Source organism: Chenopodium album, chromosome 4, assembly GCF_948465745.1.
Source record: "Chenopodium album chromosome 4, dcCheAlbu1.1, whole genome shotgun sequence".
Lineage (NCBI taxonomy): Eukaryota > Viridiplantae > Streptophyta > Magnoliopsida > Caryophyllales > Amaranthaceae > Chenopodium > Chenopodium album.
The window spans coordinates 9271543-9343234 of NC_137837.1; the positions used below are offsets into that span (position 1 = coordinate 9271543).

Genomic DNA, 71692 nt, shown 5'->3' on the forward strand with positions numbered 1-71692 from the left:
TCCGTGTGCAAAATTTTATACCCCGTATTTTGCTAATATATAACACAAAACTTTTGTTTAACCAAAAAAAAAAAAAAAAAAAAAAAAAATAGTCGTAAGAATGAAATAAGTACAAAAAAACCTCTCGTTAAAACCCTGATACCCCTACAAAAGAAGAAAAACGTAGGTAAGCCACTACACCTTGTTTCATGCATTTGGAAAATTATGAAGTAAAATTGCCTTTTTCTGTGCCACTGTCACCCTACCTTCTTTCCTCCCTTCTTTGAATTAGCCGACAACACTACAACGAACATTGAGAGAGAGATATTTTTAAAGTGAGATGAAAGCCAAAAGACCAATTTTAATGCTCCTTTCTTTTTTCTTTTATTTGATTTTTTGTTTTTCTTTTCGTCGTCTCTTAAATTTACATGCTTTTAATGACGATCACACAAATGATCAATGCAATTATAAGTTCAAAAAAGCAACACAATTAGTGAAAATTAAATTGTACGAGTACCAACTTAAAGTTAGCGTTGCCCTTCAATGCCCCTACTATCTTTTCTAGCTACTTAAGTGGGTACTAGCACAACCCCCCCCCCCCCCCCCCCCCAACCCCTCCTTTTCATGTTGTTTAAGGTTAAATCCAATACTCGTACACTCAATTCAAAATTATACGGAGTAGCAAATTGTATTACAACACGTTCAAATACACTTATACGAGTAATAATTAGATTAGGTGAAGCCAATAGATGTATTCTAAGAAGGATTACAAAATATAATAAGAAGTTTCTTGTGGACAATTTGATACTTGCATCGCATATCAATTCACGGATCCAATGAATGAAGCAAGTCCCTAAAATATGTGGTGTGTGGAATAGAGGAGGTATAAGCAGTGGCGGATCTTGACCAAAATTATTAAAGGGGTCGGGATTTGAATCTTTTGCCTCTCGCTTTAAACTAGTCACTATGTTCCAATATTTTTAAGCAATACAAGGTTATTTATGTTTATTAACTAATCAATTACAATAGTTTACTAGGGGCCAGACCCCAAATGGCCCCGGTGGAAGGTTCTCCTCTGGGTATAAGGGATTAAACATATATATACTTGTATATTTAGTGCTCCGTATATTTGTATAAGTATTGGCTTTTTTTCAAGATATATAGGCACCAATAATCTCTTTATACTCCGTATCAAGGAAGTTTATTAAAATATACGGGGTAAAGGTTTTCATATCTAAGAAAAAAAAAATTAATAGACGATATTTTATTTTTCTAAAAATATATATATTTGTAAAATATAAAAATTAAAATTTTAAAATAAAAACCACAACTTATTTGAGAAGGGGCTTGCCCCAGTTTATCTCCTAGATAAACATTTGATGTTTATCAAGGGGTATATCTATAATTTTCTATATAAAATGAAGGACATTTTTGTAAATTGCACTATAATTCATCTTCTTCCTCAATGTTACTTCACGCACATCCATGGATCTCTTCTTCCTCCTTCCTTCACCCACCTCCATTACAAGCATCTGTTTCTTCCTTCGACACCTTCATCTTCTTCGTCAAGCTATGTCAATGACTTCTCCGACACCGACATCACCATTTTCGACGGCTTCGCCGCTGAATTAAACGAAAACCCTAATTAAAAAGGGAGGAATATAGGGTATGGTTAACCCTTAGAGGGTAGGTGAGCTTTCCTCCTCCATTGAAGCTAAGCTTTTTTTTTTCTGGGATTGCTTTTGAGCTTTTGTTCGTCATTGATGATGAAGCAAGAAGCTGAGAATTCACGTGAAATGTAGCAGTGAACTAATTATTTTTATTTTTGCACAACTATCAAAGCAATTTAATTACCCAATTGCCACTAGATAAACATTGTTTGTTTATCTAGGAGATAAACTTGAATTTTCTCTTTGAGAAGCTAAGCTAAAAATCTAAAGCTTCTTTAAGAAGCTACAACAAGAGCTTCTGAAAGAGGCTAGCTAGAGCAAATAGCGGCAAACAAAGAGATGACAATCACCACCAAATCGTCGAGAAATGAGGGCATGTTCTATTCAACTTAATTTCAATTCAATTCAGTTTAGCTCCAATCAGTTTAGTTCAGTTTATTTTCTTATCTCATAAAATATTCATTTCAGCTCTTTATATTCAGTTTAGTTCAGTTCAGTTTCTTCTCTCATGAAATATTCATTTCAACTATATTCAGTTTAGTTAAGCTCCAATCAGTTCAGTTCATTCTAGTTATGTTCAGTTCAGTAAATCAGAACAGACCCTAAATCCAAATGGTAGTAAAGAAGTACTTGAGCTTAACTGTGTTGCCAACAAGTAACGAGTTTGGCTATGGTCTCTTATGGCCTGTTTTGGTTTACTTAAGAACTGAACTGTTTAATGTTTATGAGAGAAGAAAATTAAGAACTGAACTGAACCGAACCGAGTTGAACTAAAATGAACCGAACTGAAATTAAGCCGAAGAGAACATGCCCTTAAACCTTTTTTCAGTATTTGAACTTAATTATGTCCAGACTAAGGGCTTGTTCTCATTGACTGAATTCAGCTGAATTGAACTAAACTAAACTGAACTGAACTGAGCTGAGCTGAACTGAACTGAACTGAACTGAAATGAATATTTTATAAGAGAAGGAAATTAGGAGCTGAACTAAACTGAACTGAACTGAGCTGAACTGAACTAAACTGAACTGAATTTCAACGTAAGAGAACATGCCCTTAATTTTAGTTCAGTTCAGCTTCAATCAGTTATGTACTTATGTTCAGTTCCTAATTTAATTTCCTTCTCTCATAAACAATCCAGTTCAATTCAGATCATCCCCAATCAGTTCTGTTCAGTTTAGTTATTTTCATTAAATCATAATAGGCCCTACTTTTGCTTTGATTTATTTAATTTAAACGAATATAACTTGGGGCCTGTTCTGATTGACTGAACTGAACTTATTAGAGCTGAGCTAAATTGAACTGAGTATTTTATAAGAGAAGGAAATTAGGAGCTGAACTGAACTGAACTTATTAAAGCTGAACTGAATTGAAAATAATCGTATCTGATAAAGTTGTTAGTTGTGTTCAAAAATAGGCGAAGGTTGGAAAATGAATTGAACTGACCTTGAATTGAATGGAATTGAAGATAACCAATTTGATTTTTAAATCGACGCGGTTTAGAAACCAATCTTCAGACCAATTCGATCCAAAATCTCTTAGTCCAGTTGGTCCAAAATCTCTTAAAAACTAGTCAAAAGTATTCAAAATCTTTCTGCATCACACTATCTTACTATGACGTGTTATAAACCAAAAAAGACATAATCGTCATATTACACTTGACTTAGATCACATATATACAATAATACACCTACATCACTATAGTTACAATCCTCAACATATCTGGACTTAACCCAATTAATCAATTATACTTATTTTGAAAATGTACTTTACTAATTATAACAATAATACAAATATAAACATAAAAAATTTGTTTTAAGTGGAATACCCCAGCTCATTTCTACTAGTCGTACTAGCTAGTAAGCACTGTACCAGCATACTCTAATCGTACAACAACCAAACTTTAATAATACAACCAAAACTATAGCTTAAAAATAAATAAAAATAACAACACTAGAAATAAAACAAAAGATATTTATAATTACGTTGCACCTTCATTCTTCACTTGGCAAAACTGTCCACATCTTACTATTCATTTTCTCTCTCCTCCCTCACTCCCCCTAGGCCCTAGCCTATCCATCTATCTATACATACAAACCCTTCGAAAACAAACACCTAAAAAAAAAAACATAAAACAAAATAAAATAATTTCACTTGAATTTCGTTTTCTCTCTCCTCTTTAAACCGCCTCCCTCTTTTTTAGCTTGTGAGCTGCTCTCTACTCCACTTCTCAGCCACCTCTTCCTTACTTTCTCTCTCCTCTTTTTCTTCTTTCTTTAATACCCTTCAATTTCAACAGATCTCTTTCAGTATTCACACTTTCTTACATTATGAACAAGCAAGATTTCTTAAAAACCCAGGTATATATTTAATTCTTCTTTAGTTTTATTTTTGTTATTATTATTATTATTATTTTTGGCTCAAATAATTTGAACTAATGTGTATTAATTTATGGGTTATTTTTTGTTTATTTTGTAGAGTTGTGTTCTTAGAGTGAACATACACTGTGATGGCTGCAAAAGTAAAGTAAAAAAAATCCTCCAGAAAATTGATGGTAAATTTTTTTTTTTTTTTTTTTTTTTTTTTTTAATTTCTTAGATCTGAAATTACTGTATTTTTGTTACACTAGTTACATTACCATTCATTTCTTTCTCTGTCAGTAGTTATATAGTGTAACCTTGGTTATATTGTACTTATTATTATGATTTTTTTATTATGTGTCACAAATAATACCATTTGTTGCAAATAATAATAAACGATGTTAAACATGTTATAAACTTATAACAATGGTCTAATTAAACTTGGGTTATGGTTAATTTTTTTTTTTCAGGGGTGTATAAAACAGAAATAAATTCAGAGCAAGGGAAGGTGACGGTAACTGGGAGTGTAGACCCAGAAATATTAATCAAAAAGCTTGAGAAAAATGGCAAGCATGCTGAGTTATGGGGCCCAGCAAAAGGCTCTAACAACAACAATAACAACAACTTCATGAATCAGTTTATGAATGTTAATAATCAGATGAAAAACTTCAATTTAGACGTGGGTAAAAATGGAAAAGACAATAACAAGGGTCAAAAGGGTGGAGGTGGTGGTGGTAAAGATCAGAACAAAAGTGGACAACAACACCAGCAACAACAACAACCACCTCAGCAACAGCTGCAACATTTGCAGTTTCTTCAGCAACAACTTCAGCAACAGCAGATGAAAGCAGGGCAAGGTGCAAAAATGATGGCTGCTCCGCCGAAGGAGCAGCAGCAGAAGGCGGTGAAGTTTATGGGTCCACCTGAGGATGATTTCGATGACGAGTATGACGATGATGATGAGTTTAGTGATGAATTTGACGATGAATTTGACGATGAGTATGATGAGGATGATTTGGATGATGATGTTTTTGGTGGGGGGCATCACCAGCATCAGGCGGTGAAGAGTGGAGCTGTTATGATGGGTAAGGAAGGAAAAGGCGGTTCGGGTGATAATAAGAAGGGGAAGAATGGGGGTGGTGGAGGTGGAGGTGGAGGTGGAGGTGGGGATAAGAAGGGTAAAGATGGAAAGAGTGGTAAAAAGGAAGGTGGTGGTGGTGGGGGGATGGCTAGTATGATTAAGGGTATGTTGGGGGGTGGTGGTGGAAATAGTGAGAAAAAGAAGGGTAATGATGGAAAGAAAGATGGTAAAAATGGTGGGAATAATAACAAAGGAGGTGGTAAAAATGGTGAGCATGGTAAAAATGGTGGGGGTAAAAATGGGGGAGGAGGGGGTGAGGGTAAAGTGGTAAAACATGTAACATTTGAGAGTAATAATAAAGGTGGGGGTAAAAATGGTGGTGGTGGCGGTGGGGGTAAAAAAGGAGGAGGCGGCGGGGGCGGTGGTGGAGGAGAAGGGAATATGATGAGTATGGGGCAAAAGGGTAATTTCCCAATGGCTCAAATGGGAATGGGCCCGGCCGCGGCAGGGTTACCAGCTACTCACATGATGATGAATGGTGGTGGGCCCGGAGGCGGAGGTGGTGGTGGGTATTATCAAGGGATGGGTCCAGGTCAAGGCCCAAGTCCAGCCCAATTCAATTCCCAGCAACAGCAGTATATGGCAATGATGATGAACCAGCAGAGGATGAATGGTGGCGAGGGTTATGGGATGATGGCGCCGCAGGCGGCTCAGCCGATGAATATGATGTATGGACGGCCACCGATGGGGCCGATGGGCTACGCACCTTCAATGGTTCCTCCTCCGGGGTACCATGACCCTTACACTTCCTATTTTAGTGATGAAAATACTGATAGTTGCAGTATTATGTAAATTCTTCTCTGTAATTTTTAATTTTGGTAATTTATTTTGAGGATATGTTTTTAACTAGGTTAGATTAATTAAAAAATCTAGTGTGTGGGTTTTAGAGCCTAGTAATTTAGTTTCATGTGGGCTTTTTAATTTTATTTTGGGGTAATTTAGTATGAATGTAGTGCTTTTATTTAGTTCAACTTGAAGAGTTGATAATGATAAGTGTCATTCTCGTGTAAGAAGAATAGGAAATGGAAGTTTTTGTTTATTGGTAATATATGGTACTCCCACTAATCCACTTGAAATCTTTTATTGTGATTTTCATGTTACTTTCATTTTCATGCTAGTTTCTCCATTGTCTTTGTCCAACTTTTGATGTCTTTGTCAATTCATTTAGTGAGATTCATAATTTTGGTGAAGAGTTAAGATTGTGTTTTCATTTGTCTATAATAACATATCATTCCGCCAATTATTTAGAGTTTTTGAGCTCATGAAATGTGAACATGATTGTATTTATTAATGTGACAACTAAATCAAAACCTTTGATTTAATTTTACTACTCCGTAGGTCCGATTATTACAATCCAACTATGCTTCTAAAGCTGGTCCATCCATCCAAAATAGAGTTTTTGACCCAAAGATGAACTTTAAGTTGACAGGATGAGTTCTCCCAACTGAGTACTGAACACCTGATCAGGTCATGTGTGGTATTGACTTTTAGATTAACTACATTGCTTTTTTGACTAACGGACTGATTTGGGTGAATTTGGCGTGGTTTACCAAAGTTTATAAACTAAAGCTGTTTTTTTCGATTTTGTCACAAACTCACAACTAGTTTAATTGTTTAAAAAATTAATTTATTCTTATTATTATAATGTAGGTTTATGGAATTATGGGCATTCATATGGTACACTATTAATGTTTCAAAATTGCCACAACTATTGTGGAGTGCCGAGTGTGCTATTTGACACTTGAGTCCCGAAAAAAGTACTAAGGTTTTTTTTTTATTATTTTTTCCTTCAATAATTCACAAATATCATAGATTATGGCATTATAATTTTTTTTTTTTGGGTGTTGCAATATTGGGCCTTTTATTTATTTATTTTTAAATTTGACTTAGGGCCTGTTTGACTGTTCTGTTCAGCTTATTTTCAGTTCGGTTGACTTCAGCTTTTTAATTTCCTCTCATAAAATATTTATTTCAGTTCAGTTCAATAAATCAGAACAAACCCTTATTTGGCTTATTTAGACCCAAAAACTCTTAGATAAACTGGAATATATTTCAGAAAACAAGTTTCGAATCTTTCAACAAGTTAAAATACTATATTCAAATATTTTTCCCCTACACACAAATTCATTGATATCTAACAACGTTTTTATTTTATTTTTTTAAAAAAAACAATATAACAATGCAATTATTTAACAAAGTGGGTCCTTAACTACGTACCCAAAATACAATACAATAAAAGAAATTATCAAGTAATTAACTAGCAAAATCGATAATTGATGATTTGGTTTGCCGGTGTTCCTTTTTAGAATTGGTGTGAAAAATTCAATTGACAAGATCAATATGTTATATTGGAGTTAAGTAAAATACAGGGGACTCAGTTCTTGTACAAAGTGGGAAAGGGAACTCTATTTATTTTATAGAGAAAAAGAGGATTAGGGTTAAATTTTCGGTGGTAGGAGGTATTTTTAGGTGACTTAACTCACATTTAACCCAAGAAAAATTAAGTCCCTTGTAAAGAATTGAGTCCACTCATTATAGTTTTGATTAAACCAAACAAATAACCCCCAAAACCTTTAACGAAACAATTTCCAACACGTAAATCGATAAAAAATATTAATAAGTGAAAAGTGGTCCCCACTAATGAAACTTGTTAACGGCAAGATTTTTGTATAGAAACTAAACGTATTTTGGGATAACAGTGTGGAAAGTTTTAAATGGAGGGGTACAACTTAGAAAAGTGAAATTTAGAGGGTTACTATATAGAAAAACTCAAAAAAAAGCCAAAGCATGTTTTTCATATCCTTGGTTTATTGTAGCTTATTTGTCTTGCATTTGTTTAATTGTGTGATTATATTAGGTGGTAGGTTTGTTGACCGTCCCCGTGAGTTAGAGTTAGGGATTGTTCACATTTACTGAACTGAGCTGAACTGATTGGAGCTGAATTGAACTGAACTGAAATGAACTGAGCTGAAATGAATATTTCATGAGAGAGGGAAATTAAGAACTGAACTGAAATTAAGTAAATGTGAACAGACCCTTAGCTTGTGAGATGGTCGTGATTTTAAAGAGAAATGTGGAGTTGTAATTCTATGCCTAATGTTTGTTCCAAAAAGAGGAAGAGACTATTTTTTATTGGTCTTAAATTAAAATATTAAAAAAAAAAAAAATTAAAACAAAGGGACTCAATTGTTTAACCATAGGAACTCAATTCTCTCCCTTATTTAATTAAAACCCACTGAAAACCTAAACTCATTCTAGCCCTGTCCCTTTTCCATCTGTAAAATAAATAGAGTCATCTTTCTCCATATTTTGCAAGAATTGAGTACCTTATTATATATACTACGTGTGTGTGTATATATATATATATATATATATATATATATATATATATATATATATATATATATATATATATATATATATATATATTAAATATATATATATTAAATAGTCCCTTATTGTATACTTAACTATGTGATATTCGTTTTTTTAACTTTTAAAAATAGACCGAATGAAATATCAAACCTCAACAATAATTCCTTTTCTCCAATTCAAGAAACCCGAATTGGAAGTTGCAGAGGTTACCAAAAATTGGATTCGTTATAGAATAAGAATCAAGGAACACTCATTATTCTCTTAAAAATTAGATTACTTTGAAGAGGAATAATCAAGGAACACTCATTATTCACTCAAAAGAAGCTGCTTTCCCTTACAATTTCAAAGGGACTTTACATAATTGCACATAATAATAACCAAAAAATAAAATAAAATAGTTCTAGCTAACAGATAATTTTCCAATTATACTATGTCCAAGAATGAATTTTTTGATGGCCAAAATTGAATAAAAAGTTTTCCTCTTTATACAAATATCTTAAACTATAATACAAAGTAGAAGTATAAAAAAAATGTCAAAATTTGTACTAGAGATTTATTAAATAAAATGTCAAGTTGATACAATTTGGTGAAACAATTAATAGAGTATAATAAATAAAACCAACTAGAAGAGTATAAAATATGAGAGGGTGTTTGACAAGTGAGGGAGCAGGAAGTGATAAGGCACTGGCAATTGAAAGCTCCATATATGGCATTACGCAACTTGGGGGCACATGGAAAGGGGTCCCTTCTCTTTAAGTTAGTACACCATTATATCAACAACATGTAACTCTTAAGCTAAACATGGCAACATGCTACCAATTATTGATAATTTGAGTTGGATTAGCTTCTTCACTCGGTTTTTTTCGATCGCAAAGTCATTGTGTAGATAAAGTTACATATAACATTTAACGGATATACAATAATAAGTTGGAAGTTTCCGTAGCAATAAATAATGAGATTGAATAGAACTGATTATGAATGTGACTGTAAAAATAGGACAGGTGAATGAGCCTAATCCAATCCGTTGAGATTAGTGGGTTAGTAAAGGATAGTTTAAAAAGTAATAGGTCTATTATGTTGAGTCCCACGTATGTCATGTGTACAAACGTGTTGTCCATGTCTCACATAAGTTACATTAGATAAGATTATAAGAGAAGGAGTAATAATCACTTAATTTATTGCTAAAAAAAATATAGATGTATCGTAACCATATGATTCAAGCATAAATTGTTTGAAGTATATATTAGAAATTAAGAGAACTAAGGGTTTGTTCACATTTATTGAACTTAAATTAGCTGAAATAAACTGATTGGAGCTGAGCTGAGCTGAACTGAACTGAGCTGAAATGAATATATATTTTAAGAGAGAAAGAAATTAGGAGCTGTACTAAACTAAACTGAAATTAAGCCGAAGTGAACAAGCCCTAAGTTGTATTCAAATTGACTTGAATTGAACCAACGTGATTCATAATGGCCATAAATTGACTATAGTATTTGGTTTAAAATTTACAAACATCCATAAAAGGTTACTAATAGAGCACATATGACCTAACTCAAACTTTAGTACTTGGCCATACCCGATTCAAGATCAAACTAAACCAAATAACAACTATAGAAATATAAACAAGATGGTCATAATCAAATCAAATATTGTGTCACTAATGAATTTGAGGGGTAATTCCTCAACGGATAATTGATTTGAAATAATAATACTTCGTCTATATCTCATTTGAAGTCATAAGTAATCTAACTATTGTCTTCCGTGAGTATGTACGTTATAGGCCATTTCACACATCCTTAAAATTAATCATAATTAAAAATTAAGTTTTCTACAAGAAACAGAAGATTCCTAAGGTGTCAAAGCATAATTAATTAAGCTTATGATTAAAGAATAAAACGAATTTCAAACTTTTAATTATAACAAGAGGGATATTTTCTTACATATCTCTTTGTCGGAAAATATATCTCGGAGTTCCTTGTAAGAGCAAATTCAATGCATCATATGATATTCATTTGATTTTATCTTTCCTCTCCTAAAATTACACGTTTCATGATAATTGAACTAAGATAGACTTCTTAAAATCAATAAAAATGAAGTGGTATTACGTATTAATCCAAATGGGGCAGGGAATTGAGAGATTTGCGGAGGTTAGAAAGCATTCAATGTTTTCGTTGGGAATGAGATGACATCTTAGATTAGACCTTAGCTTCTTCCAAAATGGACAAACATTATGCATGTAATTTTTAGTTTGGGGGCTTTTGAACATTTTATTGACTAAGGAGACGTTTTTTTGTTCACTTCTCAACGTATCAGGTTTTTCACAAGGTATTTGTGATGTGTGAACGTTCCCTTTATTCGAGTTTATTTAGGACCTACGCATTATCTTCACAAATGAGTCACTCTTGTATAGTAGTTGTATTATCTCAGTTTCACATTATGTATAACAATTGAGTATTATTTGTGAGACATAAAATTATATTGTTGCATATAATGTAAAAAGAGGTAGTAAATGTTTTTAATTTTTAGGCTTTTAACAATTTCAAATCTAGCTTAAAATCAAGCATAACAATTTTATTATAATCATTAAAGTAGCATTTTATCTAATAAACCGACAAGATTATTTAAATTAACAATATAGTTGTGACTAAAGTGAATAACTTATATTAATCGATCTTTGCACTTATAATTATAATGTATATATCTATGTTAAATGCAATTGTTTGTGTATTACGTATCCCACATTGGAAGATAAGGTTAAGATTTCATTAAGCACAACCCCTAAACTTGGTAAGTCAACTATCAAGATTAATACTCTCTCAGTTTTTAAATACTTGCTCCATTTTTCTTTTCCGGCCGTTTTTAAATACTTGCTCTATTTCCTTTTTTGGAAAACTTTTACAATATTTAATTCATTTCTCACACATAGTGAACCCAACATAATACTCCCTCTCTTCCTATTCTTCCACTATTTTTGCTTTTTACAATTTTTTATTTTCTCAACTACCCCACTACGACCCTGTTTGATTCACCTTAATTTTGCTGAACTGAAATTAGTTTTACTGAACTGAACTTATTTTAACTGAACTGAACTTAATTTTACTGAACTGGAATTATTTTTACTGAACTTAAATTATTTTTATTGAATTGAAATTATTTTTACTGATTTTCTATTATAATTCTTCTTTAAGAAAACTGAATTTTACTGAACTGAACTTATTTTTACTGAAGTGAAATTATTTTTACTGAACTGAAATTAATTTTACTGAACTGAACTTATTTTTATTGAACTGAAATTATTTTTACTTAATATTATTTTTTTAAGGTGAAGAGAACAGGGTCTACCTCCATATTTTATTACTTTTTCCAATTTTTCCTAAAACTCCGCGCATGGAGAAATGGAGCAAGTGTTTAAAAACGGAGGGAGTACTTAATAATCAGGTATCTTATTCAAAAAAGGTCAACTATATCAATATGTCAATTATTTTGAAATGAAGGCATGGAGCGACACTAGTGTATGCCCATGATAAAATTAGTTTTCGATGGTTAAATTTGTTGTTCAAACTTCTAAGGGATAGTAGGGCTATAGGGGCCAATGTTCAACTCAACAACAAATTGGGTAGGTACCTAAACTAGGATGCTAAATGATCAAGATTTCTCAATATAGACATGTGATGACTTCAATTTCCCTCTCTTTCATTTTAGGCGCCAACAATTAGGAATATTTTGCATGTGAAGATAATTAATTTAATTTCAGTTTATTATTTGGTGAGATTTGGGAGGGGGCTATTGTTAGTTAAACATAATTAAGCTTCAAGGGTAATTAAACCACCTATTTTAGATAATTATTAACTATTGCATATATAGGTAATGGTTACATATCATTTTGTACTGTATAATCTTATTTGATCACGAATTTTTTTTTTTTTAGTGTTTTAGAGAGCCACAAGTACAGTTAATGAGAATCTATCCCAAAATCTTTTGTAACCGGGAAGAGAGCTCTAAGCACTTGAGCTCTAACCCATTATTATTATCACGAATCTATGCTACCGATACTACTTCTTTTGTTCTTGACTTATGTATAAGAAGAGTGGGAAGCATAGATAGGGTGCCCATTTGCCCAACTTGAAATAACAAATGCATTCATAGAGGAATATCAATTATTCAATTAATTAAGACACATTAGATATTAAGACCTAATAATAGGCAAACCTTAGGACAAAGTAACATTAATTAGAACTTCAATTGAAATATTGAAGTGATATTATAGGCAAAAAATGGGATGGATAGATTACTTTAATATAAATCCTAGATGACACAATTAGTAGCTCCATGTGGGCTTGTCCATCATATTATAGTAACGATTACTTGGTTCTAGTAAATTAATTACATTTCAGAAGAATATTTATCGTTCAATAGAGAAATGCACGTGCTACATACCTATTATCATGTATGATTTGTGCGTAATTACACTCATAAACGTACAAGCAGCAGTCAATTCTAGACCAATCTTATAGCCTAATAGGTTGTTTCTTGTGTAAATTCCCTCCTACGTACCGTATATCAAGACTTTAACTATAGTAACATGATCTTGTCACACCTAAAATCTTATAGAAACCTTCACAAGGATTATATTATTCACAGGATACTAGTATTAATTGCCTATATATTTTTAGGATGTTTGGAAATAATGGTCATGTACGTAACGTTTTAAAATTGATTTAATCATCATATAAGCTAGGCTAAAAGATCATCAACTCGATTGATGATCAATGCATTTAATCAATAACATCATCAAACCATTACATTTATCTCTTTACAATTTCTTAAAGTTACTACAGATTTATTGACGGAAAACGCCATAACTTATTGATAACTTCAGCTTATTTATATATGTACCGTTGAAAATTTTGTCAAGATCTCCAGTTATACATTGTCAGTTCTAAGGCCTGTTCACATTTACTGAATTGAACTAAATAGTGCTGAAATACTACGTAAATATTTATGAGAGAAGGAAATTAGGAGCTGAACTGAACTGATTGAAGCTAAACTGTACTAAACTGAAATTAATCTGAAGTGAACATGCCCTAATTTGAATCGATACCCACATAAATTGCTTCACATTTCAGTATACATCACGATTATTTGAATCTGTCAACCATCAACTAATGTTACGACATGTTACATTGAGCTAAAAAAGTCATTAAAAATACAGAATATCAAGCAATTGAGATACAAAGTGAATATTCAATTGAGTTTCCTCACTATATTTGACCCAAATTTCCAAAACAAGAACAACTCCCACCTCATTGAATTTCTCCCCATAAACGCATGCAATTTATCCCCATACAAACTGAATATTCAATTGAGTTTCCTCAAGCTATTGTCGGAGGCATATATATAAATATAATTCCATAATTTTTCAAACTATAGTGTATAATTAATTATTTGAGTATCAAAACTTTGAGACTCGTATAATTTCCGCGTCCTGGGGTGAATCGCATCTTAGTTGTACAATAGTACAAGAATCTATATTACCAAAAAAGGTGCAATGCATATGAAAATTAATGATTACATGCGCTAAATTTATATGAATTGAACCAAAAATAAAAAAATTAAAAAAAAATTAAAAAATCTAGACCCACCAATTTGATTGAAAATTGTTAGTGTTAGGCATATTTCGCATTCTATTTCTACCGACCAAAGAGCCGTGTGATTGTCGTATAATATATGATAGATAGATGTAACTTTTATATGTAATGTAACTTTCATCATAATCTCTAATTTAATTAATGTATGTAACTGCCGCCAAGAAATATGAGGCTTATGTTACATAAATTCATCATGAGAAGTTGTACATTTGTGTGGTTAATTTTCATAGTTAGTCAAAGGTTTGAAAAGGTATTGTTGAATTGATAACTTTGTTTACATGCAATTATTAAGCACTTTGGTTGGAATTCCATTAGTGTCAACTACCAATTATTTTTTCTTACAAACTCCAAATATTATAATATTAAATATATAGTCATTAAAACAAGAGGTTTAATACCTATTGGCGAGTTTTGGATTATGATAAGGTGGGACCGAAAACACATATCGGAGTTTTAAAGTTGAAATTACTGTGTCATTTTTCTTAGTGCGTTTAAAAAATGAAAAATATAATTTTTGAGTCTACATATTTATTGCGTATGTGGATATGCACAATGTATACGGGATATTGTTATGATTCTATTAAATAACCAAAAGATAACTGCTACTCATTACTTAAAAAGTTGATGAGCTCTTATTAAGCGCAATCTCAGTTAAACTTAAATGATGTCCAAGTTCAAACTTATACAGTCCTTCACTCCTTCTGAATCTAATAAATGCATCACTTTGAATAATATATGTGTCAATGCATAACTTTGATAACTAACATCTTTCATTTTATATTGGTTTAATTTATAAAAAAAATAATACTACTTCGTATGTTTTAGGAAGATATACATTGTGAGTTTATGACTTATTCAATAGAATTTCAAGTTTGGGCTACTCACACAAAATTTCAGAGTTTAGGCTCAACTTAGCTCTATGGACTGCTAGCAGAATTTATGGGCTTTTGTACATTTGGGCTATCTCATGTGATAGGCTGGCAGCCTATCATAAATGAACTTGTGCAGCATGTTTTAGTGATGGGCTTTTGAGTATTGGGCTAATTGACATTTTTTCTTCACCACTTGCTGATCATGCTTTTCAATTACAACAAATTATCTGCAATGAACCTTTCGGTTAATTAAATCCAGTTAAGCCACTAGGTGACTAGGATCAATAGATTTCTTAACTATAAAATTCCTAAGGTTCCTAGCCCAATTTAATTCACCAAAAACCATGCAAAACGCTTCACACATTGCGGTGCTTACAAACCAAAACCCTCCACTAAAAACCAAAAAAATAAAAAAAAATAAAAATAAAATAAAAATCCAGGTCATTGGACGAATGATGGTCATTAGTGAGCAACCGGTCTTACATGCATCCTTATGCAGCTAGGAAACATGCAACACCAGCCCAATAAAGAAGCAGCCCAATTGCTAAACTCGCCCAAATGCTTCAAAACGAAAACGCGACCCAACCCAATCCTTCATTTCCCAAAGGACACCCACTCCAAATCCATATTTTGGTTTTCAATTTATTAATTTTTTTTTTTAAAAAAAAAACTATTTTACTTCTCATTAATTTTTCAAAAGGAAAATTCTGCAATTAATTTCTCTGATTTTCTCTCTCTAAATTCCATTCTTCTCTCCTCTACATGATTTTTCTTCACTATAAAATTGAAAAATCAACAATGGTATACGAGAAGAGATGCAAAATGAAAAGGATTGTCCTAAAAAATGGTAAATTTTATCTGATTTTTGTCCTAATTTATGTAAATTTTTATGAATTTCAATGACTTTCATCGTTAATTTTCGTCCGAATTTTTCGATACTCTGTTTGAATTTTTTGTTTCATAATCATATTTAGAAACCAATGCTTATGTTCATATTTTGAATGATTATGTTCACTTTCTAAAATGCATATGTTCATATTTTTTATGCCTATGTTCACTCTCTGAAAAGCCATGTTCGTATTTAAGGGAACCTATGAATATGTTCATATTTTGCATGATTATGTTCTTTTTCTAGATTTATATATTCACATTTTTTTTTTTTGAATATGTACATATTTTTAATACTTATAATGCATACATTCATAATCATATTATTTTTTATTTCTCCGGTTTTTATGTTCATAATTTAATGCCTTATATTTATAATAATATTTTATATGTTCATAGATGATTTCAAATATTCATGATGTAAATATGTGTTGTTCATGAAATATTCTCATTAAGTCTGTTAATGTATATGTTATCTTTCTTAAATGCACATGTTCATATTTTTTACGCATATGTTCACTTTTTAAATGCTTATATTCACTTTAAGGAAACCAATGCTTACGTTTATATATTGAATCGTTATGTTCACTTTTTGAAATGCATATGTTCATATTTTTTTACGCCTATGTTCACTTTTTAAAATGCTAATGTTCACATTTAAGGGAACCCATCACTACAAAAAAATAAGAATAGACAACACTTAAGATTGCAACACTTACAGAAATGTTTCTCTTAATAATCTAACGCAACAATATTTATTTGTTACTTTGAATTAAAGTAACAGAAAAAAAAAAAAAAAAAAAAAAGTGTTGCTCTAGACTATATAAGGCAACAGTCGCTTAAAGTGTTACCTTTTTCTTGTCTAAGACAACACATATAATAATTGTTGCATGAAAAGATAACAATAACAAAACTATTGTTTGAAAATGTAACATTAGTATCTATGTTGCCATCTATGGCTACATTTATATTAAAAAGACAAATATATATATATATATATATATATATATATATATATATATAAGCAAGTTCAGTGGAGTTGGTGGGGACCTCATCTTGTGACTTTGAGGTCACAAGTTCGAGCCCTACCAACTACTAAATGCTTGGGAGTGACAACAATTAGAAACATTTTTGAATTATCTCCTTAGATGACAACATTTTTCATTTGTTGTCTTAGTAAAAGTGTTGCCTTATGTATCATTTTACCTTGGCTTTCAAAATTGTTGCCTTTGAATAAAAATATGTTGCCTTATGAATAGACAACAGGGGCATAAATTACGCCTCATATGTGTTGCCTTAGCTACAAGGCAACATTTTTTTTATATTAGGCAATGGTTTTGCACTGTTACCTTTGCTTTATTTTGATGTAGTGCCATGCATATGTTCATATTTTACATGATTATGTTCATTGAAAAAAAAAATGTTGAGAATCAGATGAAATTCATACACAAATGAAATTGATCGAAGCTAACAAAATTCAATTCATATGATTTCAAAAAACCAGATAAAACATAAACAATCGGAATTAAGCACAAATTCACCTCATAATTAAGAAACCGAAATTCATACATAAATCGAAACAATTACAAATGAAGCATAATAAATCGAAAACAAGCCACTAACTTGCATTGACGATCTTGTCAGGAAGAACAACAAATTCCGTATTATAAGGTTCAAATTCAATCGAAATTTTTTTTTTTAAAAAAGAGAAAAATATAAAAACCAAGGAGAGAGAAATTAAAAAAGGAAGGAGAAAAAAAAACATAGAAGAAAAAATTGAAATGAAATTTTTGATCGAATTAGGAAAGAAAAGAGAAGAGAGAGAATTAAGAAAAAGGAAACCAAAAATTTACGCAGGAAGAATGTTAGAGCTGAGATGATTATGGATTGTATGATTTGAGATGGGTTGCGTTTTAGCATGTTGCAGCTATTCTTACATGCATCCTATTCTTACATGCATGAGGATGCTTGTAAAGAATATGCCATTGGCAATTCACTTTGTAAAAGGTTTGATGTGGATTACATGTCGATAGTAGGTGGGTCGATTAACAAGCTAGGTTAAAGCAGAGAAAGTACGTACATGTATATTGTGACCATAACTTTATACTTATTAGGTTTCTATATCCGTTAACACCCTCACAAGCAGTTAAGATTATAAAAGGCTATAAAATATAAGTTGACTAGCTCATTTGGTCAATTGGTCATAGTGTTGAGATATACCTAATCAATTTCAACTTGAGCAAGATATTCCATAATAAAGTGAAGGTCATTTTTGTACATCACCATCTTCTTCCTTCACCCTTCGATCCACAAAAGAATATCAACCACCATCTTCCTGAATCCCATCCACCTTTATCTTTTTTCCCTTTTACAGTAGCACTGGCATTAACGGCAACTTTGTTGCTGAATTAAGCGAAAATCCATGAAAAATGAAGAAATTCAGGGCATAGTTAATCCCTAAGGATAAGTGATTTTTTTCTCTTCCATTGAAGATATACGTTCGAATTTAGAGATTTAGTTTTTTACTCGACAATTTATGAGCTAAAAATTATATCAAGTAACAAAAGTGCATTAATTAATAACTAATCTTTAGTTTAATATGAACAAAATTGTACCATATCCTGCCGAGCTTTTTTAATGTTGGTCCTTCATATCAAGTCTCAACTATCTCAAATGCCATCTTTAGTTCTTTACTCATGGTTCAAACTCGACATTGAATATACTACCTCCGTTACAGGTGATGTGCAACGATTTGACATAAAACAGAGAGGGAAAATGTCTAATCGTTGCATATAACCAGTAACGGAGGTAGTAATATAGTATTTTAATCAAACGCATAAAATCTACCCAGAAGTCAGCTGTATTCCCCCAAAAATTGCCCGCAATCTCAACTGTAAACCCTTTACTCTAAAACAGTCAACTTCACCACTAAAAATAGCAACTTCTTCTTCAAAACGCCATTATTGGAGCTTCATCTCTAATGGCATGGCAATAATCTCTATTCAAACCCTCCATTCTTCCACACTAACCCTCTTCATCCTCCTCACTCTCCTCTTCTTCTTCCTCACAACCCCATTTTCTCTCTCCTCCCCTTCTCACAGATCCCTCCTCTCTACCCCCACCTCAAAACGCTGTTCAATCCTCTCCATTAATGGCGGATTCCTCAATTACCTCTCCCTCCATTCCTGCTTCTTCCCTTCCAACCCCATTTTCTCTCTCCTCATCCTCTTCCTCACCCTATTACTCCATTTTTACATCCTCATCAAAACCGCCCAAACTCGGTTTTCAATCATCGTAACTACCCTTTCTTCCCACCTTTCTCTTTCCCCTTCAATGGCTGCCGTTACCCTCTTAGCTCTCGGAAATGGCGCTCCCGACGTCTTCGCCTCCGTTGCCGCCGTCGCCGGCGGCGAAACTCGAACTGGGTTTGGGGCAATTTTGTCGGCGGGAACTTTTGTGTCGGCTTTTGTTGTGGGGTTTGTTGGGATCTATGCGGCGCCGTTTTGTGTTGATCCGTCGTCGTTTGTGAGGGATGTGTTGTTCTATTTGATGGCTGCGTTTCTTCTGTTTTATGTATATTTAAGTGGGGAGTTGTATTTTTGGCAGGCTTTTGGATTTGTGGTGTTTTATTTGTTCTTTGTTGGGTTTGTTTTTTGGATGGATTTTGGAAGTGGGAGTAAGAAAATTGTTGATTTTGAAGCGCAAAAAAGTGTCGAAATCATGGATTCTGAAAAGGGTGATCATCATGTTCATGAAATTCATTCTGGGGTGTTTCCAGATTTGAAGAAGGTATATGCTTTTGATTTTTTTACTTTATATTGCCTCTTTTGATTGAACTGGAATGAACTTTGATTGTTTGGAACACATTTTATCTACCTGAAATATTTGTATGTAGATGAATTTGCAGCCTTTGTTTGAGACAAAGGTTAAGTTTGATTTGCTGAGTTGTTAATACGTAGTATATATTATGCATGATTGAGTTTTTTTCTGTTATTTACTTGATCAAGTATTGGTGGTGAACTTGCAAACATAGTTTAACACGCTGCTGCTGCTGCTGCTGCTTTGCTTCGAGGTGGGATCCTTTCTATTTTCTTAGGAAAATGGATTAACGTATTCGTATATGAACGGTTGGGGATGTATGGAGAGGAAATATATGGATGGTGGTGGACAGCGTGGACTGGTGGTAGGGGAGGGGTGGTTGTTTCAGCAATTGGTTGGTTTATGATTGTAAAGATGCATGTATTGGCTTGTTTTAAATGCTAGTTTTAGAAATTAGAACTAACTATGTAGTATAGCAAATAGTGTTGATTTGGTCTTTGTTGGGATTCTGGTTTAGATGAGTCAGGGCAACTAGTGAGTGTGCTATATGGAATAGCGTAGCTAGTAGAGTAGTTTACTGCGTTCGTAGGATGCAAGTATATGAATCAGAATAAAAGGTCAAAGATGATTTGTTTTACAAGGCTTCAAGCTATAGTATATATCTGAAATATATGTATGTAGATGATTTTGCAACATTTGATTGAGAAGTTTGGTTTATTTAGTCTTTAGTGTTGATATATTATGTAAGATTGGGTTTATTTTGTTATCAGTGGTGAGCTTGCAAATATATTAATATGCTACTGCTTACTTTGCTTTGAGGCGGGTTCCTTTGCATTTCCTATGGTAATTGGATCGTCCATTTCAAGGCTGAGGATGCATGAAGGGTAAAAACTATTTGGGGGATATGGGATTAGGAGAGTGATTGTTTCAGCAATTGGTTGATTTCTGAATTTAAAGATGCATGTATTGGTTGCAAGTTTTAGAGCTATGTAGTACAGTGAATAGTGTTGATTTGGTCTTTGTTATTTGGGATTCTGGTTTTGAATCTGGCAACCAACTAATGACTGTGCTATATGGAATAGCGTAGCCAGTAGAGTAGTTTACTGGGTTCATAGACCACAAGTCCACAAGTATGTGAATAAGAATAAAAAGTAAAAAAAATGATGTTTTCTTCAAGGCTTCAAGCTATAGTAGGTGTTTTTATTATTAGATAGGAACCCTGCCATTTTCGTACATGGCTTGCGGTTCATAAAAATGAGAATGCCGCTTTGAGGATTTATTGAGTCATAAGATTAGAAAGGGTGGGGTGAAAACTTTGATTTTGTTCATCGGATATTCTCTTTACTTGGTACTCTCCTATTTCGTGGGTTTGCCACCATTTCTTGTCATGTAGACTAAGATTAATATGGAATACTAGTTACAATGTTAAATTGAGATGACTGACCATCTAATCTGATTCTGGTTAACCAAAATCTGGCCTGAAGGCCCTTACCATATGATTTTATTTATATTTGCAATGATTTATATAAATAATACTCGTTTTTATTGCTTGAATCAAGTTCTGTGGAATAGTTGTTTGTACCTTGAAAAAAAATTTATTCAAATGTTTTGCAAACAAAACATGATTCAAAATCACAAAACAGAACAGAGGAGAGCATGGGGAACATCAACTGGATTAATGGTCTCACACACAAAATTTAGGGATCACAGTAGCCACTGGATCCTGTGGATTCATTTTGCTTACTCCAGTAGCATTACCTCGAGTTGACTAAGCCAATATTTGTAACTTTAGATAAGGGATATAAAGAGGTGTAATTATTAAAGATTAAAGAGCCAAAGCATACTAGGTGGAGTAGTGGTGGACTAACACTGCTGGTGATACTGTAGGGATATTGCTCAACAAATGCAATCTTGAGATGAGTTGGCATTCCACTTAAAAAAAGTCAGCTTAAAAATTATTCTTTTTGTTGCTTTAGCTTGGTGGAAACAGAATACTTATTATGTTAGATATAAGAAGAGAACAATCTAACTCGAAAGATTGTTTGAATGTCTTCGAGGTTGGTATAATGTGTGGATCAAATATTGTTGCGGTGTAGATACAGTTGTTGCATGTAAATTGGCTGCTGCTATCATCCGAAATGATGAAATGTATGTATGATTTTGCATAACGTGTTCTGAAAGAAAGCACAAGCTTTTTTTTCTTGAGTTTTTGCATATTATGCGTGATTTGATTGCAGTTTCTTGCTTGACCAAATATATCATGTCGCTGCTGCTTGCTTTACTTTGGCAGCTCTTTGTTTCCTTGTTGTAAAGATGCAAACATTAGCTTGTTCCCCAATAGCTTATTGAATATTATAGTACACGAGCCATTTTTTGAATGATTAGAACCTTAACCTCGAATTGATTCTGCTCTGCTGGTTTCCTGGCATCTGCTTGGGACTAGAGCAGCTTGTAAGCATGTTATAGCTTTGAGTGATTACCGGTTCATAGTAAGCAAAGTTGGTGTGTTTCAGAGGCTAAAACAGCTGCTTAATAATATATTATTAACTGGATAGTGAACCTGGTAGATGTTCACACCACTGGACTCTGATACAAACCAAAAAAGCTAGATGAGGGGAGGTGTGTCAGAATTATTGAAAGTTTAAGGAATTCTTGTAATTATAGTGGAGTGAAAAACTCTGTTCTTGTTGAGTTGATGGTATCATCTGTCACACTCAGATTTAATTGGTTTGTTAATGTTTTCTATCTACTAAAGCATAGATAAAACTTACAGTTCTAGTTACTAGTCTTACCATTAAAAGCTGAGATGGATGATGACCACATAACCTGATTCAGGAGAATGAAAATCTGTCCTCTAAGGTTAGAAGATGGGATAAGTGTTGAGTGCTGAAAAGTAGCTACATGTTCAGTTTTTTAGATTAATTGATGTGCTCCATGGCTTCGGAAATACCCAGTACATGGGAAAAGTTGGTATATCTGGTTCACTGGATACTTAGTGGTAGGAGCCCATAGTTTAAAGGAAAATTTGTCAGAAAGGATCTTTTTAAGAAGACATTTTGTGAGAAAGGTCCTTTCATAAAAAAAGTGGCAATTAAGACCTTACTTTTTTATTTTTATTTTTATTTTTTTGTTAGGGGGCTTTTAGCAATTTAGCTGGATTTTGAGCTTTGACTTGGTTTTTCCAGCTTTGACTTCACGTGATTTTTGTTTTTGCCTCGTTTTTATTCCTCACCTCCTCAACCTCCATGTCCACCGTCATCCCTCCACTAGCCCACCACCAACTGCCCTCCACCACCACACCAAACCCAACCCCACCTCTTCTACCTCCCTAACTTTTACTCCCTCTTCCTCATCTGAACTCCCAGCAGCCACCCCATCACTCTACCTAATACTAATTTTCACTGCCCCAACAGAACCCATGACCCCCACACATATTTAAGCACCACCCACAAACACCCCTCTCATTTTCCCCTCTTTCTTTTCTCATCTATTCGAAAACATCACAGTAACCAGTCTAACCACCATATACGAACCTACTACCTATTGGTGACCCGCCACTACCTAGCCTCCACCCAGGCAAATATCCCATTTCCACTCCTCATTTTCCCCATTTGGATGTAATTTTAAGCATTTTTGCATATTATACTTGCAATTCATCATTGAAAAGAGGAGTTGAGTTTATTTGGCATGTGGTGAGTTTGAATGGTAGAGGGTATGAAGTTGGAAGAGATGATGATGATGAGAGGGGAAAGATTTGGATAGATGGTGGCGGGTTGGTGGTGGGATGGTGGGCGTAATGGTTGGGGAGAAATGGCAAATCTCTTTTAATAAATTTCCATAGTTTGAATAGGATTCCACCATCTAAATTACTTATATGAGCAAAATTTTAAACTACTTATTTTGTCATTTGCCCTTAATGTTATCTCAGTGTGGTCTTTGATACTTTGCAAAGTATGTGATTGTAAAGTAACCCCCCCCCCCCCCCCCCCCCCTCCTTCTCTTGACTATTGGCGAGTCAGGTTATAATTGCCATCTTTGCCCTTATCAACTCTTTCTATTTTTTGAACTAGCTTTATTGTTTAATACCAGTTTTCTCTTTGTTATGCTTAGATCTCAAAGATATGGGAGACTCCAGTCTCACTGCTTCTGAAGCTGACTATTCCCCAGACTTCGCCATCCGAGTGGAGCCGGTTTTACCAATCAGCAAATATTGCTCTTTGTCCACTTGCGCTTCTTTACTCTTGCAAATCATTTATGCCCATGTCACATCCTGTTATATTTTTGATTCCACATATGCATCTTCCTCTATGGTCAGTGGTACTCTTCTCAAGCTCTTCTCTTGCAATACTCCACTACATTGTTGAAAAGGAACCTCCCAAGACCGAGCAAATCCATGTCGTGCTAGTTGCGTTTGTGATGAGTGTCTTCTGGATATCCAATGTAGCTGGAGAACTACTTAACTGTCTGGGAGCATTAGGGAAGATTCTGAATTTGCCACCCTCAATTCTTGGACTAACAGTGCTTGCATGGGGTAACTCAGTTGGCGATCTTGTTGCTGATGTGGCAGTTGCTAAAGCAGGCCAGCCTGCATTGGCCATGGCTGGATGCTTTGCGGGCCCAATGTTTAACATGCTTATTGGGCTTGGCACGGCTTTAATGATACAGACAGCCAAGTTCTATCCAGAACCATATGTGCTCCATTTCCATGTCAGCATTGTGATAGCATTTGTATTTTTATTTTTGAGCTTGATGGGATCACTTCTAGTTGTAACTTGGTCGAGATTCCGGGTTCCAAGGTTCTGGGGTTTCTGTCTTGTTGGCCTCTATGTTCTCTTCATCTTTGTGAGCCTTGTCATAGCCAAGTTTACTGCCTGATCAACTTACAAAGGCCACTTGGATGATACAGGGGGCCAAATATTCTTCTTTCCTAAACTTGCTAGTGCCAGGTAAGGCACTTGGCAGTAATATGGGGTGTAGTGATAACTCTGATGATTAGATCAGTTTCCATTATACGCTCTTTGTTTGTGCATAATCTGCTATCAGAGTTTGGAGCAACAGAGAAGCAAGGTCACTTGTTTTAGCCTTAATCAGTTTTGAAGAGAATCAAGATCACAGGCTGATAATCTTCTTCCACTGCAGAGTAATTGATTTGTGGAATAAATTGATGCTCGCTTATAAGAGTGTAAAGGCTTCCATCCTTCCTGGTATTTTGTTGGAGCTCAGGTGATGTTAGCTGTTAGTAAAATACACTGTATATTACACAACCAGAGGTGATTCTTTTGGATGTAAACTGCCACGACTACTTAAAGGTTTGCTTGGGTAGTAATTCGGGCTGTCCAGAAGGTGGGGGGTGCGTAAGGGTGTGTGAGTTCTGGCTCATTTTTGTTGGCCGGAACGGGGGGATTAATGCCTGGGAATTGTCATCGATTTCCCCACTGTAACTGTAAAACTATACTTTTGATTTCTGAAATGAAATCTTTTCTCAGAGGTCAAAATATTGAGACTTATCCAGAGTCCAGACCTCTTATACCCTTGTTGCATGACCTGATTAAACCAGTTTGCTTAACCTATTTGCATTCTAACTGTCCCCTATTAGTTTCCTAACTAATACGAAGTATGACTAATAGTTTATTTCCAACTGTAAAGTGTATTCTAACTGTCGCGATTCTTCAATGATTAATCAGTTGGAGTGCTTTGATACCCAGATGACTGGTCATGAATTAAAGTCATCAGTTGGAAAAGACATTGATTCCAACTGGAGTTATATTACTAGCTGATCATGCTATACTAGGAGTACTAGATATCCTCTTTTGAAAATTCTCCTAAGTTTTTTTTTTGGCCTGAACAAAACATGGATTGATACTCCCTTTATCCCATGCTATTTAAAATAAAATTAAGATATTGTTTGTTGATTAAAATTAAGAATATTGATGGTCAATATTTTAAAAGGAATGTTTTGAAAACCCTTTAAATAAATTCTACTCCGTAATATTATGAGATAGAGGTAGAGGGAAGAGTATCGAAGAAGGGGTGAAAAAGAAAATAGGGAATTTTGAAGGAACAAACGCACGTGAGTCCTCTCATATTTGTAAGCTTACATTCTCAAGTTCTTGGTTTTTACTTTGAAGAGTTTGAACCATGCTATTTATTTGTTTAAAACTCTAAATAAATCCCCTAGGAGACTACAAGAAATTTAATGATTTGCACATTAGGTCATATACTTTAATACTTACCATACTTAATACGAAGTATTTAAATGCATATTGTAGATGCCAATAATTTTAGTTGGTACTGTAAAATTTTAGAAGGTGGTATCCATGTCATGTGATTAATCCTTGTCTACGTCATTTCCCTACAATGACTCTATTCCCAAAATATTGCAGTAATCCGTATGAAGGTAAGTTTTACCTTTTATTCATACATTTAAAATGAAATCATTGAGCCAATTTAGTTTAAAGAATTTTACCTTAAAATTCCCAATTAATTAAGATATGTGAAAGTATTTCTAATTTTGAAGTCTAAATATCTAATTATATACTTTTGTAGTTTTGTATGTTAGGATTGTTAGATGTGTTGTTTCATTCCTCATTAAGGTTTAGGTTTTACACATGGTTGATTACAAAGCAACATAAAAACCGGCGAGATTAATGAGATGGTGTGGTCTATTGTGACTTTGTAATGATTTCTAACGAAATTTATTTAAAATTTAACAAAAACAGATTTAAAAGTAAATATGTAAGAAATAATCATTATTTTCCCTTATGTCACTATTATCAAATTTAATAAATCGTCTATATGATTAGATTACTCGAAAGTTATAGTATATTTCCCAACAAAAAACTTTAACAATTGCATCCTTCAAATTTCAAACATTACCTAAAATAAATATCATCATGAGTAAACCAATCAAGAAACTACATGACTTCATCTTTAATGATAGATTGATAACCTACCTAGATTTTATAGTACATTATTATTTTAGGGGGTGGAGGTGGCAAATGCTTTCAATTTTTTTTGTAGTTGGTAAAGTGAGAGTAGGACACATAATTTGTGACATGAAAGAAAAAGACAATTTTTCATTTAAATTAATTAATTCTATTCTAATCTATTCTTATAAACCAAGGTTTTTAATTTTTTAATTAATTATTTTTTCCATTTCCTTAAAGGGTAAAATAGTCAATGCAAAAAGGCTTCCCAATTTTAATTTAAACAAAATATAAAACCCTTCTATTTCTGACATTGCTAAGTCAGAACAGAATCAAACTCTCTTTTATTTCTTTCTTTTCTCTCAGCTCTTTGATCAAACAGAAAAATAAAAACGAAAAAAAAATAAATTAAATAAATAAATTCGAAAAACAACAGAGAAGATTTATTTGTTTGCAGCAGCCCGTTGTTCTTCAAACCTCTGCAAGTGTACTTTCTCTCTCCTCAATTTTCTGATTTTTAAATTTTCTGGGTTTTCCCAAATCAAATCAAAACCCTAAATTTAGAAAAAAGAAAAGATTTTTTTTTTCAATTTATATAAAAGTTTCTTAATTTGATTTTTATTCATATCCCCACCTCCCCAAATCATGGGATCAATGTTTCAAAAAAAAAAAAAAATTCAATTTTATTTTCTGATTCTAATTCTAGGCACCCTTTAATTTTTTTATATTTCATGCAATTTTTTTTCTTTTCAATTTTATATGTAATTAAAGTTATTTTTTGATCGGTTGAATTTGTGTTCTTCTTTCTTATTTCAGGTGGTGGTGTACTAGTAGAAGGAAATTACTTGGAATTTAATTTTTTTTTTCATTAATTAAGGTAATTTGATTCTTTTTAATTTCTCTGTTTTAATTTTGCATGGGTATAGATTTGCATGTAATTTTATTGGATTGTAATTTTATGAATGATTATAATTTTGAATTTTAGACCCTATAATCTTGGTGTAATTGGTTCATGGCGAACTGTATTTGTTGCAATTTTCGGCTATTCGAAATCGAAAAAGATGTTTAATTATGTGATTTTAATCAATTAATGCTTTATTTGAATACCAACTCAAATTCCCAGTATGTAAATTGATGTTTGCTGGTCATATAGCTCAATTTTCATTCATTTTATGTCTATTTTCGACTGTTTCGATATCTCTCCCCTTGTGTTTTCTTGTCAAATTAAGGTTAAATGTGCTTTTATCGAATACCCTCCTTTTTCATTGTATGTTTAATGCTTAATAAACGTGTTTAAGTATGTGTGAGCTGGGGTGTTTCTATGGACCACCTTCTGAGATGTCTAGTAATTCCAAACTAACATTTGCCTTTGTCTGTGTCTTTCTATACAACTAGTTACAACAAAACTGTTCCTATGTATGTTTTGTTTTCGCGTTTTTGGCTTTGTCTAGGGTATATACGGGTACTTTTTTGTTATGTCTGTAGTAATTATTTTTGTGACCTAATTGGGTATTCCCCAATAATATCTTGTGTCTTAACGGTCCAATTTAACTTACATTGTCTTTGAATCTTTAACGTTCACTTGTTTGGTTTGTTTGTAGTATGGAATTCTGTGAGAATATTAGAGTTTTAAATCAGTTAAAATATTCATTAGCTTGATTTCCTGCCTTTTTTCAATCGTAAAAACTATGGAAAACAAAATTGGTGAAGTTCTGTGTATAATAGAAGGTCTACGGTACTCAAACTTGCTCAGTTTTACTTATTCGGAATTTTTCTTCTCAGCACACAAATTTTGTCAAACCAAGGAATTCTCGGTTTTTTTCACTTTCACATTGATTTTCTTATTAATGCTTGGCTATCAAACACACTGTTGAATATTTGCCTACTCAAACTATATATTCTTCTTTTTTTTACTTCTTCTGAATTTGTAACTTAAATAGAAAAATATGAGAACTGGATATATTTTCTTAAAAAACCTTGATGTTTGTAAGAAAAGTTAAGGTACATCAATCAATCTAAGCCTTAATCCCATAAGTAGGGACGGCTGACTGTTTTGGGGGGAGTGATGACTACATTTATGTATAGTTGGGGAAGTCACAAAGTACACCATAGTTGTATGACGAAAAGTGAGGCATCTTTGAGCACGAGTAATCGAAATGCATTTTGGGATGTTGAGAGACAGAACTGAAGTGGGTTCATAGCAGTTTATAGAAAAAAATAATTTAGCTATAAGTTGGATGAGTGTCTAATTAGTTTTGCTGTAACTATCAAGTTATAGTACAGCTTTAATTAAGGTTGTTGAAGCAGTAATTTTTCCCTTGGGCGAAAAAGAGAAAAGAGGGTATTGCACAACATTGTTGTGCATAATTTGATCTCTTGGACATTTGAGGTTCTAAAAATATGTTTTAGATAAGTACCTTTGGGCAATATTTGATCTTAAACTCTACAAAGTTATTTATCAATCTATGTTTTCCATGTCGGTTATTTTGTTTGTTTTCTTTTGAGCCAAGTGCCCACTTTGCTTAGATGTATGTGTACGTCATCCTGGCCTCATGAGAATGCATTTGGATTGTCGTCCATGGATTTGCTCATAGTCATTTAACCAGGATTCCAGTATTTTATCCATTTTAAGATCGTATTTGAGAATGTAAATCAGTAGATTGAGGGTTCCTTGAAGAGTTGAAGGCATGCAATTGGATTTGTTTGCTGAAGAAGCTTCTTTTTTGATCATTTTTGAAAATTTCCAGTTGAAGTGCCTTGTGGAGCCTTGACTGTTATACATTGATTTTATACTGTTAATCTCAGATTTGCCTAGTGTCTTCATGACAATTCTTTCTGAAAGGATAATGATGCAGTCCATTAAACAAATAGAAAGGAGAAATAATTAAGATTTGTGGACAGAAGGAAAATATGATAGTATGAAATAGTGCCCTTGATGATATTGGTTTACTGGATCTTCGAGGTTTTAGTTCCAGTTTTTTAGATATTTTAATGAACTAAAAGGGACAATTGGATTAAGATGAATCTACCTTGGTGCTTCTCCATGATATCCTGGGACTGTTGGCAGCAATTTTAGTAGCTCTTTAACCATATGTAGGGGTTGGGAGTAGGGGAGCCATACATGGTACACGTTCTTTGCCACATGGCTCTATTGTTTTCTATGGGATGTAGCTGTGGTGTAACTTGTTAATGAGTTATTTGTATTTATGCCTATTTTCAAGATACTAGATCTTGTTGATTTTGGAGTAACTTAATTACTTTGGAGTAATACCAGAATGTGAATTAATTAAATGACATGTAGTGAATATCATTTTTACTTTGGAGTATTTGAGTAAATTGGCGCTTTTATGAAGATTTTCCTTTTAGAAAACTTAATAAGCATTATTCCTAGAAAGAGCGACAGATGTCTGATTCCCAAAAGCCTGAATAAAATCTAAGGCCGATCTGAATGTGTTGCTCTTTATTGCAATATTGCGATAGTAAATTTTTCCTTTTCTTCAACAATACAACCACCACCAGACAGCAAACTTTCTCAACAGTGTATCTTATTTGTCTCTTAAAAGATGTGAGACATTTGAGTGGGTGGTAAGATTGTTAGACTACTATATTTGATAGTTAGGAGGGACTTTAAGTATATGTCTTGTAGAAAGTGTAACAGCCCATGAATGTAATTAGAGCTAGAAACCTGGTAAGTTAACTTGGATATGCTGGTGGATTGTCATATGACTTATGCTTTAGTGAACCTTCTCATTTAGTTTAATTGCTATTAATACTGCATTACTCCAGTTTCTGGATTTGGGATGTTACTTGATTATAGATTTATAGTTGCCTCTAGTTCAAGGCAATGAAAGAGGTTTGGTGGGTTCTAAACTTACTATGGCTTCAACCTGGAAACACCAAGAATACTAATTATATAGCATTGTGGACTCATTGGTAAAGGGAATGCTGGAGGAGGTGGTTTGTTCAATTCAAATCATAAATGTATCTTTCCTATTGTTCATTACCCCTGGCTTGCTTGTTAGGCAACCTATCTATGGCTCAAGCTTTAGATTATACTTTCACAGATATACTATTTATAGTACATTATCTTTATTCTTTATTAAGTTATTGTTTGACGGAAATTCAATTATATTACGGGATAGTTTTAATTATACTTCCCCATTTTATGACTTGTTTTTATTAAGGTTCACCGTATGGGCCGATGTAGGCTTGTTTTCTGGGCCGTGAGAGTAGAAACATAGAATTTGGACCAAACCCATTTTCCCACCAACTAGCTGGCATTTTGATCGATCATTCACTGTCTTTCGTAGGGTTAGTGTTATTTTATGCATTTTGCAGCCACAGTTTTGTAGAGAGATTTAGCTTTCATGAGTTCTGTTAAAAAGTTTGCTTACATATTGCCTAGGTGTGTTGTGTTATTTCTTGTTTATCTGCTTAATTGTGTTGTGTTATCATTCTTTGTTTTGTTTGAATTGAATTTGCAATGTTATCTTTTTGGTAATTCACCATGATGCAATCACATGTCCAGTTTGTTCAGCTATTTGAATTTTAATCTCTTCATCTTGAATGCGTTGATTACATTTCTATAATTCTTTATGAAGATCCTTTGTTCCTTGATTTGCTATGCTGACACTTGTCGGGATAAAATTTGATGGATTACACAAGGACATGGAAATTAATTTTTATTAGCATTTTTCATTTATGATGCTATCATTGGAATTTTGTGATTCAGCTTTGAAGAATAGAGATATACCTGTATATGCTATGTTTACAAATACCTAAATACATTGAGAGATTTTGAATTAAAATCAATCCGAATTTTATGGATAGTGTCTGCTAAAAAATCGGGTGATTTATCATCAAACTATGTGAAGCCGACCTGTTGATTACAAATGTAAAATTTACCATATTATTGCTGGGAAATTTTGATCAGTTATTCTGGATCCCGTTTTTTTTTTTTGGGAACTCTATAATCTTAGTTTACAAATATGTAATATGATTTGGAATAAAGTTTAAATTAAATGGTATTTGTTTCTTTGTAATTATTCCAGAATGGACCAGCAAGGGCATGGTCAAGCTCCTGTAGTAGGAACAGTGAGTGGTGCTGGTCAGGTTCCATATGGTGGTGCATACCAACCAAATCAAGTTACTGGGGCACCTGTTCATGGTTCTGCACAACCCTCTGGGGCACAGATGGCTCAGCACCAGCTTGCTTACCAGCAGATCCATCACCAGCAGCAGCAGCAGCTACAACAACAACTTCAGTCCTTCTGGCAGAATCAGTACCAGGATATTGAGAAGGTCACAGATTTTAAGAACCACAGCCTTCCCCTGGCAAGGATCAAGAAGATCATGAAGGCTGATGAGGATGTCCGGATGATCTCAGCTGAGGCTCCTGTTGTGTTTGCACGGGCGTGTGAGATGTTTATACTTGAGCTGACCCTGCGATCATGGAACCACACTGAGGAGAACAAGAGGAGGACCTTGCAGAAGAATGACATTGCAGCAGCGATCACAAGAACTGACATCTTTGACTTCTTGGTGGACATTGTGCCAAGGGAGGATTTGAAGGATGATGTGCTTGCCACTCTCCCAAGAGGAACAGGCATGCCTGTTGCTGGCCCTACAGATGCACTTCCCTACTACTATATGCCGCCGGCACAAAACCCAGCTCAGGCTGGACCTCCAGGTGTGATGATGGGAAATCCTAATGCATATGCCGCACAGTCTCAGCCATACATGGGTCAGCCAATGTGGCCTCAGCAACCACCTCAGCGACAGCAATCTTCTTCTGATGCTTAGCATCCTTAAATGTAAAGGTAGGTGTACCCTGTGGTTTTTCCTAATTCAATACCAATTGTCCAACTGTTGACTTGCACATAGCTGGATGCTTGACGACTGAAAGATGGAAGAAATTTAAAAGGTTCATTCTGTGTTCACAACGTTCACCATCAAGTTGGGAATTTCATTTACTTATTGTCTCAGGATCTTTGATCGAAAACCTTCAACTGTAGAAATTTATGAAATGTTGTTTATGAGTTTATCTGCATGCAAATGACTAAGAATGATGTTCAAAAATTGACACTTAAAATTGATCATTTTGTTAATGGCACTGATGATTGGTGGTCAAAGGGCTGTGCTGTGAAAACTGTTTAAGAGTTGCCTTTTGACTGCAAGTTTGGAATTTAAAAGTTATCCTTCATTATTGGGGTGGGGATTTGTGTTTGGAGATCCTACTCGAAGGCGGCTTTTTTTTTCCCTGTAGCTGTCCAACTCACTAACTAGGCAACTTCATTTGTAATTTTACATGTTTCCCTTTTTAGAAGCAGAAGTCACCCCTTGTCTTGTAACAAGTCATTGGTGTCTTATTGTATACCTTTTTACCCTAAAGTTATTTAAATTTGTTTGCAATAAGAGCCTAATTTTTTCTGTTTCCCACGCCTAGCTTGGCTGAAGTGATACAATCTCCTTGCCCTCTTTTTCCTTCCCCCTCTCACATTCCTTTCCCTGGCCAGTTGAAGTGTCTTTCACTATAATATTACTTGTAAAATTTGTCTAACTTGTTGATTTTTCTCCCAAATTTGTGAAATTCTGACTAGACAATTCTTCTGACTGGTTCTTAGCAGATGGGAATGAGGACGCAGGTGCTGAATGCAAGCTGGGGATAGAGCGACATTTTGGTTTTCTGTAATCAGAGTATCTTTATCTTTGGTAGAACATGTGTTTTGTTACCTTGTGTAGTCTGTTTTAACGGTTTAACCTCAGTTGTTACTGTGAGGTACTTGATTAAATGGCTGTCATCAATAGCTCTGCTACTAGAGATTAGTTGGTCTTCTTTACCGAATTAGAATGCATAAGTAGGACAGTTCTGTTTTGAGTTTTCTATACTCTGCCATTGTAGCCTTTTGGAAGGTTGAATGCATGACTTATCTTTACAGTTTAGTTATTGACTGTTTGGTGATTTGGTTGCTCTCTGGTGCCTCAAGCTGACTTGGTCCTCGTATGCTCGGGGGGAGTATGTAGGAAATGGGTTACTCTTCAAGTAAAATATGTGGGCTGGTATTTTAGTATTAACTAGCTACTTAGGCTATGTTACCTGGACACGGCATTTTGGCCGGCATACCCGGGTCGATACGACGCGACACCGATCCGGGTATGAAATCCGTTCCGGATACTCCATTTTGCTCTCGGGTACGGCGGCCATTGAAGGAGTTGAAGCTTTGAAGAAGATGAAGACGGTTCTCAAACAATTTCGAAGATGAACACGGTTACAAGTTTACGACGGCCATTGAAATACTTGAAGCTTTGAAGAATTAGATGAGGATAGGAAGAAAGTGATGTTCAAGGAGGTTTTGTGACTGTAAAATTTTTACAGTTGAAGAAGATGAACCGTTGAAGAAGATGAACCGACTCTCAAGCAAAATTTTGCTATTCTGATTATATTATATTTACTTTTACTGTTTTACAGCTGTTAATTTGTGGGCAGTTGTTGCTTCCCAAGAAAAGTGGTACAAATTACTAGTATTAGATTATTACTAGTTTGTTGGCACTACTTTGGCTTCCCAAGCAAGGTTTCGAGTGTTTTTCTTTTGAGTGTTTGTATATACAGTACTATTTTTGATATATTATGGACAAAAGTATTGGAAAAATCTTACAACTAAATTACTGAAGTATATTAAATACAAATAATATGATACACTTTATTAAATAAATGGAGTATATATATAACTTTTATTTAATTTTTACACAAATGAAGTCTAATACTCTGTAATATTTTTTCAAAGAAGAAAACCGATACTAGAAATAGTAATTAGATGGAGTTTGTCTATATTTGAAAAACAAATGAATTATAATAAATGATATTTGCTACATTTTTAAAAAGAAACATTTTTCAAAAGAAATATTGTGTATAAAGAAATAAATTAATTTTTATTTGCGGCGTAGCCGCAAAAATTTTTATATATTTTTAATATAAAAGCTTAAAAGCTTGATTGATTAGTTCAATGGTTGGGAAATCACGCACATCCTAATTTTTATTTTTTACTAGAAAATGAGATTATAATTAATTGGTGAAATAAAAATAATTATAACTAGCTAATCGGTATCAACATCATAATATTTACCAATGATCGAATCAATTTATCGAATCAACATCATTATACTTACGTAGTAGTTTTAAATAAAACTAAACAACAAAGGAATCGTTTATAATAAGCTATTAGCTAACCTAATAAGAATCCAATAGAACGAGATTACCGAATCAATGTATTATTAATTTACCGATTGATCAATATCTAATTATGTATTGAAACAACATTAGTAAGCTATTGGCTAACCTAATAAGAATCCAATAGAATGATATTACCGAATCAATATATTATCGAATTATCAATTGATCAATATCTAATTATGTATACAACATTACAAGAACAACAATAAACAAGAAAGGAATCGTTTATAATAAGCTATTGGCTAACCTAATAATAGAATCAGATTACCGAATCAATGTATTATCGATTTATCGATTGATCAATATCTTATTATGTATTGAAACAACATTAGAAAGCTATTGGTTAACCTAATAAGAATCCAATAGAACGAGATTATCAAATCAATGTATTATCAATTTATCGATTGACCAATATCTAATTATGTATTGAAACAACATTAGAAAGCTATTGGTTAACCTAATAATAAGAATCCAATAGAACGAGATTATCGAATCAATGTATTATCAATTTACCGATTGATCAATATCTAATTATGTATTGAAACAACATTAGTAATAAGCTATTGGCTAACCTAATAAGAATCCAATAGAACGATATTACCGAATTAATATATTATCAAATTATCAATTGATCAATATCTAATTATGTATACAACATTACAAGAACAACAATAAACAACAAAGGAATCGTTTATAATAAGCTATTGGCTAACCTAATAATAGAATCAGATTACCGAATCAATGTATTATCGATTTATCGATTGATCAATATCTTATTATGTATTGAAACAACATTAGAAAGCTATTGGTTAACCTAATAATAAGAATCCAATAGAACGAGATTATCGAATCAATGTATTATCGATTTATCGATTGATCAATATCTAATAATTATGTATTGAAACAACATTAGAATGCTATTGGTTAACGTAATATAAGAACGAGATTATTGAATCAATGTATTAACGATTGATCAATATATAATTATGTATTGAATCAATTTAACGAACTAAATTATTGAATTAGTGTATGATTATTTGCTATCTCAATGAAGTATCCGTGTTACTTATATCGATACTACTATTGATATGGATATAATTATATAAAGTAATATAAAAATATTCTTTCCAATCCTTCTTCCTCGGTTCCTCCGTGACTACTCTAGCTATTCTCCATGACCCTTCCTCTTCCCTCATTAACTACTGTCTACCACTCTTCAAATTAAACTCTTCCGCTTCTCCATATAGAATGGTTTTCAAAAACCCCTATAAAAAGAGGATGTTAGTAAAACACTCCACAAAATTTAGTATTTACAAGAAAATTTATCAGATCTCCAAATATCACAAGGTATGTTAGTAAATCAAATCAAATTCCCTCTAAACTATTTTCTTTTTCTTATGATAATCTTCAATTATATCGCATGCATTATTTTCTATGATAATCTTTTTCTTATGATAATCTTTTTCTTATGATAATCTTCAAATTTTTATACTTTGTTATTATGATAATCTTCAAATTTTTATACTCTGTTATTTACTTGAATAATTTAATTGATTTGTTATTGTCTTATAATTTTGTACTCTGTTATTTACTTGAATAATCCAATATTAATTTTATACTCTGTTTTATACTCTGTTATTTGTATCCAGCATCCATGCCTCGGCCAACCAAGAATGTAGGGTTTGATGAAACACCATTATGGACTCATGTCGAGGTTTTGCGTGTATCTGCTGGTGGAGGTGGTAACAAGACGTGGAGATGCAAGTATTGCAACAAAGAAGTCAGTGGTTCTTATTCTAAAGTGAAAGCTCATTTGCTTAAACTTGCCAAACAAGGTGTTGCACCTTGCACAATAGCAGACGACGTGTATCGCGAGATTAAGAGGGAAAATGATGAAGCTGAACAAAAGAAAAGGGCTCATAATTTAAGCGTCAAACAGAGGCAGGATTACATCTCTCTCCCTGAAGGTTCCGATTTAGCTCATACAAAAAAAAGAAAAGGTCAAATCGAGATAGCCTTCAATGTGTTAGAAAGGGAAGAAGCCGATAAAGAATGTGCGATGATGTTTTATGCAGGCATGCTCTCTTTCAACTTTGCTAGAAATCCTTACTTCAGAAAATTTTGTCAAAGGCTAGCCAATGGAAGCTTGTATGGGTATACTCCTCCTACTTATGATAGACTTCGAACGACGTTGCTACTTCAATTGAAAGCTCATGTTGAGAAATTACTCCAACCTATTAGAGACAGTTGGGTGAAGAAAGGAGCTTCAATTTGCTCAGATGGTTGGCAAGATCTCCAATCGAAGCCTTTGATAAACATAATGGCTGCCTCAGCTTCTGGCCCTATGTTTCTGAAAGCTTTTGATGCAAGCGAAATCCTTACAAAAGATGCTGAGTATCTGGCAGGTTTGTTCTCTGAAATCATTGAAGATGTAGGCTCATCTAATATTGTTCAAATTGTAACTGATAATGCTGCTAATTATAAGGCTGCTGGTGGTTTGATTGAACAAAAATATCCTCAAATTTTTTGGACACCCTGTGTTGTTCATTGCTTAAATTTGGTTTTGCGATCTATATGTGAGCCTAGTGAGAAAGCTGACCATTACAAAGAGTGTCAATGGATTTTAGAGTTAGTGAAGCAAGTTGATGAAATTAATTATTTTGTTCTGAATCATGGTTTGTCAAGAACAATTTTTGAACGTTATTCTGATTTAAGACTCTTAAAGGTTGCTGAAACTAGGTTTGGGTCTAAGATTGTGATGGCAACTAGGTTAAGATTACTAAAGGATGCTCTTGAAAAAACTGTAATGGATCCTGATTGGAAGAAATTCAAGGTCAATGGGAGGAATCCTGTTGAACTTAAGGCGAGGGAGGTTAAAGATCTGTTGGTGAGTGATGGATGGTGGGATAAACTTGACTATTTTCTTGAGTTTACACTGCCCATGATGAACTTCTTAAGGGCTGCTGATACAGATTCTTGTGTCTTACACTTGGTGTATGACATGTGGGATACGATGATCGAACAAGTGAAAAAAGTTATTTTCAATCATGAAGGTGCTGATTTTCTCACAGGGCAGTCTCCATTTTATGATGCTATTCAAAATGTCATTGAGAGTAGGTGGAACAAAAGCAATACCCCTCTACATTGCTTGGCACATTCTTTAGTTCCTAGATACTACACTCAAGAATGGATACGAGGAGATGGCAGCATTCCAAGAGTACCTCCTAATGAAGATGAAGAGGTTTCATTAAATAGAAACAAGTGTTTACAAAGGCTTTTCCCAAATGCCGATGATGCTAGAAAAGTATTTCTTGAATATGGAACTTTCTCAGGGGGTTTAGGGTTCTTTAATGAGCCCCATGTTATTGCAGCAATGGCATATGAAGATCCTATGTCATGGTGGTCCAACTATGGCTCGGGAGCTCCAATGTTGCAAAGCCTTGCGTTCAAGCTACTCTCGCAACCCGCTTCTTCTTCTTGTTGTGAGAGGAATTGGAGCACATATGGTGGCATCCAAACTATTAAAAGAAACAAGCTTAATACTCAACGACTGGAACTTCTTGTCTATATTCACATCAACTTACGCTTGCTCTCTAGAAAGCAAAAGGATTATACAGAGGGACCAACTAAATATTGGGATATTGGTAAGTAGCTCATAATTCTTATTTGTTGTTTTCAAGTAAACATGTAAGTTGTAAATAATTTCTCATTTTATCTATTTTAACTTCTGTTGTTTTCATTTTTAATAGGGGGAGATAATATTGATGGAGATAGCTTGTTAGAAGTTGCTGACCTTTCCCTCAATGAACCAGAATTTGAAGCTATAGCATTTGATGACATTTGAGAAGAATTGAAGTGTTTTTTAGAGTTATCATAGTGCTGCCAATGATTTAGACATTTAGTTGAACAGTTGAAGAACATCTTTTGATATCTATATTGTTTTTGTATGACTCTGCTTGTGGTCTTTTATTACTTAGTCGGCATTGTTTGGGATATTTAGCTTTAATCAGTTTTAATGAGGTTATGTAATCAGTTTTATCCAGTTGAAGAACTTTTGTTATGCGTTTATCAGTTTATGTAATCAATTTTTAAATTTGTTGCACGAATTATCTATTTATTTTTTTCTTTAGAAAAATTATTGCCGTATCCGTACCCGAGTCCAATGTTAAGACGGTGTCCCCGTGTCCTAAATTTTTGAGAATGGCGTATCCGACACTCGGATACGTACCAATATCGGATACCCGTACCCGTGTCAATGTAACATAGTACTTAGGTACCCTCTGTTTCTGATATCAATCTCCCTCACTCTCTAGCTGTACTTCGTATCATTTGAGGTGTCATTGGTTCATGTATTATTCGAGCAGGACTGCAGGTGTCAGTTCAATTTAGTCTTAGTATAGTTTTGAGTGAATTGGGTTAATACTTGTGATTTCTGTTTTACTTCAAGGGTGGGTTGGGTGATCTGAGACAGGGTTGGTTTTGCTAGGTCTAGTTTTGTGGAACTGCTGATAGAAGATTACAAGCAAAATTAAAATTTCACTAGTTTATAATATTACCGATTCACCAGACATAGGTGAAGTCATAGTACTTAAGGTTAACAGTCTACTTACATTTTGGTCATACGGAAATTAGCTACTAGTGAAGTCATATTACTTGAGGTTGACAGTCTTGTTACATTCGGGTCATTCGAAAATTAGCTAGCAGCTGCGATTATTTACACAAGTCAGGATGTCTATCAGCTAGGAATTTACGATGGCTTACTAGTCATACATTGCTTACTGGGAATATCTAGCAATGCCACATTTTTACAGATTTTGCTGCTCACCGCCAAATTTGATTAATCTTGTTGAAGGCATCTGCTTCATCACAACACCCTCGAGGATAGCATCAGAACCAAAACTACCCTTGAATCTTTGGGGATCAACTGGACCTGGCAGCTGAAATGAGACAGAAAAGGGTCCTGTTGGACACAAGTTTTGTGTTTGCATGATGAATGTTTGTGAAAAGCGGTAAACTCTCTTCTCGCCTGTGATGGTTTCTCCCTTTATCACCACCCTGCCATCGCTGTCTACCTCACATTGGAATGCTCCTGCATATACATGATCAAGGAGCAAATTTGAGCATAAAAATAATTTGAAGCAGTATTGGCATCAGCTGATTAATTCAACTCACTATCTACCCGGCAAGAGGTTTCTATTGCGTACTGTGTAGTATGATGAGCACAATTTAATGACTAGCTACAGCAATTAACTTTAAGACAACCAGAATCAACCCGAAAAAGTTTTTTGGTTTTCGACCTGAAAACAAAATTAGTCCAACTCGTATAATCTAAAGTTTGCTAACTGATCTATTTTCAAACAAACATTCTGGGGTTAAGATCGTATACAACATGATTAAGTCAATACTGACCAAACCAACTAACCACCTGTATCATATGAATGGTCAGCTGCAATGAAAATTTGAGAAGTTGTGTAGAGGCACACAATTATGTAAATTAAAGATCATGTGTACAGCTAGAGTGTGATACTTACTGTTTTCTCTTTTAACTCCAGGAAGGGCAACACGGAATAGGTATGAATCCTCAGATTCACTAATGTCCATCAGTCCGATAACAGATCCCACTTGACCCTTTGCTGCACTTCCAGTCACTGCATATGAGTTTCTTGCTATCTCCACAATGCGACGCAGTTCCTCTCTGCTTGGCTGGGAAGGGAGAATAACAATACCAGGCCCATCTCTCACTCCAGATGGTGGCAAAGCCAATTGAAGTGACTGTGGTGACTTCAGATTCTCAGTTTCCAAAATTTCCTCTAATCGACGTTTCCTTTTAGGGCTTTTACACTCACGAAAGTAACTTCCGATGGGCTCCTCTTCAGAGTCATCATCGTCGCCCTTCTCCAGATATATACCATTCGGCAGCCTTACAACAGTGTTTTCTATGAAGAGCTCTTCTAGTCCTGTCAGCTTCTTGAACCTCTCAATATCCTCCTGTTTGATATAAAAAATGGCTGGATTTCGAATAAATGCAACACTTGCTACAATTCTGCTACGGTTAAGTGACTCTGTTTGAGGGTGCAAATGGGATGGAAAGAGTGTAAGGAAGTCTTCACCCTCGGAAGGATGATTTCCTTGAATGAACTGTAACAACACAGGTAGTTTGACGATGAGTGACCTATCCGCTTTCCTTACAAGATAATAGTAAATTTGCTCGATTTCAGAGGTTCTGATGTGGGAATCTGCCAACTGATTCAGTGTGTAAGGAGGAAGATCTTCTGCTATCCTCTGTAACGCCGATTTTTGGGTCTTCTCCCCTTTGAGATCAGGGCCGAAATATGTGCCCATGATGAAGTAAAGGAGAAAGCAACAATCCTCATTTGCATTCATCTTGATTATCACGTTGCTGATAACTGGATTATCAATACCAATTTCAAGTCTAAATCAATAACAAATTACGTTCGAACTAAGCACACCATACAGTATTGCTCTTAGGAGATTGATTACAACAAAAACAACATACTAACATAGAATCCGATCAGTAATGACAGGGCGAAGCATATCATTCATTCCAACTTACTGATAATATAATTATCAGATAACAATATTTCAATTATGGGCTATAATATACATTAACACTATATTGCAATGTTATGACCAAGTTCACTTCTAGCAATTTGTACCTACACGTACATAGAAACTCTATTATGCACCCGAGTGTACCTCGAGCTAGGTGCACCCAACAACTACTAGAGGGTGTATTTTGTTACTACATTTGCTATTTAGCTCTATAAATTATCTAACCAGCTGCTGAAAATCAAGAGATTAAGTTGAAAGGACTAGATTCTAAATCATACAAATCTACAACATTCTAAATAGTACTCCGTTTTTATTTAAGCAAGTATCTGGTATTAAGAAATAATAGCACATTTTACAAAGTTGCAGTATCAAAATACCCAAAAATAGAAAAAAAAAAAAAAATTCATAAAGAAAAATTGGAAAGTAATCAGACAAATTCTAGAGAATCAGCAAGATATATACATATTTATTAAAATAATTTCAACAAAATAGCTATTTTCTGGGTTCTATACCCAGATGTAAAGGGAACTTTTGCAGTTTAATTACACAATAATAACAACATAAAATCACAATCATACAAAATGGGGTTACTCAAATTGCTACAATATCCAACATTTTCAGCTCAATTAGTTGAAATCTAAGTGGGAAATTTACTGTAAAAAGAAATAAATTCAAACATTAAAACAAAAATACTAAAATGCAGCAAGATTATTAGCGAAAATGAGAGAGGAGAAGAGAGAAAATGACCTAAAATTCAGAAATGGAGGATGAAAACCAGCAGAGTTGAGAGTAAAGAGAGTGTGAATTTTGTGAGGAAGAAAATAAAAATAGAAAGGAAAAATAAATAAAAAGGGAGAATTATTTATTTATAGAGTAAGCATGCAAGAAGGCTCATGTAAAACATGACACATGTGATTAGTCAAGGATAAGTGATGGCAATTGTCATGCTAATTATGTTGTGGGTGTTAATAATATTTTACTAATTTGGGGAATGTGTGTGTTTTGTTTGATGGGTAATAACTACTTCGTAATAAGGAAAGGTGATGGGTAGTGTAATTTGATACTTGCATAATTTAGTAATTTGTATGTTGTTTTGTTGTTATTTTATTGTGTAATTGTGATTATAGATGAGGGAGATTGGGTTAAACTACCATTATTTGTGTTTGGGCTTATGACACGATCAGTCGGTCTAATCCAGTTAAATAAATGTCCGATGAATTTTTGATATGTACTCAGTGTACTCTTACGTCTCTATATACAAAATACAAGTATGTTGTTGTTTGACAATTGACTGATGGTTGTTCCAATTGGTTGATTAGTTTGAATAATTATTGGTATTTAACTATTAAATGTTTATACTTACTTTCTATTGTAAATAAGTTATTACAGTGCTAGGAGCCTAGTAACGTGCAACTAAAAAAGGTGGCATGGACTGACAACTGACTAGTGATTACAACTTTACAAGGCCATGATTAGGGAGTTTTAAATTAAGGGAGAGCAATATGAAGATTAATTATACACAATAATAAACATGGAAAGAATCAAAGAGTTAATTATTAGGATATGATATCATAGTCAATCCTTATCTTCATCTTATTCAAAATAGGTTTAAATCAATAAAATTCAACACTTTTATAATAGAGAATTAGTAAAAATAAGTTTTATTGCGTAAAATAAATTTATAAATACGGTGAAGGAGACATGGCTAATACTATTACTTATCAATTACAAAGTGTACTCTCTAATTTTAAAAAAAAAATATCCTATCTATTTTTGCACAATTATCATGCAAAATTATACTACCTCCGTTAATTGTTTTGTGCAACTTTTGCCATTTCGGAATGTTTTGTATTATGTGCAACTTTCTGATTTCTTTCTATTTTTAGTTATGAAAAAGGTCTGAAATGATGGTTTTACCCTTACTTAACCAACTTTTTTTTTTAAATCTTTGCCCTTACTCTAATCTAATCATATTAACCTAATCTAATCACATCACCTAAATCTAATAACTCCCTCCATTTATTACCCCAATTCCCCCCAACTCTCCCCATTCACTCACATTCCCAACCACCTAAAATTAATTACGATGGTTGGGCTCCTCTATTTGTTCTGGAGTTTTCTCCAGATGAACCCTAGTTCATCATTTGGGGTTTTCTCTCTCCTCGTCTTCTTTGATTTCCCACATCCTCTCTCCAGATCTTTACTTCTCTCCTTCGATCTTTATCAAACACAACTCCCCCCTCAACAATGGTTAACTTGGATCCTTTGAAGGATGCATACATGGCTACCAACGACAAAGGGGAGGAGAATCTGATCCAGCATCTCATCCACTGCTTTGAGACTGGTTCACCCTTCCCTCGTGCTTTCTATGAGTCCAGCGAAACGGGTCCCTACTGTACCTTATACACATACAGAGCTCTGAGTCAAGTCCTCAAAAGCGTCGACGAGGAAGAAAGACAGAAGAGGGAGGAGGGAGGAGGGACAGGGTGAGTCCCGTCGAAAGTCACTCGATTTCTCAAAGGCTCCTCTAGATCTGGTGGATGAGAGTGGATAGGGGAGTGTTGTGGCCCCAACTAAGCTCACATCCAAGAGGGAAAGGCCACCACCTAAGGTTCGGTCTTCGCGGAAGGCGGCGCGTGTGGCTTTGCGAAGGATGCGTGGGCTCCCTGACACCGAGTACATCGTGCTGTCCTCTGATGACGAGGCTGTTGAGGAACCACCCTCCAAGAAAGCAGAGGTTGCCTCTTCCTCTGTCCTTATTGTGCACTGCTATGTGAGGCGGAAGAACCCTAGGGTTCAACCCTCTGAGTGAATGCTCTCGTAACGATTTCTAACCCTACCTTATGCCTTACATTTTTGGAGTCCCTATTTATTGATGCTTGTGTTTGATTGTATGCTGGTTATTTGTTGGTTGAAAAGTCCCAATTTAATGCTTGATTTTTGGTGTTGAATGTTGCTGTTTGTGTGTTGTGTTGGTTGATTGATTGTTGTTGGTGGAGTATGGTGTATGACTGTTTTGGATTGTGGATAATTTGTTGGATTGTGGATAATTTGTTGGATCTGGTGTATTTTGGCCTTGATTCTGGTTGTGGGTGTTGTTGGTTGATTGATTACTGTTGTTGGAGTATAGAATATGACAAATGTTGGATGGTGGATTTTATGATTGGTCTGGTGTATTTTTGGTATGATTCCGTTTGTGGTATTTGTTGGTTGAATGATTATTGGTGTTAGATGGATTGTGGACAGAATGCTGGGTTATATTGTTTGTTAATGGGCTTAAATGAAGTTTTTGTATCATTACTGTGTTTGAACTTGTTTTGGCCTTTAAGGGAATATGTTTGATGAATGATGAGGCTAATTTGGCTTGTGTGTTGCATATAATGTTCTCAATGACCTTTTTGGAAGAGAACACTTTGACTGTGACTCCCTCAATGTTGCCTTTGTAGTACTCAGTTTAGAGTCCCTTTAGTTTTTTTTCTGAGTATGATGTTATTGTATAATCCATATGATGAAGGGACTCCTTTGAATTTCAATTTGAACAAGTATGTTGCTCCATCAATCACAATTAAGTGATTGTTGTTGAGGTAAACTTGTTTGAGTTGTTGTATTCAACACACTTTAAATCTTCTGATGGATTTTTTGACTTCACATTACAACCTTTTTCATTCCATTCAAAATGTGGTTACAAAAAGCCTATTACATGAGTACTAGGACTTACACATCACTGCCTTAGTGGTATATAAAAACCTAAGACACAAAATACACCTAACCACCTATTCATTTGGATTTCAAAACATTTAAAAAAAACATAAAGAACTTCAGATGGTTATGTGTGGCAGTATATGCTGATGTCTTGATTTGCTGTGTACCCTTGTCTAATCTGCATCCACCTCCATGTCCTCTGCTGCTACATGAGTCTCTTCTGGTGCTGGTCTGAACATTGTGTTTAATTACTCTACAACCTCTAACACTATCTCCTTCTGAACATGCACTTGATCTGGAATGCCAAGATTTTCAAGTTTTTTCTTGTTCATGTGTGGAATTTTATACCTATTCCCACCCTGTGCCTTGAGTATTTTGATCATGCATTTCTGTAGAGTGACCCATATGTACTTATTGACTTCTGGTTTGAATGTGTTGTAAGAGTCAATCACCTTCTGAACTAGCTCATCAAGGTTCTTAGGAAAATATTGATACTGTAGAGACTGGATAGACCTGAACAAACCTAGATATAACACATTTAGATCAGGAGATTGAGCTGGTTGGAACACAAATTGAATATTAAACCCATTGGCTCTTGTTGCTGCAACAAACTGTTCATCTGTTGGTATTTGATGTGGCCTTGCATTGTCCTATTGTATCACAACATTCTTAGGCAGACTTTGAGGCCATTTATCCATGATTGCTGGAATTACTTTGTTAAGTAACATGTCTCTGATGACCTCTCTGTTTACATTCTGAAGGGCCCTTGTGACCATTGTTCCTGCTGCTCTGTTCTTTCTTGACTTTTTTGCTCTGTCTTGGACTGTGAATGGGAAAATCCCATACTTTCCATCATGAAGTAGTTCCCCATTGATGCCATACAATGGCTTCCCAATAATTGCCATGAACATAGCCTTTAACTTGAATCTTCTTGACTGTTGTGCCATGTATGGATCTTCTTCACTTGGAAGGAGATAAAACCTTCTTTTGTCAGGGTTCAAGTAGAACCATTTCTCATCTATGTGAATGACATAACTCATGTCTTCAAAAGTGGGGTCCTGATTTCCTTCAACTGGGTTTATATGATTTAAAACCCACTTCATTCTTGCTATCTTGTGATATGCTGTTAGTGCTGGTTTGCAACTTGCTGTGTGTGTTCTTAGCCTTCCCTTTTTCTTCAAGTAGTGTAGAGTGACATGTGAAATGTTGAGTGCTGCTGCATATGACCTTTCTGTCTGCCTTAAATAAAGAGAGACTGATTGTAGGAATTCATCTGTGAATTCTCTTGGCTTTGGACCTATCCTGCCATACTTCTTTGTTCTGACATCAATCATATTCCCTTTTCCATCTGTTTTTTTTATGTCTGTGAATATTCTGGTGATTGTTGATTTATGCACTTTGAATTGTGTTGAAAGTTGCATTTTGTATCCTCTTGGCAAAGCTCCATCTTGCATCTTAACCAACATTGCATCAACAATCTCTCTTCTCTGATACATGGTAAGCTGTTTTCTGTTGATTGTGTTTGTTGCATTTACTTGTTCTTGATCTTGATCTTGATGGATGTTCTCTTGATGACCTGCCCCAAGTGTTTCTTGAGTCCCTTCTTCAGACTCTTCTTCTTGCTGCATGTTTTCATTGTCAGAGTCATATAATCTATGTCTTTATCTTGAATTTGTTCTTCCTCTTCAAAGTACAATTCTGCCATAAGTTCCTCTGTCAGTAACTCATCAACATCAATGTGCTGAGATTCATCGAAATCTGCCATTTTTGGGGTCCCTTTTTTTTTCCCAGGTTGTTGATGAGGCTGTAGGGGTGGCAGATGAAGGCCCTGTTTGGTAGTAAGCTTATTGGGGGTATATTAGCTTATTTGACTAACTTTAGCTGATTGACTAGTCAAACAAGCTAATACAAGTGTTTGGTAGTAAGCTTATTGAAAGAGCTTATTCCACTAAATAAGCTCTTTTTGAAAAAGCTCACTTTAGGAGCTTTTTCAATTAGCTTATTCATTAATTATTGTGAAATGACATTTATAACCTCATTTAATTTAAAATCCTATCTAAACTACCTACCCCACAATTAGCTTATTGGTCATTTCACATACTCAATCACCTTTAAGCTATCAGCTATTTACCAAACACTTTTATATAATCAGTTAATACAATAAGTTAGTCAAATCAGTTAATAAAATCAGCTAGTCAAAATCAGCTAACTCAATCAGCTTCAGCTTTCAGCTTTCTCCCAAACAGGGCCGAAGTTTTTTGTGAAGATAAAGCTGCCCTACACTTTTGTGTACATAAAGAACGAGGCTAAGCACTCTTGAAGATGGTGGATATCCTTGTGCAGCACTAACGTAACCTAGGATGTAATATTTTGGATTAGTGGGGGCTAATTTTAGGATTTAGCTGCTAACTTTTGGGATTAAACATTTAATGGTATTGGTTAAACAATGATGTTGCTGTATTTAATGCTTTGAACTATCAAAGCTTTTTGACAATGGGAGCTTCCTTTTATAAGCCTCATAAATGCCTTATGCATGCTGTTTAAATTGGTGACATGAATTGAATGCACCCTTTTTATTAAAAGGTGGAGGGAATTTTAAACCCATCTAAAATTTCAAATTGTTTGAAAATTTGGTGAAAAAATAGAGGGAATTAGATTTCCAACCAAAGAAATCTGATTTCCCCACTAAAGCACATGGGGGGGGGGGACCATTCTCTCTCTCTCCTCTACATTTAATTAATTTCATCTAACTATCCCTTAATCAATGCCCTCCATTTTTTGCATTGGCAACCGTGAAACCCTTCAAAGTTGCACAAAACAATTAACGGAGGTAGTAATTAAAAATATCTCAATACACGTAAAGCAAAAAAAAAAATCTATAAAAAATTACATATTTAGAATATAAATACGGAGATGAATTTAACAAGATTCCACAAAAAAAATAAATTACATAATTAGATACTAATAAGAATTGAGACGAATACAACAATATACATAGGCCAAATATTGTAAAACGGATGGAATGCTTACTATCATTATTTACGTTCACTATTTATCGTTTTTGTATAAAAATTAGAGGGGGGAGGGAGAGATGCAACAGGTGACATATATAAACTGTGACAAGTGACTCAATAAGTCGGGTGGTTATCACGGCCGTATCTGGGGCAGGGCAACCGGGGCGGTCGCCCAGGGCCCCAAAGCAAAAGCCCAATTTTTCGTTTGTAAAAGTCCGACCTTAATTATTTTAGGTATAAACTTTAATTCCTAGACATGTTCAAAGAATGAATAAAGTGGTTCATTGGTTTGTACTTCTCAGAATTTTTCACGCTTACTTTCACTTCTAGGTTCGATTCCCATTAGCTATTTTTTTTTTTCATTTTATTTTCCTAACTTTTATTTTTCTAATGATACTTTTATAATTTCGTATGACTTTAGTTTAATCAAGTTATTTTATTTGGTTCAACAGATTTTAAGATTAATATTAATATTAGAGTACTAGGAAGTATCGTTTGTATGAAATAATACTTTCGTAATTTTGTATGACTTTAGTTTAATCAATTTTTTTTTTATTTTTTTTATTTTTTTATTTTGGCTCAACAGATTTTAAGATTAATATTATACATTCACATTAATACTTCGTATTAGAGTACTAGGAAGTATTGTTCTTTTTTAATCGCATGCAATGTGGGAAGTTTCACGCTTGTTAATGTCAATGCACATTTTATAACTTATACTTCCTCTGTTCTTTTTTACTTGACCTGTTTCTTTTATCACACTTGCCAATGCAAAACTTTAGCGATTAATAACTTTAATTCATCATAAGTAAAAAATATAAAAGTTTTATATTACGATAGTACTTATTGAGACGAATTAAAAAAAGATATAATATGAATATATTTTTACTTACATATCATTCACAAAAGACGGTCAACGGAGAGGTGGTGAATAGTGTAAAAGTCAAAGCAGATCAAGTAAAAAAGAACGGAGGAAGTATATCTTTAGTTATATTTTACTAAATATTATAAAAGTTGATAACGAAAGTATATTTCGAGGAAAATCTAACAAATTATCACATGCATATATATTTTTTTCAACCCATAAATCACAAAAGACGATCAAAGGAGCGTAGGTGAACATGATTAACAAATTCGAAATGTTAAAATAATAATTTTTTAAAAAAAACTTTTTTGGAGGAAATATAAGCTAAATAGCCGCACAAATAGTACTCTTCATTTGAAATCAATCTTTAGTTCATATTGTTTGTATGATTAAATTTATAGGGCCCCTAATTATTATTTTGCCCATATGCCCCACAAAACTCAGAAACGACCCTAGTGGTTATGTGTGACAATGGAGAATATATAAAAAAGAAATTAAAATATCATTATAAAAAAGGATCAAAATAGAAGTGTAAAGTACAAAAGAAAAAAAAAAAGGTAAAGAACAAAACGAAATGGAGGTACCATAGTTAATTCTTAATTGCGAACTATTAATTATTGATGCTTATTAAATATTAATCATTAATTAGTTATTAAATTATAAACAACTCTTTATTTTAGGAAAAATTACTAAAAATAATACAACCTTTATCCCATTCTTTTTTAATAATACAACCTTTTGATTATTTTGTAATAGTACAACCTTTAGGGGGTGTTCATTTTAAACAAGATAAAATCGAATTCTCGGTGAGTTTTGAGGTGGGAGAAGGGGAGGGGATATTCCATCCTTTCTCATCCCCACCACCAAAAACTCGTTCGTCCTCTTTTCTAACCTCAAAGTCCACCGAAAATTTGATTTTATCTTGTTTAAAATGAATACCCACTAAAGGTTGTATTATTACAAAATAATTTAAAGGTTGTATTATTAAAAAAAAGAATGGGCTAAAGGTTGTATTATTTTTAGCAATTTTTCCTTTATTTTATCCATCAATTGTCATCAAGGGGTGCGGAAGCCAAAAACCAATAGACTTTGGACTAGTTTTTCACTAAACATTTTAATTTACTCCAATAGTTGAAGGAAATATTTTTTGCTTCATTAATTCTATTAAGCGTATATAGAATAATACCTCATCAATAATTTTAATAATTTCTGCTGTGAAGAAGGATTTTGTTGTATTTGATTCACTTTATTTTGTTGTTTGGAAAAATGATTTAGTAGTGGGTTTCATGGCTAATTACGATCGAAACTATAATCACCATATTTGATGTGATATTGATTTAACTCTTGCACACATTGTTTGGATAAAAGGAAATGAAGAGAAAGGAAGAGAGGGGGACAAACCACCTTGTGTGAATAATGGATTTACGGAAGGAAGGGGAGGGGGAGGGGGAGGGAGAGGGAGGGAGGTGTTCAACCCTTCTATATCCCTCCAAAGTGGAGGGATTTAAAGGGAAAATATAATGAAACTCCACACACTTTCTCCCCCCCCCCCCCCCCCCCCATTGCACTTATATATTTCTTACCCATCCTTCCTTTTCCCTTTTAAATTGTTCTACCATTCAAAAAGATGACGTAATTTAGTTGGTCTATATATAAGGATTGATATGATCTCTATTAGTGTACATTGTTTGATTATATTTCATAACATAAAGGCAAGATATATTTATTCGTTCCTATATACATTGAACATGTGAGTTTTGTACTTATTTAAACCCCTACACTACAACATTTAATTGTAATTCTTGCAATATAATATCCATATCCATTTTTAGGTGAGGGTTCATGAGGGGAAGACAATGAAGCTTGGATTGATCCATATAAGACATTGTGGAGATTGATGATAAGTTTATGCATTGAATAAGAAAGTGAATTTGAAAACATATAGTATTTACGATGTGTAGAAAAGTTCAATCTTCACATAAGTTTCAATTTAATGTTAGGAAGGATATGTGTATTTTCAAGTAGTTTACATAATACTTTCCTTTTTAAGTGTTCACATCTTGACAAACCGAAGCAAGTTTCAGAGTATGAATGCATGCAATCATTTACGAGCATAAAAATTAAAGTATAAGAACATATTGGATCTTAATTGACATGACAAAACAAAGAAATTTCATTGTTTTAACTTCAAGCAAATACAAATTTCATAGCATCATTCATTTACAACATAGCATATTATTTTCTCATTTTAGTAAGAACATGCAATTGTCTTATAACATAAGTTAAAAATTACGCCTTGTAAACAAAAAAAGGTATAACAATTATGTACGAGTACTATTTTTTTTTTTTTTTTCCCTTGAAAGGAGCTCAACGAGCCGGATTAGTAGTAACAATTACGCACTTTTTTTTTTGAAACCAATTATGCATTTAACTTATAAGAACATTAAACATTTTATTAACGTAACAAAAGATACCTATTCAATACGGAATAATTATCTCCTGAAATACTCCACTCCGTAATCAAGAGTGACTCCTAAAAAACCTCAAATATTATGTTTCCTTAATAAAACACTTGGTTATCAACATATAATGACGGACTATATCCAATGTACTTGCATTTATTTTTAGTTGTTAATTCTCCAAAAATATTGTGTCGTGTTTCTTCATTTAGCCATTTTCAGGTGTATAAATAATGTTCTCCAAATAAAGGGCAAAGATATTACCGTTTTCCTCTCTATTAAACTTTCCCCATTCCAGTCTCCTCTCACTTTCTCTCTCCTCACTCACTTTCTCACTCTAGAGCTTCAACTCCAACTTTCATGGCGTTCAATTCTAGCAGGTACTCCAAACAACGCTCTCATTTCTCTATTTTTTTGTACCAAATTTTTGCTCTTTCGTCTTTTCTTATCTGCTAAACTGTCGATTTTTTTCGCTATTTTTATGTTCTGATCTTAGCGTAATTTCTCAAATTCTTGCTTATTGGAAAATTTGTTTAATCTTACTTTAATTTCGTCTTTGAAGTTTATACTTGACATTTTTGTTGTTTGATTGTGGATTTCATAGTGTTTTTTTGTTGTTTTTTTGGTCATCTTTTTGATTTTTTGATGGTTGCATTGAATGAAAGCTTTAGGAGATAATGAATGAATAGAAACCGTTTAATTAGGGCTGATTATTTTTGTGTTTGGATTTAGGTTATTTTTAATGCTGTTTTTAAGTTCTTCGTTTAAGTGAAATTGATTGCTTGGCTATATCTGATATATTTCCGTTGCTTGTTTGTGAGAATCAAATGCTAATTTTGCGGCTTGCTGTGAAATTTAGAGTCCAGTTTTTGTGACTAGGTTATCGCGGTGTCGCGTTAAAAATCATATGAAGTATTATCGTTTGTTTATGTGTGTAGATAATTACTTTTTAATGTTGTTTTCATGTGGTTATCTTTTTAGTGAAATTGATTGCTTGGCTATTTTTGTTGCTTGTTTTTGAAAAACAAGTTTAGCAATTAGTGTATTCGCGGTATTTAGTGGTATATAGAGAATTAGAGTCTGGCTGTGTAGAATAGGCCCTTAATGTGTGGTGCACTGGTGCCAGCGCTTACGGTTTAGCTATCGTGTGGTGTGACCTTTTGGAGGAAGACCAAGTTCGCTTAATTTTGAGATAATTGAAGATCTTAAAGTTATTGTAAAAAATGATTTCCTATCTGTTGTTGACTTGTTGTGTGGAATGAATCATTCGTTACCATTAATGTGAAATATGAATCAATTTTTTTTTTTTTTTTAAATCATAAATGGGTTTAAAGAATCAATAGCTACCATAAATGTTAATATTTGAGATCATATATAAGTATATAACAATGAATACATCTAGTAGATAATGATTCAATGCTGAGCCAAATCGTGACAATTGATTTATGCATGCTGTAATTCTTCCTGTGTTCTTGTCCATAATCTTTAAGCTCCTAACACATTAATTTAACACTTAAAATATTGTTTGTTTAACTAGAGTAGATAAAGCAAACCTCTTCATTGAAGAAAATGCTCTAATATAAAGTTTTGGAAGCCTGTTCTAGAGTTTAACTACTGCCATACAGTGTGGCTCTTGTACATTGATATGATTCAGTCATTCTTATGCCATGTTGCTCTTCTAATTCTTGAATTGTTACTTCATAATATGGAAGTGTTTTTGTTCTATTATAAACCAATGAAATTCACAGCTCAAAGGCATTGATCTGATTTCAGATTCCCTTGCTCACACCCAAATTTCGGTAGCCATGATCCTTAGAGTCTTAGGCATACCATTTTAGGCTTGTCTTGACTACTACTATTGCTTGGTCTGTAGTTGGTCCTCTGATCTCAAACAGTCATAGAATCATAGAATGGTGTAAGATACTAGACCTTATTCAATATGGGGTACATGGCTATTACTTGGTCTGTAGTTGGTCCTCTAGCTCAAACATTCATAGAATGGTTTAAGATACTAGACCTTATTCATCAACTCAAATTAAGAGCTTGGTGGTAAATTAACAAATTTGGCACTATTAACTGTTTACATTTCATTAGTTTGTTTCTTGTTTGACCTAACTTAAAATGCAAAGTATAACATGCACTCATCTTAAAATGCAATTGCGTGGTTCACTTCTTTCTTTGATAAGCTGAGATAGAGCCCTGAGCATATTCATTTACAATTAGGTTAGGCTCTTGGATTTTCAAATTATGGAAGGTTGTAATTTAGTCTGGGATCAAAAGAAAACACGTCTAGTATGCGGCTGATTTTTTAGTGGCAAATCTAAAACTTAGGGCCTGTTCTCTTCAGGATTATTTTCAGTTTAGTTCATTTCTAATAAGTTCAATTCTTAATTTCCTTCTCTCATAAAATATTCAGTTCAGCTCAGTCAATCAGAACAGACCCTTAGTGCTCTCTCTCTCTCTTTTTTTTTTTAAAAAAAAAAAAAAACTCAGTTCTAATTTTAGTCAAAAATATGGTTTCATGAATGATTCTTTTTCAATTTTCAACAGTAATGGCTACATGGATGTAATGGGTTCTATAGATATGTTTATACTCTTGAATAAGTGATGCTCAAAGGTATCAAATGACATGAACTCTAAAACAAATGATGTAAGGATTTTTAATAAGTGAACTAGTTATAGATACAATTTCCCAGGATGATGCAAGTAATATGAGATTGAAATTTTCATTCGGTTTGTTGAAGAGATTAGTGATCTATTTTCCGTTACAACTATCTTTAGTTAACATTTTATTTATCATCATACTTATCATTGCCAATTGGTTGAATACATAAGTATTCAAGAATTTGGTCAAGTTAAAATAGTTTAATCTCATATTTTAATCTATACCTTTTTTTATTTTATTATTTTTAAATGTCGGAGGGGCAATACATGCCATCTGATAAACTCAGCACAAGATTAAACTTGACTTCGCATCTTTAAACTACCATCAAGCTACCAAGTCAACTTCATAATAGTCCCACTAATATTGTGTTGGAGTACATGAAAATTCCATTTTTTTAACGGCATCAGATGCACAATTGTTAGATTAACTTAAAAAAGAGAGAAAGAAATCGTTAATCATCACACAATTTACATAGGCGTATAATGCACAAGAAAGGTAACTGATAACCCACAAGCCAAATGTTTCTTCTTCAAACTTCACTTCCTGTCTTAATTTATAGTTTTTTTTTTTCTAAGAATTATGTTGTACTTGTTGTTCTTATGTTATAAAGCTCACTTGGTAGCTTTGGCAGTGAGAAGTTGATAGATACTAGGCTTCAAGTCTTTTTTTTTTTTTTTTTTTTTTTTGTCTTTTTCCCAATGCAAATCACATACAAGTTTCATATATGTCATGGATGTGGGTCCACATCATCCATTGAAATGGTATGGCATGTCTTGGCCTTAAATTATATGAACAATGTTATTAAGTGACTAGAACTTAGTGGTCTTTTAGAATGATGGCACAAAGCTATTATGTGTTACCTAAAACGTTTGATACAGAGAGGAAGACATTTAGTACTTATTTCTAATATATATATATATTTTTATATATTTTTTATTTTTGCATGTGATATTAAATTTTAAGCCACACAATCTATGTATATATGATGCTAAAGTTGTTAGAAGTAATAAAGATAATAAGAAACTTTGTAAATAACTAACCTCAAAACACACTATTTAGAAACTAATCACCCTTTTCTATGAAATGCTAAAATTTTAGTTTAAAGAGTTAATGATCACCACCCCTTCTCAGAATCTGGCCAATTTTCCGGCATGGGGCCCCCAACGGCTAGTTATTTTCTTTTTTAAACCCTTGGACTAGTTTTTAGTCCTCTTCATTTTGAAATTTGAACTGCTGTGCTCCTCAACAAAACTCCCAATTCACCCACAATTCTCCAAATTCTCTAAATCCTGTCAATAATTCATCTTAAAAGTGTAATTCGGAAAAGGTTGAAGCGACAAATTAAGGTAATTGAAAAACAACTTACTTTGTTTGATGCTATATAATGAAAGGCAATTCGATTAATAGGTTAATTGTTGCTAATTATGTGTTAAATTGCTAATTTTTTTGCTTTAATTGTTATATGAAAGTAATGAAACATTCAATTTGACCTGGTGTTGGAAATTAGGGTTCTTGAAAATTATTTTGGGGATTTCTTGAACTTGACCCACGAAGCCCGATTAAAACCCGAAATGAGCAAACCACATTGTCTGGGTAAGTGGTATTGATATATTGGTGGTGGACCTTAGGCTGAGGGTGTAGCGGCGGTGAAGATGTGGTGCAGTGTTCTGGTATGTTGTGTGTGGTTTGGTGGAATCGGGCGAGTTGTGTGACGGTGTTGCAGACTTGCAGGTTGGAATTGCTGGCGTGAGCGAAGGTGGGAATTGCAAGGGTTGCTGCGGTTGGTGGTGGTGATGAGTGGTGGAGCTTCGAATAAGGTGGCGGTTTGATGGTGGGTTTCTAAGATGGATCTGAACGCAACAAGAGATGGAAAAAAATAAGGAAGGAATATGGTGGGACGGTGGTGATGAGTGATGATATGATGATGATGTTCAGTGGTACAAAAAAAATCGTGAAAACAGAAGAGAAAAAAAAAAGGTATAATACAAAAATGGGCCCGAAGTCGGAAAATTGGCCGGAATATGAGCAGGGGTGGTGATCGCCAACTCTTTTTAATTTAAGGGGTGTTACTTCATGATTTTGTATAAAAGAGGTGGTTAGTTTTAAATAGTGTGTTTTGAGGGATGTGATTATTTACAAAAGTCTCTTTAAAATTTCTTATGTTGAATTTTATGGTTGATGTGAAAAGGCCATAACAAATAATGGTGATCACTTGTTTATGACTAATTGCATACAATACTCTCTGAATTAGGCATCATGTATTTTCATGGCTGTGGGGGTTATTTATCTGTTTAAACTCACCCATGTCCCTTTATTTTTTATTCTTTCAATTTAATATACTGTATAATTAGCTTCTTTTTTTTGTTCATTATAGGGCTCCTCTGCAGCCAGCTCTGAATGTAACTCCTCTTAACAGCATGCCCTACATTGATCCCATTCCACCACAAGGTAGTGATATCCCATTAGGTCCTGTAGATAAGGCCAAACCAGCTTTGGTATATTTGCCTTCTGAACCTACTGAGGAAGAATGGGGTCCTATCTTATCTGCTACAAAGGGCGGAATTGGTTTGGGTGGCAGTGCAGCACTTGGAACAATTGGGCCGGTTCTTGGGAAGTTGGATATTAGTGAAAGTGAGGATTCTTACCTCTTTCGAGTGTCCCTTCCAGGTGTTGCAAAAGGTAAAATTATGCTGCCTTTCTCAAGTTTGCAAAATTTACTTCACTTTCTATTTGTTAATCTTATTTGTCTTTTTGGAGATTCTCTCAAATTTAGACATTGTTTAAAGATTCATTATTATGAATACCGTATTTTCTGGCTCCTTGCATATACTGGAACAATGTGTTTGGTTTTGATCATATTTTGAGATCTCTGAACAGATTTTATTTATTTTATTTTATTTTAACTTTCTAAACAGAATTTGGCAAATTTAGTCATGATTTTTTAGATTCATCATTATCTTCTTTTCTGGCTCCTTGCACATACTGGAATAATGTTTTAGTCTTGATGTTGGCTATGCATTGATAAAATTTGGCTATTTATTGCTCCTTGCACATACAGAAATTATGGTTATTGTTAGATTATTTATCTCCCCTGTTAGTATACTGAAGTACTTTGGAAATTTTCTGTTTTTATATCTAGGTTCATTAATCTATACGTACAAAGTTAATCCTGTCAGTTTCCAGACATTGACAGCATTAAGGCAGGTAGATATGCACAATTCCCCCCCCCCCCCCCCCCCCCTCCCCCCCAAAAAAAAAAAGAACTGGTTACAAACCGAATAGTTTCTGGATTGGGACTTTGGCTGATTTAAAAAGTGTAAACTGAGATCTGAGCTCTCACAAAATATGCCATTTTGGTCAAAGTGCATCATTTTACATATCCCATATGAGTATTATATTTGCTTAAGTCTGCATCCCACTGTAACACCTCTCTTGAAAATTGATTAACTTGATATTAGCCTTCAGTTCCTTTTCTCAAGATGAATGGTATCAAATGCATCCAGACCTTTTGAGCAGTAGTTGTCGTTGTAGCAGTTATTTGGTTGATGTGGGAAAAGCCAGAAATTGTACATGGGAAGTTATATGTAACCATGTAAGAAGCTGCTCTTATGGAATTTCTCAGTTCCCACAAGATGGGGAAAGTGGCTGACCTACCTCGCTTAATAGGCGATTGATTTCCTTTTAATGAACCAAACAATTTTAAGCACTTCTCACGAAATGCAATTGTATGGAAATTGAAATTTTCTTGAAATGTAATTATTTGCTTCCAACCAAATGGCAACTTATTCTATACGGAGTATTATACATATTGAAGTGCCTAGGAAATAGATTTATACATGAATTTACAAACTTCCATGATTTTGCTTCTTAACTCCAGCTTAATTTCCATGTTTTGTCTTGTGAAGAATAATCTATACACCCATATGATGCATTATTTTGGCTTGGAGTAGAATTCTTTGACTTGGACTTACTATATAAACTAGCTTAGATAGAAGGCCTAGAACATGATCATCACACTGCTTGGACTCAAGAATTTGTTGTTTAAACAATATTCTTTTGCTTGAAAAGCAAAAACACCGACATTTAATTGCCAAAATTTCTCATTTGTGACAGTCTTGATATTCAGTACATCAGCGACCTTCATGTAAATGCATTTGAGAGACTAATAGGTCGGAATTTGTCCTCCACAGTCCACTCTACCTCAGTTCTGAGTTATATTGGACTTGATCAGTGTGTTAAACACAGAAATCCTATTCATGGTGACCTTGATGCCCTTGACCTGCTATTTTTAAGAAAATGCCGGATTCTGATTAGTTGTCTTGTTTGCAGATGATTTCTCATGTACTATGGATCCTACTGGGCATGTAACTATCAAGGGTGTTACTACAACTGGAGAGAAGACTGTCTACAAGAATTCCTTGAAATTTGAGATGCAATCTCAGAACCTGTGCCCGCCGGGTCACTTTACCGTCTCATTTAATCTGCCAGGACCTGTTGCTTCGGTACATCTATCCGGCCATTATGGAATTGATGGTGTTTTTGAGGGCATAGTGAAAAAGAAGAAACCATCAGCTTGATGTGTTTGCAGAATTCTATGTACATTCTTTAGTTGTCAAATCATATCATAGAACAAATAGATAGGCATGACTGCCTATTGATTTATTTAAATCATACCAGAAGTTTGCATTGGAGTCTTCTTAGAGCAACAGATGGGCCCATCCCAATAGACAGCTTAACAAAGGGAGGTTTGATTGATCCATTCTATCGAAATTTGCTATGTACAAGCAACATTGTTTTGGGTTTTTGCTACCGGTACTACTGGCAAGCAGGAGATGCAGTCCATTATGCGTTTCAAGCTTGCTTGCAGTTCTCAAGCAGACCTTCATTTTGTTGTGGCTTTTGTACTTGAATGTTGTAACAGTTCAAGTGAAACTTAGAATTATTAAAGAATTGGGATTGGTTATATAATTTTCGGAGTTTTTCCAAATCATTACTCTGTTTCATTGGTTTGCATTATAGACAATGTCATTCTATCTGCTTCGAATCCAAAACTCTATATTGCAGGTGGTAGATTCTTATGGTGATTATCAAATTCTGCTGGCAGAAAAAGAATTATTCCTCTCAGAACAGCTTCTTTTGACACTCAAGGTATCCTCTTTTCAGTTTTACATCAAGAGTACAATTATGGCACTCACTATACATCTTTGTTTTCCAGGCAGCACACTAGTGCTAGTGCTATATACTTGTGATAGTTGTGAATGTTGGTAACATTGAAATGCTTGCAAACTTAAAAGAATGAACAATATAGCAGGCAATCAAACACTTTGCTATAAAATCATTTTTTCTCATTAACAGGTCTCGATTACAACTATTCGGGTTGCGCTAAAGCAAAAATTGCAACCCTAAGCCTAAAACAAGTAGTAAAAAAAACAGGGTAAACTGTAAACAACAGATGATTACAGTACATTTTCTCTATTGTTCTTCATAGTTCATACCCATCTTCTACCTTTTCTTCTCTTCTTTTTTAAGATAGAAAAATTCAAAGAATTAACCCTAAATTCATCAACCAATCTCACAAAATTTTCATTATTTCTTAATCCAAAACCCATTAATGCAGCTCCACAAGAAAATCCTAACACCCAGTTCTTAATCTCTCTCCTCCATCCTTTCACCAAGCAGTAAACTGCAAATGCAGAAACTAAAACCATGAAAACCCAGAAAACCAATTCACTATCATTTTCTCTCTCCAAAACAACCCACAATGCCAAACTTGATGAAATTAATAATAGCAACCAAAACCCTAATTTATCCCTTTTTCGATTTCTTCCTCCTCCACCGCTTCCGCCGAAGCCGGTCTTGAACCCGATTTTCCCGCCATTTCCACCACCCAAAACACAGAATTCTCTGACTATTGAATCCAATGGTTCAGGTAGAATCTTGAAGGTGGAAGCAATGTAAGCGATTGAATTGATGATGAGTTTGTGAGATCTTTGAGACCCAGATCGTTTTTTGCCCCATTTTGCAGAAATTATGGGGTTTTGAAATTGGGTTTTGGATTTGAATTTGTGGGTTTGTGAAATTAATGGAGAAATTGAGGGTTTAATGAAGATTAAGGAGATGGGTTGAGCGATTTGTTGCATCTCTGTGTTTGGTTTTTAAAGGGGAGATCAGTGTCTTTCTTTCTTTGTGTTGAGAAAATTTTGAAGGCGATTAAAAGGGAAAAGTAACCGTTTCAAATGAGAGAGGAACTAAATGGCTCGGTCTGAATTCAAAAGCAGAAAAAAAAAAAAAAAAAAAAAAAAATCAACACAGTGAGTTTTTCTTAAAAATAGATGATTTTGTAAGTAGTGAAAAAAAAAAAAAAAATTTCTCTAGATTAGGCTTACTAACATAAACTATTAAATAACATTTTCTAGTCCAAAATTGTCATTAAGATTAAGAAATTTGTTAAATATAACGTATAATATGAAACTAGTTATTAACCCGGGCGATGCCCCGGATTACTATAAATTTATAATTTTGATTAAAACTAAATTTAAAAGGTTAGTGTTCAACAATATTTATAAGTGATTAAAAATGTAACAATAAAAAGGTGTTAGTTTTTATTCATTTTAATTTACAAAATAAAATAATAACTTTTTGTCAAAAATAAAATAACAACTTATATGTAAATATTATGGAGTACCTTGTATAATTGCTTTAATGGTATTGAATCTAGAAAGTTAGCATCCAAGAAATCGACAACAATTAGTGTGTATTTAATATCTGGAAAATGCTATACATAGCCCTAAGGGCTACATATAAACATTTAATTTACTCTTGAAAATTGTTTAAATTTAGAAAATCATGACAAAAACACACTAATTACACCGATCTGCGCGTGTTTTTGTCATGAATTCTTAACTTTATACATTTTTCAAGAGTAAATTCAATACTTATATATAGCCCTAAGGGCTATGTATAGCATTACCCTTAATATCTTAATGTGCAATTATTTAGGAGTTACATTAAAGTACAAAGGTTACACATATGAAGAGTTTTAGGGTGAATGATGACACATAATGCTCATGTGACAGTGTGACACCAAGTCATAGAGAAAGATCGATGACACATGGCGGTATCACATTGTCCCTTTGAGTTTTAATAATATTATAGATAGATAGTGAAATATGGACCATATATATATATATATATTTTTTTTTTATAGTGAAAGTATATCAATTTTCATGTATTAATGAGGACTTTTGTGGGCCACTTTTTAGTTTTTACTTATTATAATGTTGTGTATGGACTATGGAGGATGTTTGTTAGGACGTAACGATACTAAATTCAATTGCTAAACAACCTAAAACTCATTATCAAAATAGTAAAAAAGATTTAATAGTAACGGCCAATATTTGAGTTCATACGTCTTTAAACAACCTAACAATCCAATTTTCTAACCTTCTTTTTATGTCAGCTTTAAATTACCAAACTGCCTTTATTATAGCAAAATCTTTACTATTTTGCCACCTGATTTCACTGGTTACTTATTATCATGTATTTTATCCAAAGGTAGGACTATGTATAAAAAGTAATCACAAAATAATTATAAATAGAAAAGTGGTACAACGAAAGGAAAAACAGAAAAATAAAAACCAAGGGACATCTATATCCTTGGTCCTATAATCATAGACAAATGTTGTTTTGTTTTGTTCGAACTCTAATTTATCACATTTTCTTGGGACATATTGTCAAGATGTTAGATGTTCTTTAATGGTTTAGCATGATGCTTTTGTCTAATACTCCTTTGCAATTTTATTGTAAACAAAAACAGGCTTAAATGCTCGACATAAAAAGTCGATTATGATGGATCTCATAATTGAGTCCCTCAAACGGCTAAAAGTAAGCTACATCATTTATAGCTTTATGTATCTTACTTAGAGCTAGGATAACTCTCTTGAGATTCACAAGTTATGAACGTAATTCCACTTGAATGATTTCAGCTGCAAGTCCTGCAGGTATGTCAAAGTGTCAAATCACATCCTAGCTTGATCTCATTTTCGTCTTGGTTCGTCTACTGCAGATTGTGTTAATATACATTCACGACTCAATCTGGCCTAAATGCGCTAACTCCTCCTACAGCAATGTAATATTGCAGTTGGGAGTCTTGGGACTGATTGCTTATTATGTTAACAAAAGATGCAGATATTGAAGTTGACACACTTTTCATAGCAAAGCACCAGAGCTCTTGTTTCTTATAGGAGGATCTTGGGTGCAAAGCATTAAAACTTGACTAATCTTTCTTTGCTTATGTCAATTTAGTAGTTGTGCCATTATAGCTGCTGGTTATCTGTTCCTATCATCAACCTTGCCATCGACGATTTGATCCCAGAACTGTACATAGTATAATATCTTTTCTCAATATACTGTCCATTCATTTATGCTTTGTCATTTATTTTGTCTAAATCGTTTTCCATTTCTTTCAGAGTATTCATTACACAGAACCACATCCACAAGCATATGGTATAAGATTATACTCATATAAATCTAGCCACATATCTTGCATTTGGATCAATTCTACTTAAAAGTCATGCAGATGTTAATATCACATTTTGGGAGATGTTTAATGCGAAAACACCATAATGCTAGCCCAAATGACATTCTCTTGGTCCCCAACTGCAGTAAGTAAATCATTTATTACACATATCTCAGTCTGTTCTGCTCTGTGCAGAATTCTTGGCCATTGATTCACATATATATACAGCGTACAAGACTAGAAGTTATTTCTCCTCAAATCACTGAAGATATTGGAGTTTGGACCATAGCTTGCAATTCACAAATTTGCAATGAAGAAGAAATCTCTTCCAGTCGTGCAAGAGAAAGCCGCTATGCTAGGGAGGCGAAGTTCTGTATCCGCAGATAAGCATAACCGCTGTATAATTGTTCCATACACAGTTAATATGGTTGCAGAAGCTATAGAAAGAAAAGACACTAATTGGTATAATTTTTCCTTCTAACTCTCTCTTTTCAGTTCTCCATATCTTCTTATTGTTAATTTTTAGGTTATCTAGTTGTGCTGAGAACTTTCTGGCTGCAGGTTTGTTCGGACAAAAGTTCCAAGCGATCTGGTTGTACAAATTGGAAAGAAGAGAAAATTCCACCTGCATATTGTATACAAGTTTCCCTCTCTTCTTTATTTTCTAAATCCTGCCTTTAAATGAAAATCTTACACAATATATATTCTCATGAAGTCATATTTCATTTAATTTACTGACTATATGTAATATAGCTCTCAGTAAATTTCATACATCGTATATTCGTATATATTAAGTACAGATTTCTAATGTGAAACAATGAGAAGTTTTTTTTTTTATTAGGATTTTGGGGATTTTCATTGTTAATTTCAAGGATGTAGTTATAAAAAAGTTCTGCAGAATGTTTTTATACTGTAATAAAATAAAAATGTTTTGTGTAGTCCTTGAAGATTCAAGATTTTATGAAATTGCTAAGGTCCGTCTTATAAACTTGGATATGAATGAACAAAATCAGAACTGAACATCTTAAGCTTAAATCAGGGACATCTATTTTGCATATCATGATTCATGAGGGTGTTTTAAGTTATTTGGGAACTTATGGAGGATGCATTTGGGGAAACCTAGAGAATTTTTCAGGACTTCTGGGTTGTGATACGGATGTGTTTACGTGTGGAGTTTTGTAGTTCAATCCTTTTACAGTTCAATCTAGTTATCTAAGCTACTTTCTTATCCTGCTAAATTCTTGAGAAGTATGTCTGCATTGCTTCTTGCTCTTTGCCGTCCTAAGCTAACATGTTACTTCTTTATTCTTGTTCACTTTTAGCTTCCTATGATCTCAAGAAGTGCCTATCTGAATAGAATTGTGTTCGAGAGGAAAAATGCTGGCATGAGCATTAACAACTTACATGTCGAACTGAATAACCTTCCTGGTGGAGCAGAGGTATTTGAGCTGATAGTGAAGTTCTGTTATGGTTGGAAGGTAGAGCTAACAGCTAATAATGCTGCACCATTATACTGTGCTGCAAATTTCTTGGAAATGGTCGATGATCTAGAGATTGGTAACCTCGTTTCCAGGACCGAAACTTTCTTAAGCTTCATAATATTTTCTTCCTGGAAAGACACATTCCAAGTTCTGAAAACCTGTGAAACAATTTCTTCATATGCCAGAGATTTGCAGATCCAGAGAAGGTGCTCTGAGGCGATTGCTTGGAAAGTTTGTACAAATCCAACTGCAATCTCTCTAGGCAATGATGAATCACAATGCTTCAATTTTTGGGTGGAAAATCACACTGATTTTTCATATGAGAAAAAAATAGCAGAGAATTGGTGGTTTGAAGATGTTTCATCGCTTAGAATTGATCATTTCATTGAAGTGGTGACTTTCATTAGGAGGAAAGGAGTTAAACCCGAGGTTTTGGGGTCCTGCATAGCCTACTGGACTGCTAAATGGCTATTGCGAATCTCATTTGGGGTTCGGATACCAACCCACAAAAGCATAAACCATCAAGTAAGAAGGGTGATTGTTGAGAGCTTAATTCGGATAATACCTGTTGAGGAAAACTCAGTACCTAGCAATTTCATGTTTCATCTTTTGAAGCTTGGTTTGATGATGAAAATCGATGCCAGTTTATTGTCTAATCTGGAGAAAAGGATCGCCTCAACCTTGGAGAACTGTCAACCAGTAGACCTCTTGGTTAAAAATTATGGAGAAAGTGAGACTTTGTATGATGTTAACATTGTAGCAAGGATAGTGGATGCTTATGTTTCACTTGCTTCTAGAAATTCTGCGTCGAAGATCTTTGTAGTTGCAAGGCTAGTGGATGGCTTTCTGGCACTTATAGCAAGGGACAAGACTCTTCCTGTTGATGATTTTCGAATGCTTGCAGAATTGTTCCCAAAGAATGTTCGATACTCTGATGACAATCTCTACAGAGCTATAGATCGATACCTCAAGGTATGCTCTCAATAAGATCTTTTTACTAAGTTTGATTTAAAGGTCAATTATTTTTACTAGTATTTCGCTTTATGGTTAAGTATGGAGTACTGCATCCTCTTTGCAATGTGTAAGTTGGTTTGAGTCGATTATGTTTAAAATGCAGGCACACCCAAACTTGTCCGAGGAGGAGAGGGAAGGGGTATGCAGAGCCATGGAGTACCAAAAGCTATCACAAGAAGCACGTGAGCACGCGATGAAGAATGATAGGCTGCCATTGAATATGAACGCGCAATTTATGCTTCTTCAGCAAGTGAACATGGTGAAGTCAATGGTAAACGAAGGGTCAATGTATAGAAGAACAAGTGCACAGATGATTATCAGCAAGCAAAGCGAATGTTTCAAGGTTCAAAAACAGATGAAGATTATGAAACAAGAGGTTGAAAGCTTAAAGAATGAGCTGAATAAGTTGCAGCTATGTAGAGTAAATATAAAAAAACTCGCCAGGAAATTGTAAGTTGAAAATAAGGTTAAATTCCTGTTTTATGTACTCTGATCTGTCTTTAAGCACCAATTTAACAAAATAATTCAACTTTAAACGTTTAGTCTAATAAGGTGTGTGTGCTAATGCATTGGTAAAAAAAATTATTTGTAAATTAGTAAATTTGATCCGAACATAAGTGATAAATTTAAGACAGGATCAACAAAAACAATGAGTTTACAATACTACTATATTACTAAATTGAATATGTATATATTCTATAGAAAAGAATTACAGCATATATGTCTTCAAAACCAAAAAGAATTACAGCTAAGGCATATAGCTTAAAATTTGGGCATAAACCATGTAGGAGCAAAAACCCTAGACAAGGTATCCTTGCCTCGGTGAAACCGTTTGATCTCTCTGGACGCCATGTCAAACATACTCATGTCCTTTCCACCATCATCGGTAAAGTAAATAGCATTATGCTGACAATTAGGGAGCTTTGATTTATGGACACTCATGTCAGAGTTAAGACCAACTAATACCATATAATCACCTAAACCTTTAACATCGGAGCAAATCTTCACGTCTCTATAATGATAAAAAAAGTAGAGCATCTACAAATCTAGTCCTAGGCACGATGTCTTCCAAACAACTCAACTTATAGACCTTGCATTGTTAAAATCACGAGTGTAATAGGGGTGTTGCTTCAAGTTCGTCACGAGCCGGACCAAAATTGTGTTGCCAATTTCCAAATCTATATCGTACTCGTACTACTATTAAACAATCACCGGCTAACTCAACCATATAGCAGCAGTCTTGACGAATACCCAAACTAACGTCGGTTAGAAAAGGGAAAGGAATGGTATTATAAGGCTAACATCACAACAAGTGAAGAATCCATGAATGTCCATGATCAACACTAATCCCTTCGAGTACAACACATCAAGAACATGACTACTACGAGTTATGGCTTTTTCGCCCCTGCTTGTTATAACCTTTGTCCATGTTTTATCTCGGTCGAGCCAACGATAATTGGTGATTATAGGCCACCATTACAACAAAGTCATCTTCGTCAATTTTTATAACAATTGCCTTGCGCACATTCAATTCTAAATAACGTGATTCAAGGATGGTAGGGTTAGTTGATCTTTAGTGATGAGAATTTAATTTCAAAAGTTTCAAATTTTTAATTTGGGTCGAAAATTATTTTGGTACAATTATTATATGTAACTTCATTCTATAATTCATGTCCAAACAAACAAAGCCAAACTCACCCTATTTACTTAATTGACCCATTAATTTTATGAGGCCCAATCTTACTACTTACCCTACATCATTTTCTCTCTTATATATATATTTCATACATCCCAAAATTTTCCCCTATTTTCCTTTAATTTTTTTTTATTCCTTTCTTTTATTTTCTTTTTTTTTTTTTTTTTTTTTTTTTCCCTTATTCCTCCATACGTGAGACTTCTCACGTCACTGCTCCTGCTGCTACTGTTCACCGTCAGCAGCCAGCTGCTGCTGCCGGTCGCCGGAGCGCCGACCACCTGGTCTTGGCGCCGCTGCCACCCTGCCGGCAGCCACCCCTTTTCTCCTTCCTCTTTTATCTTATTTTGCTTAATGTTATTAAATTGTTCTGGGTTTTGATTTTGTAGTATAAAGATTATATTTTTAGTATCAAAACTATGTTTTTGATAGCTTAAACTTATAATTTCAGATTTTAATTATGTTATAAATTTTCAGATTTTATGAATTATAAAACCTAAGGTTTAAATTTTTTGAAATTGAGATTTTAGGGTTCTTATGATCAATTAATTTGGGGCTTTTATTCCTATTGTATTTCTATTGATTAAGTAAGCCTAAAAACATGTTTTTAAGGAGGTTTTAAGAACTTTTAATCTAATTTATATTGCTGAAAATTTGGTTAAGTATTAATTTATTGTTGTTGGTTGTTTTCTAGGAAGTGATTATTCCCTAAGAGACTTTTAAATAATTAAAAGTGGCACAAAGAATTTTTTATACGAGGTACGTACATGTCTACTTCGTTGTAAGTAGTATCATGTTTAGGTACTAAAAGGAATGAACTTATTTTCATGTTTAGGGAACTCTTTGATGGAAATTGTTTGGCTATGCATTTAATTAATTCATGTGATTATATTTATGAGACGTGTTTTGGTGAATTGATTATGTTTGTATGGAATTTTGGATGCAAGCATAATGTTGAATTATATTAGATTAATTGTTTGTATGGAATGTGGATACAAGTATATTTTTATTGGATTGGTTTATTAACCATGTTTGGATTATTAAAGGATTGGAATTGAATGGTTTAAGTGGAATGAATCAATTACATATTACTAAAGGCGAATCAAAAGAGACACTTGGCAACATTATACTAAAAATTTTCCCGCCAAAAATATTTGCTTAAACTTAAATTTTTTTTTTTACCATATTAACTATCAATTATTGTATCTAACTAAAGTCATTTTCTGTACATAATAAACTAACCTAAACTTTCTATAATATTAATTTGGTTTATTATAACTATTATTATGTGTGGTTATTTTTTAAATATCAATCTATCTATAATTATATTATAAAATTATAAAATTATATAGTTAAAAAAATTCCTGCCAAAATAAGTCAGTGTTAACTTAAGAGATACTTCGGGTCTGTTCTCTTACGTTGAAATTCAATTCAATTCAGTTCAGCTCAGCTCAATTCAGTTCAGTTTAGTTCAGTTCAACTCCTAATTTCCTTCTCTTATAAAATATTCATTTCAGTTCAGTTCAGCTGAGTTCAGTTCAGTTCAGCTGAGTTCAGTCAATGAGAACAGGCCCTTCATATGTAATTTACTATAATGTTTTCCTTCCTACTTTACCATCATATTCAAGAAATATTATTCCATATAATTTATATTTAAAAAATTGTAATGATTCAAAATCAATATAATTTTTTGTAACTACATATATATAGAAAATTTAATAAATTATAAAAATCATAATATTTAATGGAATGGACATTATTATATTTTTTAATGAAAAGAATAGATTAGTAAAGAATTATTGAACTACATACAAATTATTGTAAATCTTTATAATTTTGGTAAAACTGTGCATTCCACGGGATTTAAACTAGTTTATTAATAATTCCACAAGGTTATTATTTATTTATTACTCCGACCTACGAGTTGCCCCACTCGCAACTCGCCCTCCTCATCTCCTCTGCTCCCAATTTTAAGAAAATTCAGGTCTTTCTTTATAATTGTTTTTAACCGTTGTTTTTGTCTTTTTGAAGTTGTTATATTGTTAATTTAGTTTTTGAAATTCCCCACAAAAAAATTTAGTATTTGAAATTGTTAATTTATTGGTGTATAAACTTAATAAATTGGAAATTTGATGATGTAAGTTTGAATTATTGTTGAATTGACTGAATCGTTTGTATCATGTAATTCCCTATTTATGCCATGTTCAATGTTCATTTGCTTATAATTAAATCTGTTTTATCTATAGTACTATATAAAGAGAAAGAACTTCTTCGTCGATAAATTTTGTCTTTCTTAAATTACCCCTCTACTTTTAAAAAATTACATTATTTACACACAATTAAATTTTTTAATTAAAAAAATAAATAGTATGAAACGATTTGAATAGTTACAAATAATATAAAACGATGAATCGTTGCAAATAATATGAAACGAAGGTAAAAACTTATACACTTTCATATAAATGTACTCATACAGTTTTACGTAATTTGTTAATAAACGTAAATATTTTAATGTTATTTGTTTAGGTATATTTTATATTTACTTTTAAAAACTTAAACACTTTCATAATAATGTAAGTTTTCAGTTTGTATGACCAACTTAATTTTGATGTATGTGCATCACTAATGTGTTGAATTAATATATCTTCATTCTTTATTTTTACTATTTGAACCTTTATTTTAGGATACGTCACTGTCTTGAAAATGAGTTTGCAAAAGGGTCTTCAAATGTACAACAAGAAAAATAGGATTACCGATGCTATCAAGTTAACTATGAGACATGTAATAACATATTTTCAAGAGAACTCTACGGATGCTGCAAAGATAACTCAATTTTCTTCGATTATACCTTTGCTTCAGAATTTTCTCGGTTGGGTTTACCTGCACAATTACCGAGTAGATTAGAGTACATGGTAGACAAGTTACTTTCTACTAACATGGTGGACGAAGTTTTACAGTTGACTAGTGCTTCATATCCCGCCGCTTTTAAGGTTCCCTTCTTAGAGCTGCGGATGCGGGCCTATCATGTTGCAGAGGACATGGAGGGTGAGCTAATTACTGTTATTAATTTTTTTTATTGTTGTTGCTCTTGTTCTTGTTGTAGCTGAAATTTGTTTTTATTTTATAGGATTTTGGGAGGTTGCTCAAGTGTGGGAAACGAATGAGTTGTTTGCTTATACTGAAACAACTTATATCTTTGGGTAAAATTTACTTTCTTTATTCTTTCTACCATTCTGATTATATTATTATTTTTACGGCTATAGAGTTTATCTTTGTTTATTTAGTTAAAGTTTTTTTTGAAACGATCTAATGTGTTTTTTTTTTTTTTTTTTTTTTTTTTTTTTTTTTGTTATAGGACTAAGTTGTTGGACTCTGGATCTCCGCAAAAGGCGATTAATGCCTTTAAAGCAGGATATAATATTGCTGAAAATGAAGAAAAAAAAAAAGGATGAAAAATATGCTTAAGGAGACAGAGTCAAGAATGAAAGCTGTAAGAAAACATGCAACACCGGCAGAAATCGTATTTGTACCAGATGAAACTGAAACTGTCCCAGAAGATGTTCAACGGGTAGCACAAGATGATCACCAACAAGCTGAACATGAAGCCGAAAGACATGGCAATAACTAATATGAGCTAAACTTAAAATTAAATTAATTTGATTATTTATTATTTATTATAAACTTGTAATTTAAGTACTTCACAAAAATTGTCAACTGTGATTTTAGATTTTACTTTTTGTGAAGTATAGTGTGAAAGAAATAGAGGAATAAAAGGATAAACTGATATGGTATTTCTTTGGTTAGGACATTAGACTTTGAGAAATGAGAGCCAAAAATTAAATATTTAATTATTTGCAAAGTGCCCTTTCTTTCTTTGGTTTAATCTGTAACTAGTGAGTAGCTCGGGCGTTGCCCCGGTTGTTACTGTTGTTAACGTGCAATCAATAAATTTTTTAAAAGGCTTTTTAAAATTGTAATTATCATTGTCGAACTAAAATTGAGTTATTTTAGTATATTTTATTTTAATTAAATCTTGTGGTTTGCACTTATATAATTCTTTTTTACATGTTGATAACATACTTGAAAATTGGCTTAGATGGTGAAATGGTTACTCTTGTTGTAAGAGGTTGAGGGTTCGATTCTCCTTATCCTTACTGTGAAGATGACGTGGCTAATTTTAAATTTAAAAGTTTCACTCTAATAGGCTAATTTTACATGTATACACAATAACGGGGTAAATGGAAATTGGTAAAAATAAAATTGACTACTTGAAGTTTAGAGGAAATTTCCCACCTAAATTTAAACCAAATAACCATAGGATTACTAAATTATGGCCTTATAGGAATAGGATGGTCTACTTGAAATTACAGAGAAAATTTATTACCTACATTTCACTCTAATTTAAGACATTATTACATATGATAGAATCATAGAAGTATTGATGTGTAGTCACTAGTCCATCTCATATCTGTCTGAAATCGACTAGAATCTTATTGAGCACGAACAACCCTTACCTCATGATTGATTCTTTACTTGTATCACCATGCTCCATTATGCATCTATACAAGATGATATTGTCATGTGCTCTTAAGTACTTCAAATCCATAGGTTTACTTGTACTTGAATACAAGAAAACAGTAACGACAATTATAAGAAGAAACAGAAATAAATGAGGGAGGAAGATTAGAGCTTAAATTGAAATAAACAAGGGCATACACATAAAGTAGTTAGAATCAAGTGTGTTTAGCCTACAACTTTTCCTTTTCTAAACAAGAAAAGCAAGTGTGGGAATACCATTATAC

At 33.6% G+C, this 71692-nt stretch overlaps 7 protein-coding genes and 1 pseudogene across 10 annotated transcripts; 6 read left to right on the plus strand and 2 right to left on the minus strand.

The window, feature by feature from the left end:
* The first annotated feature begins 3713 nt into the window (after positions 1-3713).
* On the plus strand, positions 3714-6231 carry LOC145628851 (uncharacterized). Its single transcript, XM_081681270.1, has 3 exons — positions 3714-4007; positions 4126-4201; positions 4478-6231. Exons 1-3 carry the CDS (start codon positions 3978-3980, stop codon positions 5938-5940), a joined length of 1569 nt encoding a protein of 522 aa, XP_081537396.1. The 5' UTR covers positions 3714-3977; the 3' UTR covers positions 5941-6231.
* A 12575-nt stretch (positions 6232-18806) lies between these two features.
* Positions 18807-25320, plus strand: LOC145626620 (cation/calcium exchanger 5-like). The gene is made up of 2 exons (XM_081679083.1): positions 18807-19720; positions 23861-25320. Exons 1-2 carry the CDS (start codon positions 18917-18919, stop codon positions 24623-24625), a joined length of 1569 nt encoding a protein of 522 aa, XP_081535209.1. The 5' UTR covers positions 18807-18916; the 3' UTR covers positions 24626-25320.
* Positions 25321-26990: 1670 nt separating this feature from the next.
* LOC145628852 (nuclear transcription factor Y subunit C-3 pseudogene) lies at positions 26991-33637 on the plus strand (annotated as a pseudogene). Of its 3 annotated transcripts, none has more exons than XR_014111498.1 (4): positions 26991-27163; positions 27493-27553; positions 31728-32495; positions 33300-33637. The product of XR_014111498.1 is annotated as a nuclear transcription factor Y subunit C-3 pseudogene, transcript variant X3 (transcript). The 3 variants fall into 3 exon arrangements; XR_014111496.1 differs by having other exon boundaries at positions 33303-33637; XR_014111497.1 differs by having other exon boundaries at positions 26991-27157; positions 33303-33637.
* Positions 33638-36965: 3328 nt separating this feature from the next.
* On the plus strand, positions 36966-38750 carry LOC145627602 (uncharacterized). The gene is made up of 2 exons (XM_081679969.1): positions 36966-38550; positions 38656-38750. Exons 1-2 carry the CDS (start codon positions 36966-36968, stop codon positions 38748-38750), a joined length of 1680 nt encoding a protein of 559 aa, XP_081536095.1.
* Positions 38751-39422: 672 nt separating this feature from the next.
* LOC145626621 (increased DNA methylation 2-like) lies at positions 39423-42289 on the minus strand. Its single transcript, XM_081679085.1, has 3 exons — positions 42227-42289; positions 40438-41313; positions 39423-39995 (listed from the first exon to the last, which is right to left on the minus strand). The coding sequence occupies exons 2-3, from the start codon at positions 41288-41290 to the stop codon at positions 39712-39714; spliced, it is 1137 nt and encodes a 378-aa protein (XP_081535211.1). The 5' UTR covers positions 41291-41313; positions 42227-42289; the 3' UTR covers positions 39423-39711.
* A 3140-nt stretch (positions 42290-45429) lies between these two features.
* Positions 45430-46677, minus strand: LOC145627603 (uncharacterized). The gene is made up of 2 exons (XM_081679970.1): positions 45934-46677; positions 45430-45831 (listed from the first exon to the last, which is right to left on the minus strand). Exons 1-2 carry the CDS (start codon positions 46675-46677, stop codon positions 45430-45432), a joined length of 1146 nt encoding a protein of 381 aa, XP_081536096.1.
* A 5064-nt stretch (positions 46678-51741) lies between these two features.
* On the plus strand, positions 51742-59171 carry LOC145626622 (alpha-crystallin domain-containing protein 22.3-like). The gene is made up of 3 exons (XM_081679086.1): positions 51742-51899; positions 56559-56863; positions 58514-59171. The coding sequence occupies exons 1-3, from the start codon at positions 51880-51882 to the stop codon at positions 58759-58761; spliced, it is 573 nt and encodes a 190-aa protein (XP_081535212.1). The 5' UTR covers positions 51742-51879; the 3' UTR covers positions 58762-59171.
* A 3748-nt stretch (positions 59172-62919) lies between these two features.
* LOC145626623 (root phototropism protein 3-like) lies at positions 62920-65796 on the plus strand. The gene is made up of 4 exons (XM_081679087.1): positions 62920-63164; positions 63264-63336; positions 64025-65155; positions 65301-65796. The coding sequence occupies exons 1-4, from the start codon at positions 63013-63015 to the stop codon at positions 65649-65651; spliced, it is 1707 nt and encodes a 568-aa protein (XP_081535213.1). The 5' UTR covers positions 62920-63012; the 3' UTR covers positions 65652-65796.
* The last annotated feature ends 5896 nt before the right edge of the window (positions 65797-71692 follow it).

Bases quoted from the DNA above. Each gene is read 5' to 3' on its own strand.
- LOC145628851 (XM_081681270.1), top strand. From the start codon at position 3,978: ATGAACAAGCAAGATTTCTTAAAAACCCAG. The intron at 4,008-4,125 runs GTATATATTTAA...TTTATTTTGTAG, and splicing joins AAGATTTCTTAAAAACCCAG to AGTTGTGTTCTTAGAGTGAA. The intron at 4,202-4,477 runs GTAAATTTTTTT...TTTTTTTTTCAG, and splicing joins AATCCTCCAGAAAATTGATG to GGGTGTATAAAACAGAAATA.
- LOC145626620 (XM_081679083.1), top strand. From the start codon at position 18,917: ATGGCAATAATCTCTATTCAAACCCTCCATTCTTCCACACTAACCCTC. The intron at 19,721-23,860 runs GTATATGCTTTT...TGTTATGCTTAG, and splicing joins TGTTTCCAGATTTGAAGAAG to ATCTCAAAGATATGGGAGAC.
- LOC145627602 (XM_081679969.1), top strand. From the start codon at position 36,966: ATGATGTTTTATGCAGGCATGCTCTCTTTCAACTTTGCTAGAAATCCT. The intron at 38,551-38,655 runs GTAAGTAGCTCA...CATTTTTAATAG, and splicing joins AACTAAATATTGGGATATTG to GGGGAGATAATATTGATGGA.
- LOC145626621 (XM_081679085.1), bottom strand. From the start codon at position 41,290: ATGAATGCAAATGAGGATTGTTGCTTTCTCCTTTACTTCATCATGGGC. The intron at 39,996-40,437 runs GTAAGTATCACA...ATGTATATGCAG, and splicing joins TGGAGTTAAAAGAGAAAACA to GAGCATTCCAATGTGAGGTA.
- LOC145627603 (XM_081679970.1), bottom strand. From the start codon at position 46,677: ATGTATCAGAGAAGAGAGATTGTTGATGCAATGTTGGTTAAGATGCAA. The intron at 45,832-45,933 runs GTAAACAGAGAG...GTGATACAATAG, and splicing joins TCACAAGGGCCCTTCAGAAT to GACAATGCAAGGCCACATCA.
- LOC145626622 (XM_081679086.1), top strand. From the start codon at position 51,880: ATGGCGTTCAATTCTAGCAG. The intron at 51,900-56,558 runs GTACTCCAAACA...TGTTCATTATAG, and splicing joins ATGGCGTTCAATTCTAGCAG to GGCTCCTCTGCAGCCAGCTC. The intron at 56,864-58,513 runs GTAAAATTATGC...TCTTGTTTGCAG, and splicing joins CCTTCCAGGTGTTGCAAAAG to ATGATTTCTCATGTACTATG.
- LOC145626623 (XM_081679087.1), top strand. From the start codon at position 63,013: ATGAAGAAGAAATCTCTTCCAGTCGTGCAAGAGAAAGCCGCTATGCTA. The intron at 63,165-63,263 runs GTATAATTTTTC...TTCTGGCTGCAG, and splicing joins GAAAGAAAAGACACTAATTG to GTTTGTTCGGACAAAAGTTC. The intron at 63,337-64,024 runs GTATACAAGTTT...GTTCACTTTTAG, and splicing joins GAAAATTCCACCTGCATATT to CTTCCTATGATCTCAAGAAG.